We start from the raw sequence: 63,798 nt of genomic DNA on the forward strand, positions 1-63,798 counted from the left end.
AATAGTTTTTAACAACAAATCATTTGTCAGAAGATTTGCATGAACTAAACATGTGCATTGTTGAGAACACCTGTGCTATTTTGTCTGCAGTGAACTGTTGTAATAAAAGCCAGAAACTGAGAAATTCACTAATATAGTGTAGGTAAAACCAAGATGATTACAATGTTGATATAAAATGAGATGTCTGTGTGTACAAAACTTTCCAAGTTTCTTTCTAGATTTTTTTTTGATATTTTCCACCTGATACAGCTAACCAAGGACCTGATAACAAACTTATAAAATGAACCAAGATTAAAAGAGCATTAAGAGAGCTACAGTTTAGGTCTTGTTTAAGTATTATTATTAGTATTTGGTCCTGCTTATCATGAATAGGTTGAAATTTCTGGTTTGTTCCTTTTTTGCCATACATATTGTATAATTAAAATAATTCTCCACATTGCATTTGTATTTATGTAGACCAACAAGCAACACAATGACTTTCTTTTATTATATATTTTATTAAATTAAATTAAATTAAATTCAATAAATTTTTATTTGTATAAGATAAGATAAGATAAGATAAGATATACCTTTATTCGTCCCACAGTGGGGAAATTTCTTTCTTACAGCAGCAAAGGAAAGAAATAAAAATAAATGCAAATATATAAAAAGAATATACACATACTATAATATACAGTATATACATAGTACAATATATAAATACAATAAGGGAAGAAAAAAGTACACATTGCAGGTAGTATTTCACACAGGTGGTATTGCACGTATTGCAGGTAATTATTGCACATATTGCAGGTAATATTGCACATGTTGCATGTAATATTGCACACAGGTAATGTTATTGCACAGCTAAAAAGTAATAACAGTGTTGTATTTTGGTCTAATAGCAGCAGGGAGAAAGGACCTTCTATAACGCTCCTTCAGACACTTAGGATGTATCAGTCAGTCACTGAAGGAGCTGCTCAACGATGTAACGGTTACATACAAGGGGTGAGAGGCGTTCTCCAGCAATGATGATAGTTTTGGTACCATCCTCCTTTCTCCCACCTCCTGTACAGTGTCCAGAGGAATCCCTAGGACTGAGCTGGCCTTCCTGATCAGCTTGTCTAGTCTCTTCCTGTCTGCAGTAGAGATGCTGCTGCACCAGCAGACCACTCCATAGAATATGGCTGAGGCCACCACAGAGTCAAAAAAGGTCTTCAGTAGCTCTCCTTGCACTTCAAAAGACCTTAGTCTCCTCAGCAGAAAGAGTCTGCTCTGCCCTTTCTTGTAAATTGCCTTAGTGTTGTCTGTCCAGTCCAGTTTTTTGTTTAGGTGAACACCCAGGTATTTGTAAGAGTCCACTCACAATGTCCTTTCCCTGAATGTTCACTGGTGATAAAGTTTGTTTGTGCCTACGGAAATCCACTACCAGTTCTTTGGTTTTCCCCGCATTTATCTGGAGGCGGCTCCGTTGGCACCAGTCCACAAAGTTCTGTATAAGTCCTCTGTACTCCCTGTCATCATCATCTGTGATCAGACCGACAATGGCAGAGTCATCAGAGAACTTCTGTAGGTGACAGGTATAGCACGTTTAACAATGAGCATTGTCTCAAAGCAGCTTTACACAAATAATGTGGTGATTAAAAGTGAATATGTTCTTTATAAGTAAGTTCCTAGTTCTGTTTTAGTGGACACAAAAGGAACCTAGAGGCAAATATGACAAAGTTAACAATACAAGTCGTCTATAAAAGGGGACTCAGTTCTCTTTCTGTATTTTTATTTTTATTTTTTGCATGGATGAGACCTTAGACATGTTCATACCCCAAATTATCTGAAGTGGTGCATAGTAAATAGTCTCAGCAATTACTGTAAGTCTCTGGGTTACTGATAGGCAGGTCAAGGGTTTGAGCCCCTGCACTGCCAAGCTGCCACAGTTGGACCCAAATTAAGGCCCTTAATCATCTGTTCTTCTGGGGTGCTGTACAATGGCTATGTTAGGCCATATTTATCTATTCTAGTGAAGCACATGTTTAAATGACACACCAATGGTTTAGCTAATAATTGAGCTAATATGGATCAATAGGTTTTGAACAAACTTTTGAAGTGTCAGCTTAAGAGTACTTTCATTAATGCAAAAGTGAACATACCAAATACTAAAGTTATATCCTAATTTACTCACTCATTCATTCATTCATTCATTCATTCAAAATACCTATATAGTTGCAGCGCATGTTGAGGGAATTAAAATGAGTGACTGAAAACTAACATAATGATCATATGTCAAAGGAGAATTTGTCATGGGCAGAGCTCTCAGACGAGCCCTGAGTCGTGTTTAGCCAGTCTGTGTCATTTAATGATTACTGACAGATATTGACTATTAACCTGGTTTCAAACCATCCCTGTCTCACCCCTATCACAAAGTCTGGATGCAGTACACCTCCAAAAGCATCCACTACACAAGATTATAAATACCTATTTCTCTGGAGTTTGCCAAAAGGCACCTAAAAGATTCTCAGACTATAAAAAACAAAGATTGAACTTTTGGCCTTAATGACATCCGTCATGTCTGGAGAAAACCAGCATCATGCTGTGGGGATGTTTTTCAGTGGCAGGAACTGGGAGACTAGTCAGGATCAAAGGAAAGATAAATGTAGCAATGTACAAAGACATCCTTGATCCTTTGCATTGTTTAGGATGTTTCGGAAAATGTCTAGGAAAATAATTAATTTAATCCATGGTTAAATAAGGATGCAAAATTACAAAATGTGGAAAAAGTAAAGCACTGTGAATACTTTTCGGATGCACTGTAGAGAATATCCACACTCATTTTCTTTTTTGCTACTCCTACAAATGGCAGATAAAAACACAATAGAATAATAATCATACTGACTCTTTATATTTGTCAATATTGCTTACCAGTAATAACAGGAAAAAACAATTCCAGTGGCTCATTCATTAAACCATTGTATAATCAGAATGAAAATTTCATTGTGACTGATGAATCAGGTGTGGAATCATATTAGCAATGTAAGAATAGTCTCAATTCACAGATATTTACACATGTCAATAACGCCATAAGTTGTAGAACTCTTCCAGAACCCTTAATAATACGAAGCACTTTTGAGAAATAATATTACTCTTCAGAAAATGCTACAGAGGCACAAAATTAATGCAAAATATAATGTTTGCTGGCCCATGACATACATATTGGTGATAGATATAGTTATAGATTTTCAAGCCACACTAACATTATGTCAATATCTTGGACAATTTATGTGCAATAATTTGAGTGCAATAATTGTTAAATATGCAGGAACTTGTATAACTGTATCATTGTAGTCTAACTTTTTTGCCATCTGTTTACTGCTGCTACACATTTCGTACAATATATTTCAACATGATTGGAAGTTCATTGATTTTACAGCATCTATAATTAATATTTCATTCAAGTATATTTTATTATAAATGACGTTATATTTTATTTTACTTTATTTTTACTGTGAGTAGCTGCAACCTTACAGTTTCCTCGTGGGTTCAATCAAGTATTCTGGTTCTGATTATAAAAGGAATATTTACTATATGAAACATTTAATACACATGACAATATTTACCCATTCAAAAAAAAGCGAGCTTATAAGATAGAATTTCATAAGATGCTTATTATATAGTTATATGTAAATATATTTATATGTGAATAGTCTGGTTTATACTTTTTATTTTAGCAATACAAATCAAGGACATTTCTGGGGATTTGTGTTGTGTTAGAAATGGAGGCTTTGAACTCTATTTCTCATCATCCCCAGCACGTTCCTGTTTAAATCACTATCACCTGTGTCTCCTAACATGTCTATAAGGTATATATTTGTATGGCACATCATACAGCTTTTGTTGTTGTGGTATTGGTGTGTGCTGAGTGTGTGCACTGCATTCTTTCTCTGTGTCTGCGTTTTTTAATTTCTGCTCAGGTTTGTGGTTATGGTTCTTGTTTTCACATTTCTAGTTGAGCTGGTGCACTTTGCATGATAAAAACAATCTGCACTTGCATCCACCTTTTCACATTTGTGACAATTGGGAGCTCCACTTTTCTCTCGCCCTTATTCTTGTGTTGACATCCTTAATTTTTGCATGTAATAACTGACTTTTAAACTTTACATCTTTAAAGATCATGAAGTTCTTCCAGAATATATCAAATGAATGAAAAAATTAATTATTGAACAGAAATTGACTGATGTGCACATTTCATCATGCACATATTTGATAAATGCATAATTATGTATCCACAGTATGGTCTTAATAAACAAGGCTTCCACTACTCCTTCCCTTAACTTCATGGTGTGACTGATCAGCTTTATTCCCCTGTAGTTACTGCAGGTCTGCACATCTCCCTTATTCTTAAAGATTGGTACCAGCACACTCTTTCTTCATTCCTTAGGCATCCTCTCACATTTTAAAATCTTGTTCAAAACTCCACTGCCATCTCTCCTAAACATCTCCATGCTTCCTAAACATCTCCATGCATGTCATTGGGTCCTACCAACTTTCCACTCTTCATCCTATTAATTGCTGCTATCACTTCCTCCTTACTAATCCTATACACTTCCTGCTTCACCATCTCCACATCATCCAACCTTCACTCTCTCATTTTCCTCATCCATCAGCTGCTCAAAATACTCCTCCATCTTCTTAACACACTCTCCCTTGCATCACATCCTTCCCAGCTCGGCCAATTTGCTTGGCCAATTGGTACAAATCCAATTTTCTCCTTCTTGTCCAACTTCACATACAGCTCCTCATATGCTTTTCCTTGGCTTTTGCCACATTCAATTCAATTCATTTCTGTTTGTATAGCGCTTTTAACAATAAACCTTGTCTCAAAGCAGCTTTACACAGATAATATGGTATTAAAAAAAGTTATTTATAAGTGTAAGTTTGTCCCTGATGAGCAAGCCATTGTGCCAAGAAAAAAATCCCCAATATGGCATAAGGAAGAAACCTTCAGAGGAACCAGACGCAAGAGGGAACTCATCCTCTTCTGGGTTGCACCAAATGTCCATTTATTGCAGATAAACGTTGCATGTTGTGGGGTACAGTGATGGTGATCAGAAGCAAACTGTAGTCCTAAGTCAGTGTAGCAGACTATTCACATTAACTACAGTCCAAATCTATACTCAAAGCTCCTGTTCTTACTCCGGATTTTCATGGAACCACCCAAGGCGTTGATAAGAAACCGTCCCCAGCTGCACAAAGTGGCCTCCTTTGAACATTGTTGGAATAAATGGAACAGCTCTCTCTTGGCTCAGGTCTTGTTTGACTGAGTGTTCTCCACATTCTCTGAGGTAAAGTTTGGTGTTCCGCAAGCATCTGTTTTAGGCCCACTGCTTATCTCTTTATATATGCTGCCTCTGGGTGAAATTATACATAAACATGGTATTCGCTTCCATTGCTATGCTGATGATACACGACTTTATATTTCAGCAAAGCCAGATGAGAGAGATCAGCTTAACAATGTTGAGGAGTGTGTAAAGTACATTAGACAGTGGATGCTTGATAACTTTCTTCTGCTCAACTCAGATGAGACGGAAGTACTTTTACTAGAAACACATGCAGCTAGAAGCAAACGATGGGTTACTTAACGTAATCCCGGGTTCTTTGATAACAGAGTGAGGTGTTTTACTACGGGAATCGCTTTGGGCATGACCAACTACGGAAGCTCTTATGACACCACGTCTCTCTTGACAGACAGGTCGACCTGAGATCAGGCTCCGCCCCACCTTTATCCCTCAGGTCAACCCCTCCTAACATCATTGCAGCGAGATTTCTTCCCGTCCAAGTGCAAGGAGGGAAGTGCTGGTGAAACACCTCACTCTGTTATCAAAGAACCCGGGATTACGTTAAGTAACCCATCGTTCTTTTTCTAACTTCGCTCGGTGTTTCACTATGGGAGATATAGACTGCTCCCGGATTGCACAAGCCAATCACATGGGCTCAGAGCGTCTGGCACTCAGCACCGCATGTGCCAAGGATGACTCAGACACATCTAGTCTATAAAACCTCACAAAGGTGTGTGGCGTAGCCCAGCCAGCCGCCGCACAAATTTCCTGAACAGAAACTACCTTAAGTAGGGCCCATGACGTCGCCATCCCTCTAGTAGAGTGGGCCCTCAGACCCGCAGGTGCCTGAGAACCACAGCATGCATACGCTATAGATATAGCCTCCACAATCCAGCGGAACAGCCGTTGAGTCGCCGTGCGGCGTAAGGAACCCAATCCCTCCTCCTCCTGAGGTGGGTGGAAAGCTGAAAGTTCCGTAGCGGGACATCTATAAAAAGAATCCAAACGCCGGGTTAGGGCGAAAGGAAACTTTCGTGAGCCCAGGGGCAAACTGTAAACAGGACGGACTGACAGACAGGGCTTGCAGCTCGCTCGCACGTTTAGCAGTCACTAGAGCCACAAGCAGCGCCGTTTTAAGAGAAAGAAATTTCAGCCCTACTCCAGCCTCCGGCTCGAAGGGGTGATGAGAAAGGGCTTCCAAAACCAAAGATAGGTCCCACTGAGGCACTAACTGCCGAGACACCGGCCTCTTACGGCATGCACCTTTCATAAACCGGCTAATCAACGGGTGCCGACCCGCAGGTTCGTTATTAAACCCGACATGACACGCAGAAATAGCCGCCAAATACACCTTCAAAGTAGAAAAAGCTTTCCCTTTATCCAGCAAATCCTGGAGAAAGCACAAAATGTCTCCCACAGAACACTGGAAAGAGACAATGTGACCACGGCCACACCACTTCTCGAAAACTTGCCATTTATTGTCATAAAGCGTGCGAGTAGACGAGGCCCTGGCACTCTGGATAGTGTGTATAACCGATTGGGGTAAACCTACCACACTCAAGTTCCACCTCTCACGGGCCAGGCCCAGAGAGCAATCCTGTCCGGGTAAGGATGATAAATCTCCCCGCCCGCCTGGGACAGAAGGTCCCTCCGTGGAGGGAGTGGCCACGGTTGATCTGACAGTAGCTGAACTATTTCTGCGATCCAGTGCCTGGACGCCCAACGTGGAATCAGTGACAAGCTGACTTCTCTGACCCTGGCCAGGGTGGGGGAAATCAAGCTCAGTGGAGGGAAAGCGTAGAGAAGAACGTTTGGCCACGGGTGGGCTAACGCATCCACACCCAACGGTGCATCTTCGTCTCTTAGAAAAAAGAACAGAGGACACTGAGCGTTTTCTAGCGAGGCGTAGAGATCTACGGCAGCCCGGCCGTATCTCTGCCATATCTGCTCCACCACCTGGGTGTGCAGTTTCCATTCCCCGTACAGGGGGTTTTCCCTGGACAACAGATCCGCACCCTTGTTCCATATGCCTGGAACATGACTTGCTCTGATGGACAAAAGCCTCGTGTCACACCACATTATCAGTTTCCTCGCTAACTGATGCAGCTGGAGGGAGCGCACACCTCCCTGCCAGTTGATGTACGCGACCACTGTGGAATTGTCTGTTTTTACCAACACATGTCGGCCCTTTATGAAAGGCAGAAAATGTTTCAGCGCTAGAAACACTGGCAACAACTCCAAGTAGTTTATATGTCTCGGGATTAGCTGTGGAGGCCAAACGACCGTTCACAGCTCTGCCCATAAGGGTCGCACCCCAGGCCGCCAAAGACGCGTCCGTCGTCATAGTAACCCGACTAGTAACGACACCGCCCCAAGGGAATCCCCGACCGAAGAGTCGTGGGGCATCCCCATTGGCGGAGCGCTAAGACGCAACCATGTGTAATTTTGACCGGCTGATTGAGATGACGTCGGGGACATAAGCGCAACCGCGCGACCCATCTCTGAAAATCTCTCATCATGAGAAGTCCCAGACGCACCACAGAAATCACTGAGGCCATTAAACCCAGCATTCGTAGGCACACTGAACGGGACCATAGACCCAGCCCAAAACGGAGCGACACTGAATGAGAGATGCGATTCTCCTCTGTCAGCGTGACTCGATAAGAGAGGGAATCTATACTGAGCCCTAGATATTCCGCGCACTGCGCAGGACACAAGCGGCTCTTTTCCCTGTTTATTCTGAAACCCAGGTTGCAGAGATGTGTGACTACGCCTCCGCATCTCTGATCGCCTGCTCTCTTGACGAGGAGCATATCAGATAATCGTGTATATAAGACAAAATCCGAATCCCGCTGTTTCTCAACGGCAAAAGTGTCGCCTCCACACACTTGCTAAAAGTCCTTGGAGCAAGAGACAGTCCGAACAGAATGGTTTGAAACTCGTAGGCAGTGCTTCTGTGCGCAAACCTCAAATATTTTCTGTGTGACGGTAAACGCCTATGTGAAAATACGCGTCTGATAGATCGATCGTCACAAACCAATCGCTTGGACGGATCGACCGACAGAGTGCTTTGTGTGTCAACATTCTGAATGAATATTTTCTCAGGTACTTGTTTAACACACGCAAATCCAAGATCGGACGAAGAGATGCGCTTCCTCTCGGGATCACAAAGTACTGGGAGTAAAAACCCTGACGGCTTTCTGCCTCCGGAACAACTCTGATTGCCCTTTTGCGCAAAAGAGAGTCGATCTCGGTCGCTAGGACGCGAGCCGACTCTTCGCCACCGAGACCAACACGTTCCTGTTTAAATCACTATCACCTGTGTCTCCTAACATGTCTATAAGGTATATATTTGTATGGCACATCATACAGCTTTTGTTGTTGTGGTATTGGTGTGTGCTGAGTGTGTGCACTGCATTCTTTCTCTGTGTCTGCGTTTTTAATTTCTGCTCAGGTTTGTGGTTATGGTTCTTGTTTTCACATTTCTAGTTGAGCTGGTGCACTTTGCATGATAAAACAATCTGCACTTGCATCCACCTTTTCACATTTGTGACAATTGGGAGCTCCACTTTTCTCTCGCCCTTATTCTTGTGCTGACATCCTTAATTTTTGCATGTAATAACTGACTTTTAAACTTTACATCTTTAAAGATCATGAAGTTCTTCCAGAATATATCAAATGAATGAAAAAATTAATTATTGAACAGAAATTGACTGATGTGCACATTTCATCATGCACATATTTGATAAATGCATAATTATGTATCCACAGTATGGTCTTAATAAACAAGCTTTTAAATAACTAAAGGCCAATAAATAAAACAAATCTAACAATTCAAACTGATCATGTGTTGAGGAATGTAAAGTATTTCTACACAGTACTATATGAATAATGAATCGTTTGTTATGTCTACAGTTCAGGATTTGCTCAGTGTGTGTCCTGAATAAATATTTTGCTTTATGTAGTCTTAGAGGTATCTTGCACTCTCATGTACCAGTTGTAAAAAAAGGTTTAAATAAATCTAATTCATACCCCCCTGTCCTCTACTTTTGCCTCTGTAACCTAATCACCTACATGTCCTCCCTCACCACATCCATAAACCTCCTCTTTGGCCTTCCTTTTTTCCTCCCTCCTGGTGGCTCTATCCTCAGCATTCTCCTACCAATATACCCCATGTCCTCACCTTGTCTCCAAAACGTCCTACATGCGCAGTCCCTCTAATAAACTAATTTCTAATACTGTATAACCTCGCCACTCCCAATGAAAACCTCAACTTCTTCAGCTCTGCTCCTCCAGCTCCACCTCCTGTCTTTTACTCAATGCCACTGTCTCTAAACCATACAACATAGCAGATCTCACCACAGTCCTAAAACCTTCCCTTTCACTCTTGCAGATACCCTTCTATCACAAATCACTCCGGCCAATTTTCTCCACCCACTCCACCCTGCCTGCACTCTTTTCTTCACTTCTCCAACACACTCTCCAATACTTTTTACTGTTGACCCCAGGTAAATAAAATCCTTCATCTTCACCACCTCTTCTCCCTGCAACCACACCACTCCACTGCCCTCCCTCTCATTCACACACATGTACTCTGTCTTTCTCCTACTGACTTTCATTCCCCTTCTCTCCAGTGTTTACCTTCACCTCTCCAGGCTCTTCTCAACTTGCTCTCTACTCTCACCATAAATCACAATATCATCCGCAAACATCATAGTCCATGGAAACTCCTGCCTGACATCGTCAGTCAACCTGTCCATCACCACTGCAAACAGAAAAGGGCTCAGAGCCGATCCTTGGTGTAGTCCAACCTCCACCTTGAACCAGTCTCTCGTTTCCACTGCACACTTCACTGCTGTCACTCTGTCCTCATGCATGTCCTGAACCACCCTCACATACTTCTCTGACACACCTGACTTCCTCATACAATACCACAACTCCTCTCTCGGCACCCTGTCGTATGCTTTTCCTAAATCCACAAACACATAATGCAACTCCTTCTGACCTTCTCTATACTTCTCCATCAACATTCTCGAAACCAAATAATGCGTGTGTCATGCTCTTCCTCTGCATGAAACCATACTGTTGCTAACAGACGGTCACCTCTTCCCTCAGCCTGGCTTCCACTACTCCTTCCCTTAACTTCATGGTGTGACTGATCAGCTTTATTCCCCTGTAGTTACTGCAGGTCTGCACATCTCCCTTATTCTTAAAGATTGGTACCAGCACACTCTTTCTTCATTCCTTAGGCATCCTCTCACATTTTAAAATCTTGTTCAAAACTCCACTGCCATCTCTCCTAAACATCTCCATGCTTCCTAAACATCTCCATGCATGTCATTGGGTCCTACCAACTTTCCACTCTTCATCCTATTAATTGCTGCTATCACTTCCTCCTTACTAATCCTATACACTTCCTGCTTCACCATCTCCACATCATCCAACCTTCACTCTCTCTCATTTTCCTCATCCATCAGCTGCTCAAAATACTCCCTCCATCTTCTTAACACACTCTCCCCTTGCATCACATCCTTCCCAGCTCGGCCAATTTGCTTGGCCAATTGGTACAAATCCAATTTTCTCCTTCTTGTCCAACTTCACATACAGCTCCTCATATGCTTTTCCTTGGCTTTTGCCACATTCAATTCAATTCATTTCTGTTTGTATAGCGCTTTTAACAATAAACCTTGTCTCAAAGCAGCTTTACACAGATAATATGGTATTAAAAAAAGTTATTTATAAGTGTAAGTTTGTCCCTGATGAGCAAGCCATTTTGGCAAGAAAAAAGTCCCCAATATGGCATAAGGAAGAAACCTTCAGAGGAACCAGACGCAAGACGCATCCTCGTCCTCCATATCCAAGTCGAGGAGGTCTGAGTTCGCATCTGCGTCCTCGTCGCACGGTCGTTCCTCATCCTCCGCGAGGAGGTTATCAAACAGAGGCGGCATGATCGGCGATTCGGCCTCCATCAGGTCCGCCCAGCTCGTTGTAGCTCGCGGCTGATGTTCGACGGCCGTAGACCTCGCGGCAGCGCCGGACAGACACGGGTTCTGTTGGTCAGCCACCGCTACTCTCAGCCGTCTCTCCAAATGTTTCACCGGCATCGACGCGCAGTGAGCGCATGCTTGCGGGTCCGCGAGCGACGCTTGAGCGTGCTTCGGGCCCATGCACGTGATGCACATAGGGTGAGGGTCCCTGCCCGAGATGGTTGCTCCACATGATGATGGACACGGGCGGGATGCAACCTCCCTGATCTTCGACTCATTCCCTTTGGTGGGGGGGATGATCGTCGACATGGCTGAGTACAGGGATATTAGACTCGTCACAACACGTTAGTCTGCCGATGTTCGCAGGGTAGTTAGCCCTCCGAAGGCTTTGCCTTGACGCGCTAAGCCTGTAATAGCCTGACGATACTACGTCACTACCGTGTAACTGAATACCCAGCAGGTTGGAATAGGAATAGCTCGCCTCGACCCGGACGCTATTCCGTGACGTCGCTCAGCACGATTCCGTACGACTGACCTTGCGTTCGGTGGCGGAATCCAATGACGGCCCGCACGATGAACAGTTAAGCGAAACCAGCTGATAAGTGGAAGTGCTGAGAGAGCTTAGTGTAGTCCCTTACGGGAAGAAAGCGCGAATGATGTTAGGAGGGGTCGACCTGAGGGATAAAGGTGGGGCGGAGCCTGATCTCAGGTCGACCTGTCTGTCAAGACAGACGTGGTGTCATAAGAGCTTCCGTAGTTGGTCACGCCCAAAGCGATTCCCATAGTGAAACACCGAGCGAAGTTAGAAAAAGAACTTTCCGATTACGTAGCATCTCTGGATGGTGTTTCTGTTTCAGCATGTACAGCAGTCAAATACCTTGGTGTTATTATTGACCCTAGTCTTTCCTTGACGTGAATAATATTACCAGGATCACCTTCTTTCACCTTAGAAATATTAGAAAATTAGAAATATGATGTCGTTACAGGATGCAGAAAAACTAGTTCATGTTTTTGTTACATCTAGATTAGACTACTGTAATGCTTTACTGTCTGGGTGTTCAAGTAATTGCATAAATAAGCTTCAGTTAGTTCAGAATGCAGCAGCAAAAGCCCTCACTAGATCTAGAAAATATGACCATATTATCCCTGTTTTAATCCGAATGCACCTTCCTCCACTCTTATACATCACCCTATGCTCCTCCTTCTTTTAAAATAAGTATTCACCACTGCCATTTTCATCCTTTTAGCAAAATCTCCCACCATCTGCCCTTCCACATTCCTCTTCTTAAGGCCATATCTACCCATCACCTCCTCATTACCTCTGTTCCCTTTACCTACATGCCCATTAAAGTCTGCCCCAATCACCAATCACCTTCTACCACTCCATCTAACTTACTCAAGAATCTTTCCTTCTCCTCCATCTCACAGCCCACTTGTGGAGTATAGGCACTGATGACATTTATCATCACCCCCACAACTTCTAGCTTAACGTTCATTTTTCAGAAACTCCCTTCACCTCTACTATACTCTTACTGTACTCCTTCTTCAGAATCACCCCTACACCATTTCTCTTTCTATCCACACCAGGAAAGAACAGTTTAAACCCACCTCTAATTTTCCTGGCCTTACTCCCTTTTCACTTGGTCTCCTGAACACACAACATATCTACCTTCATCTTCTTCATCATATCAGCTATCTCTCTCCCTTTACCAGTCATAGTATCAACCCTAACCTCTACTCTCCTCCACTTTTCTTTCCTGCTCTCTCTGTAGACGTCTTCCTTCTATCCTACTCCCCTTTTGGCCAACAGTAGCCCGATTTCTGATTCGTGATCTGCATATTTGATTTGAAACATGTTTTACACTAGATGCCCATCCTAACAACAACCCTCTCTATTTATCTGGGCATCAAATCATATTTTATTTGTCACATACACATACATACAGAGTTCGACATGCAGTGAAATGCTTTTTGTGACTGTCCGGCATTCAAGCATAAAAAGGAATGTAATATAAATGGAATGGAATGAGGATAAAAATAAAACCAAGAAAAAAAATGAAGGTAGATAAATAAAAAGTATAAACAATATAAAATATATGAAGATATATGTAAAAATATGTGTATATACCTAGATGTGTATGATAGATATTGACAGTAAAAATTAAAGTGATTAACGTGATTGTCCTTAAAGTGTCCATGTACAGTATGGTGTGGTATACAGTGGCACTGTGCTGTGCAAGTCCAGAGTTAAAGTTCCAGTCCAGAGTTAAAGTGTCATACACTGAAAACCCTAATAAGTTCAATTAACTCAACCTATTGAGTAAACTCGTTTACTCAATTGAATTGAGTAATGGATTTTCCAAAACTAAATTGTTAAGTTCATCTAACTTGGTGTTTCATAATTTGCACTTAAACTATTAAGTTCACTTACTTACATATTTAAGTCAACTTAAAAATTAAACTGAAATTTCAAATGATTATAAATTGAATTGACTAATATCATTGTTCTTTTAACTGTTAAAGCTTTATTCAGTCCAAAAAACACATTAAACATCATATTGAATGTATTTATTGTGCAAAATTGTTTAAACATTAAAACATTTAAATTTCAATTAATGAAACAGACCTGGTCACATCCACACTGTACGAACATGTACAGATAAATGATATAAATTACATTTCAGTTTAAATTTTAAAAACATACTGTATCAGAAAACACCCAGGTCACAGCCACAGTCTACAACACTGTACAGGTGGTAACAATATCCCACATTAACTGCTGCACAACAACACTGCTAGAACTCTGTGCACTTAAACAACTAAACATTTTTTATTAACAAAAAAGCTGTTTTGCCAAAGACTGTACTTTGGGCTTGAGGGCATTCTGTCCCATTGACATCAGTACACGCTGTATAAAATCAAATGTGTTTACGTGTGATTTGGGGTAATTCAGGTCTAATTTCCAAATGTTCTTGTTTCACCTGCAATATAAAAACAATTAAAAATATAAAAAATTGACAGTCATTGACAAAACATCATAAAGAAAATTATATTTTATTATAATTGATAATATTCAAAATTAATGTTATTAATAAAACCAGCCTAAACCAGCAAATACGGATAGGTAAACAGCTAGACAATTAATTATTGATGATGAAGATGGACTGCTGAAGAACACTTTTTTCTTTCCGAAAACACACGATTAACTAATCTATAAAGAATTTACATCTTACAAGTCAAATTCAGTTTCCCAATATGATTACTAAAATAATGTTCACAAAATTGATAGCGATGTTGACAAAGTCTGAACGGGAAACACAACGTGTCTGAAAGATTTGTAATGATGACTGGGTGGTTCTTTGTTATATAAATGTAAAATTAGGTTTTAAACAAACATATTTGACAAATTAAAATAATATTTTTAAGTTCATTTCTGCATAAAAACTTTACTTACCGAGTTTAAAATGGCGATTCCAGAACTTTCCGGCATCAGCAACAGGCATTAAGGACCGCCTATAGGATTATTCTACCAATCACTGCATTAGTTCTCTTTTTGCCAGGCAGAACTCCTTAAATAACCAATCACCATCAAGGGAGACCAGAGTGACTATTTTTATAAATCAGAATTTTGAGTTCATAACAGTCACAATTTTAAGTTGAAGTATTTTGCGGCTAAGTAAGTTAATCTAACTTATATTTTTGAGTTATGGTTAGAAAATATAAAATTTCAAGTAGTGTTAACTCAAGATTACTTGATAATTTAAGTAATGACAGCAGCGTATTTTATCAATAATCTTCAAGAAATTAGGATATTAGATAGATCTCTGTCTGACCCCGCAGAGCTCGACTGGGCCACTCTATACCTAGAATCAACATTACGTTATACTCTAGATGATGTAGCTCCCCTTAAGACCAAAATGATCAGGGAGAAAAAATTAGCACAGTGGTATAATGATCATACGCGCACCTTAAAACAGACCACTCGAAAATTAGAACGTAAATGGCATCAAACAAAATTAACAGTATTTCAAATAGCATGGAAGGAGAGCCTCCTAATTTATAGAAAATCTCTTAGTGCTGCTAGATCAGCATATTTCTCCACCCTCATAGAAAATAACAAGCATAATCCTAGATTTTTATTCAGCACGGTAGCAAAATTAACAGGGAATAAAAGCACTGCACTAACATGCACACCATCATTAGGTAGTAATGATTTCATGAACTTTTTTAATAATAAAATTGAAAACATCAGGCAAAAAATCCAGACGGTTTTAGAAAAGGTTGTAGCACAGCAGTTATGCTCACACCTTCTTATGAATAACATTTTTGAAATGTATCAGTCAGGATTTCGGCCTCATCATAGCACAGAGACAGTGCTAGTTAAGGTGGTAAATGACCTGTTATTGGCCTCTGATCAGGGTCTCCATTGATTACACTATACTACTTGCTAGACTTGAGCACGTTGTTGGAATAAAGGGAACAGCTTTCTCTTGGCTCAGGTCTTATTTGACTGATTGCAGTTTTTTGATGTAAATGGCGAGTTCTCCACAGTCTCTGAGGTAAAGTCTGGTGTTCCTCAAGGATCTGTCTTAGGCCCTCTGCTTTTCTCTTTATATATGCTGCCTCTTGGTGAAATTATTCATAAACATGGTATTCGCTTCCATTGCTATGCTGATGATGCACAGCTGTATATTTCAGCAAAGACAGATGAGAGAGATCAGCTTAACAATGTTGAGGAGTGTGTAAAGGACATGAGACGGTGGATGCTTGATAACTTTCCTCTGCTCAATTCAGATAAGACGGAAGTACTTTTACTAGGACCACATGCAGCTAGAAGCAAACTTTCTGATTACGTAGCATCTTTGGATGGTGTTTCTGTTTCAGCGTGTACGGCTGTCAAAGACCTTGGTGTTATTATTGACCCTAGTCTTTCTTTGAGGCTCACGTGAATAATATCACCAGGATTGCCTTTTTTCACCTTAGAAATATTGCTAAAATTAGAAATATGATGTCGTTACAGGATGCAGGAAAACTAGTTCATGCTTTTGTTACTTCTAGATTAGACTACTGTAATGCTTTACTGTCTGGGTGTGCAAATAAGTGCATAAATAAGCTTCAGTTAGTTCAGAATGCAGCAGCAAGAGTCCTTACTAGATCTAGGAAATATGACCACATTACCCCAGTTTTAATTAGTCTACACTGGCTCCCAATCAAATCTCGCATTGATTATAAAATACTGCTACTGACGTATAAAGCACTTAACGGTCTCGCACCGCAGTATCTGAGTGAACTTCTGTACCAGTATGATCCTCCACGCCTACTTAGATCAAAAGGTGCAGGCTATCTGTTGGTTCCTCAAATAATGAAGACTACAGCAGGGGGCAGATCTTTCTCTTATAAAGCCCCACAGTTATGGAACAGCCTTTCAATCAGTGTTCGGGACTCAGACACAGTCTCAGTGTTCAAGTCGAGGTTTAAAACATATTTATTCAGTCAAGCCTTTGATCAGTGGATTTTTTATTAGGTAAAGGCTCAGATCTGGAGGGAACATGGATATAGAGTGTTTGGTGAACTGGGATATTTGTATTCTGTCGTCCCCTCACATTCACATGTTCACTCAGGTTTGTTGACGGTGGTGTGGTGGGTCGTCTCTTATCGCAGAGATCCCTCATGTCTGTATTACCTTCTGGTTTTCCCTTTTAGTTATGCTGCCATAGCGAGTCTTGCCGGAGTCCTACATACAATAAGGACACTTAATAATCCATATCCTTCTCATTCTGTCACCCTCTTCTTTCTCTCTCTCTCTCTCTCTCTCTCTCTCTCTCTCTCTCGATCGATTTAAACTTGCTCCTGAGGCTCCAGTGACCACTGTTCCTGCCCCTCTCCCCTCCCTGGATCTTCCCACTTTGTCCAGGCCTGCCTCTGTATAGTGTTCTCTTCGAATGGAGGCCACTCTTTGCAGCTTGGGACAGTTTCTCATCAACGCCTTGGGTGGTTCCATGAAATTCCGGAGTAAGAAGGGGCACTTTGAGGATGGATTGGACTGTAGTTAATGTCAACAGTCTCCTACACTGATTTAGGAATACAGTTTGTTTCTGATTATCATCACTGTACCCCGCAACATTGTATATCTGAAATTCGGTGCAACCCAGATGAGGATGGGTTCCCTCTTGAGTCTGGTTGCCACCGGCTTGCTCATCAGGGACAAACTTACACATAAGGAACATATTCACTTTTAATCACCACATTATCTGTGTAAAGCTGCTTTGAGACAATGTTCATTGTTAAAAGAGCTATCCAGTGGAACCCCGTTGTACGAGCAACCTATAGTACGAGCATACGGAGATACGAGCAAACTCGCTCGCAAAATTTTACCGTTTCACGAGCAAATTTCGAAGGCACGAGCAAACCCACGCTGCTGGTTCCCCGTAACTGTGGCAGCGGGGGCGTGGCCGAGCGGCGGTTTGTGAATGAAGGGCGGGTCCGGGAGCAGATAGGCAGGGGATGCCTCACCTGAAGTTAATGTGACCTAATGATTGTTCTCTTTTTTAAAGTGATCGGAGGGTGCATTTAAGGAGGAGAGTGTGTGTGTGTGTGTGTGTGTGTGTGTGTGTGTGTGTGTGTGTGTGTGTGTGTGTGGCACTAAGTAGACCAACACAAAAAAATAAAAAAATAAATAAAAGTGGCTCCCGTATTCATACGCTCACCCACAGTAACTGTTTTTAGTTTTATACTTTTATTTCACTAGAAATCTTGAAAAATGTCTCCCAAGAAAATCAGTGATGGTGCTGTGAAAACGAAAGTAAATAGAATTACCATGGAAACCGAGAAGGTTACGAGCGTGGTGCACGTCTCACACTCGCAATCAAACACTACCACATGAGTAAGTGTTAAATTATGTTTATATTACGGTAATTTGCAGTGCATTTGTTTTTAAAAATAGGCTACAAATAGTTTTTAAGTGCAGAAATAAGCGATCGATAGAGATCTCGGAACGGATTAAATCACTTTTACATTCATTCCTATGGGGAAAATTAGTTCGAACTTACGAGCAAATGGACACGAGCAATTTTCAAGAACGAATTATGCTCGTACAATGGGGTTTTACTGTACAAATAAAAATGAATTGAATTGAATTGAATTGAATTAAATTAAATTGAATTGAATACAGTTTAGCAACAGAGAACATTTTAAGAGGAACAAATGATGGAAGAATCTCCTGACTCTAACTTGCCGCAACACCTGTGGCCTTGTTTGCATTATTTTTTCCTTGAGTCACTGAAAAGGCAATTCTGGGCTCATGACATTTTATTAGATATTAATCAGTATTTAAATCATTAATATAATTCTATTAAAACATTGCAAACATTTCAACATGCCTTAATATATAAAGGTCCCAGCAATTTCACAAATTATTATTATTTTGGGCCATTTTCATTTACAATGGATAATGAAATAGTGAAGGAAATTATATACACATTTAAAATGTAGTCATGTAGAATAACATCCACACCTTAAGTGCAAGAAATATACAATACTGCAATTAAAACAACATTTCATACACATTTTTTGGTGCAATGTAAGAAAAACACTTTGGTATTTCTGTTACATGTAAAATTATAAAAACATTGAATGATACTTAACAGGACTGCATTAGAGTATGGCCTATGATCTATAACCTGTCACTGACAGTTCTAGTTTTTAAAATCCTGTGAAAGGCTGAGCAGTAAAAATGATAAAATCCCCTGAATAGGTAGTGATGAAGCATTCGAGAAACAACAGATGGAGGATGGATTTTGGTAGCGGGGGGTTCAGTGTAAATGTCCTCTCTCATATGAGGACATGGCTGCATGCTCTTCAGCAACAGTAATCCAATTTATGCTGAAGTGGACGGGCAGAGGTTCAATTACGACCAGACAATGCATGCCAAAAAACATGCAAGGGGAGCATTCACATGAGGAATTTGCCATGGCTGAATACAGTTCCAACCATTAAGTCACTGTTGACAGGTACACAAGAGAGATTTGCATATAAGATGCTAGGACTTCAGAAAAAAACCTGCATTTTTTTTTTTTTTTATCAACAGACTATCATCCCATTTAACACTATAGCTTTAGCCTAACTAAAACGGATAATAAAATAAAAAAATATGTAGGAATTTGAAAATGTAACCATTGGTGTATTATTGTTAAGATAAGATAAGATAAGATAAACCTTTATTCGTCCCACAGTGGGGAAATTTCTTTGTCTTTTTTTCATTCTGCTGTAACAATAATTTAAGTGAAGAATTTAAGGTGTGCATTTTTTCATGATACAAAACCACTGGCTCTAAATAATGCAACCCAAATCTATAGGACTCATTCTGACTCCTAAATAATGGATATCCAAGATCTGCCAGCAATACTGATTACCTTATTGATACAGGAGGGCTTAGAACACATTATTTCCCATGTGGCAGAAATGTACAATGTCCACACAGCACCACCTGCCGGACACACATGCAAACATACACAGGTAATCGCAGTTGGCTGTTTAATAATGTATGCTGACTGAAGATAAATATCAACATCAATGACAATAGGGAACTCAGGGAACTTTTACAAACGTTGTCATTGAAAAAGATCATGAGACGAAAGCACATTAGTGATGCTGCTTCCAAGAATAACTGGCAACCTGTGTGATTTACTGTGTGCCTGGTGAAGATTCCAACAAGGAACTGGAAGAGAGATTTTTACCCATTACTTGACTAGCAAACTTCAGTGATCCAATTTCATTATGAAGAATTTATTATAGTTTTGCTTGTAGCCCACACAAGCTGTTCAGTGGAGGTTTATTGTATGTGTGTGTGTGTGTATATATACACACACACAGGATGTGTGGGAAACCACTGGGGTCTGCTGGCAACCTTCTGAGTCACTACACACCAAAGTCTTTAGTTTCAGTCACTTTTCTAATAGAATGTCTTATGTGAAGTTTATACAAATGGCAAAATGGCATCAGTATAGAAATGTGTACATGTTAAACACGTTTAAACACTAGCTAATTGGTTAAGTAACCAGTTTTGTGTGTGTGTGTGTGTGTGTGTGTGTGTGTGTGTGTGTGTGTGTGTGTGTGGCGAACATTGAAATCAATATACTATGACACTGATTTCCTAAAATATCAATATCCTAAAACAACTAATCTGACAAGATGCTGCTTAATTAAATTTCCCTGTGTGTGTACTTGCTATCAGGGTGGAGTTGAGTCTAAGTGGAACGTTCTAGCAGTGTTGTGGGTGAGTGCAGTTGGGGGACTGCCGCATCAGTTAAGTGAAGGAGGTTAAAGTGTTGCTCCACAGGAAGTTGCAGAGCAAAGCTGAGAGAACTTGCGCAGCCATGGACACTTCTCATCATCTGCTTCTAGTCTTTCTACTGGCTGGAGTTTGTTCAACTGGTGAGAAATACAAGAATATATTACAAGAGTTTTGAACATTTAACAGTCCTGCTTGTGTTCGACTGCTGTATTGTCTGCTTTAGAACATAAATTAAAAACATCAAGAACTGGTGTGCATTTGTGTGTGTTAAACACAGTTGTACAGTTCAAAATTGTCAGGCCACAGTGTTAATATTTTGACTGATTTAACCACTATGTTGGCTGCAGCTGAACCATCTCAGTCTATGCAGTCTAGTTTGTAGTTCAGGTTGAGATTTTCAACCTAATACAGTTTTTAATGTGTCAAATGTTTACTGCTTGGAAAAAAGAAAGTGTGTGAATTCTTGAGATGTCCTGGATTGTTATTCTTCTTATTATCATTGCTGGACCTAACAGCACATTGTTAATATGCAAGCAAAGGGCTTTTTTCTGTTGTGTCAAGAGACAGCTTACATCAGATGAAGCTTTGGGAGCAGCTTTAACTCTTAACAGCTTAACAGCTTTAAAAATTGTGTAGAAAATTATTACTTTTTTCACAAGTTTTAAGTTTCTCTGATATTTTGGCCGGAAATTAATCGTTACATTTTAGATTGTAAATGTGTTGTTTCTAATTACACCTTTTCAAAAACACTAAAGCCTGACCATATCAGGAAATTTGTTTTGGTTTTATTGTTTTTCTGTTTAGCCATGGTTTCCTGAACAAAGTTTGCTTATTGACAGTACATATGTGAGTAGCAGGACCATGTTAATGTGATGTAGAAAGAAATGGTGCTCTACTAAGGTAACCTAATTTCATAACTGTAACTTCCAGAGAAATCTCCAGTTCGTATTTTTGCAAATGGGCCAGCTCCGGGCAAACCACGAATTGTCAGCAAGAATGATACAGAAGTAAAAAAAGCTGTGCTAATTGCAACCTACTCCTTCAACAACAAGTCCAATGATGCTTTCTTTTTCAAGGCTTCAGCTATTGATGATGCACAAAGACAAGTAAGACCTCCAAACTGTCTCTTTTCTAAGTCATAATGTGAGAACAAAATGAAACAACATACTTTACATACTCGTTATTTATTTATTTATTAACATCACAGATTGTTAAAGGTATAAAGTACATTCTCAAAGTCGAGATATCTCGGACTGTGTGCAAGAAGAGAGATCCTGATGCTGATCTTGCTAACTGTGGTTTCCAACCAAAACATGAGTTGCAGCAGGTGAAATTGTATTGTGCTGTTTGTTTGATTTCTGTTTAATAATGTGTAAAAAGTAAAGGAAAAGAGTGTGAAGATCACTATATAATCTTTTTGATAAAGTTCACTGCCTTTCTAATCATTATTTAATTTAATTACTTATATGAAATGCTGTTATTTAGAAACATATTTAGCCAATGTAATGTGTTTATCTTTCAGACCTTTCTCTGTAACTTTGATGTGTGGTCTATACCATGGCAGATGAAGATGAAGACCACTTATTTTGTTTGCCGTCCTTCTAACAAGTCTTACTAAAACCTATGCATCTGAAACAGAATGTGCTTCAAATCTGAGTTTACTGGCTAAGAATAAAATATTTGATTGGTATACATACATTTAAATGTGCCTTCAGTGATCATGTATGATTCAAAAATAACAATCGGAGATACTAGTATAACCACAGACAGGTGAAGTGAAAATGATTGATTTTGTTACAATTTTGTGTCAATTATAGTAAGTGAACAGTCAGTACTCAAAGTTGATGTGTTTAAAGCAGGAAAAATGAGCAAGAGAAACGAATGTCAAGGGCCAAATTGTGATGGCAATTGACAACTAGGCAGGTCTTGTGGTGCAGGTTATTACCCAATAAATGTGGTCAACAGAAGAACAAACAGCAACAGGGCAACAGATTTTCAATGGTCATTGGTGGACATGAGAAAAGTGTAGGTCATCTGGTCTGAGCAAACAGAAGTACAACTATAGTCCATATTGCTGAAAAAGTAAACGCTAGCTATGGTAGAAAGGTGCCATAACATGTCCACTGCCAAAAACACTGCCAAAAACACTGGGAACTTGAGGATCAGAAATGGACAATGGAACAATGGAACAATGAAATAATGAAGTTTGGTCTGATGAATCCTGGTTTCTTTTACATAATTTTTCATAAAAAGAAACCACACCAGGATGTACTATGTAAAGAAGGCATGTCAGAAGAGGACACAGAAAACACAGGATGTCTTGAGAGTCTATGGATTAGAGATTTTTCTGAGGCATGGGGGACCGACAAGATATTAAGCAGGAGTAATGGTTTTAAAGTTATTGATGATCAGCATACAGCATGCATGCACTTTTGTAAGAGAAAATCTTAGTTAAGAGCTACAGTATCTCACAAAAGTGAGTACACCCCTCACATTTCAGCAACCATTTTAGTAGATCTTCTCAAGGAACAATACTATAGAAATTAAATTTTATATATTTTACAGTAGTCGATGTGCAGTTTGTATAGCAGTACAGATTTACTGCCCTATGAAAATAACTCAACAAACAGCCATTATTGTCAAAATACCTGGCAACAAAAGTAAACATGTCAAAACTGTGTCCAAAGTGTCAATATTATGTGTGAGCACCATTGTTATCCAGCACTACCTTAATCCTCCTCAGCATGGATTTTACAAGAGCTACATTGGTTGTTGCTGGGATCCTCTTCCACTCCTACATTATGACATTACGGAACTTCAGGAGGTCGTACACATGGCGCTTCTCCACCTTCCATTTAAGAATACCCCACAGGTGCTTAATATGGATCAGTTCTGGAGACATACTTGGCCACTCAGTCACCTTCAGCTACCTCAGCAAGGCAGTTGTCATTTTGGCAGCGTGTTTGGGGTCATTATTATGTTGGAAAACTGGCCCAGTTACTGAAGGGAGGGCATAATGTTCTACTATAGAATGTTACAGTACATGTTGGAATTCATGTTACCCTCAGTGAAGCACAGCTACAAACAGCAGTCGTGCAGCCCCAGACCATGATGCTTCCACCACCACGCTTGACTGTATACAAGACACAATTTTCTTTGTACTCCTTACCAGAGTGTCACCACACATGCTGGACACCATCTGCAGCAAATAAATTGATCTTAGTCTCATCAGACCACAGAACATGGTTCCAGTAATTCTAATAAAGGCTGTTGAGTTATTTTCAGAGGACAGTAAATCTGTATTGCTAGGCAAGCTGCACATTGGCCAATGTAAAATATCAAAGTTTAACTTCTATATTATAGTCCCATGAGAACATATGATAAAAATGTTTGCAGAAAATGTGAGGGGTGTACTTACTTTTGTGAGATATTGTATAAATGGTTGCAAAAATTTTTTTAATGTTTAGTAAAGCAGCTGGTTTCATATTAAACCCATTCTTGTGTAGTCCCTGAGCATCACAGTACTGTTCAGTGAAATATATGGACATGTACAGCCAGGTGCATTTATTTATTTATTCATTCTTCCTTTCATTAATTTATTTATTGTACGCACTATACAGTAGCTGCTATGATGGCAACCACAGACAGATGCCACAATTCACAAACAGGCACAAGCATTCACTAGGAAATTATTGCTAATTGCCACTCTCTTCAGTGCTGAAATGATCTTTGCAAATGGAAGCTCAGAGACTCAACTAATGTAAATGTTTCAAGGTAAAGAGACAGAGTCGTAAAATACTGTTTCGTCATACCAGAGTAGGTGTTCAGTCCTGCAAATAGAAGGTATAAAGTTCTCGTCTGCACTGATATTTCTGTTGCAAATTTTCAAGTAAATCAGCAGCTTTATTTTAAGGATCAGTTGACAGTTCAGTGCAAATTAAACAAAATCAGAGTCCAAACATTATGCACCTCCATTTGTAGGAGCAAAACAAATATAGATACTTGTCATTTATCCTTTAAATAAAGCAAGCTGACATCTGCAGGCATGCCTATATAGAAACATCACTCTAAAGAGAAGGGGGGATTCAAATACAAAGTCATATGGCTCAACAGAACAAAAACCTAAACAGAAGTCGAAGCTGAATGACATTAATGCAGGAATGGATATGGAGGACTTGGGTTTCTTACTTATTATGGGAGATATTATGGGGTACAAAAAAATAGGTTTGTTGTTTCTTGAGGAAATGTTACATGACTGATAACGAAGCCACAGGAAATGCCTGTGAGCTATAGTCTTGTTTTCCTGTAGGACTGTTTTTACACTTTGCTCAAGTCCAGTTTACACAGGTAAGGGGAGCGGAAAGAGCCAAGGTAAAGGTGGCCGTTGTGCTCATGGGCCTCGCTGATGTAGGCCGCCACAGTGCCATGAGGGTCATGGAAACTCCGCACACATGTTCCTCCATCCTTCAGCTCCACCACCAGACTGTACCGTGGCACAAACTTCATTAGTGTTTCCTGGCTGAAGAGCTGAAAACACACAGACAACTGAAGATGAGCAATCTGGCACGGAGAACCTCGCTATTGTCTTAAATACAATCACTACATAATAAAAAACGGATTTTTAAGAATAGCACTTCCCAATTCAATTATCCAGAATTATTTGCAGCTGTGGAAGAAATTAGCAAAACAGAAAAACCTGGTAATATGAGAGGAATAGATTTTTGTTGAAGTCATATTAAAAAAAAGTGACAACTTTTGATACATCAAAAATAATTAAGCAGAAATGTTATACTTTTATGGTCACCAGTGCATCTTATTTCAATGGGGTATAAAATGAGATGACAAAGTGACTAGATATTTGTTATCCAACAAGGTCTGGCCTAGCTGAGTCATCCATGGGCCACATCATTCCAGCCAGTTAGGATGGGCATATATCTCACCCCATACATACTTTAACAAACATTTATGTACATATTTATCTCAAAAGTGTTTAATAGGGTTGAGGTCAGCGTTCTCAAGATCTTCCACTCTAACCCATGTAAACCAAATCTTCATAGTGTGGCTTTGTGCACGGGGACACTGTCATGCTGGAACCGGTTTGGGACTGGTTTTAGTTCAAGTGAAAGGAAACTTTTACAATTGTGTGCCTACAATGATAGCAGTTTGGGAAAGAAACACATATGGATGGAAAAGTCAGGTGTCCCAATGCATTTGCCCATGGTTTTTATCAAACAGGTTAACATCAAATGTAGCAGTTTCTAATTTTCTGCATAGAGATCAACATAATGGAATGCACTCATTTTCAATAAAGGTACTGTCAATAAGAAACTGCTATTTTTTTTAGAAGAAGCAATGCGAGTGCTTGCTGATAAGTAATATGCTTGGATTAAACAAGTTGGTTTAACCTAGTTTAATTAGTCATGCATTCAATTATTCATCGTATTCATATTATTAAATGCTTTAGACATTGATTTTACCAGTGCTTGTACAAACAGTTACAAAAATAAAAACAAACAAAAAAAATGTATGTGCTTATAAATTATTAATAAAAAGATTATTTTCTAAATCTGAGTCCATGGATGATTTAATGTAAATTCTCACTGCCTCTGCCAGGACACTTAAACTGGGTCATGGTTAGCTCTTCCAGTAGGACAACAATCCAAACAGAGCTCTAAATATACACTCGTATTGTGAATTATTGTGTTTTGAGAAACAAGCTTTAGTTCAGAGGATTGCTATATTGAACACCAGAACAAACCTTTGGAGAGCTAAATGAGGGCCAATAAGTGATTTAAACATTAAACCAAAAAGATTTGCCCATTTTTTAGTTTTTACTCTTTTAGCTGTTTATTGAAAGTGTTAATAATAGGTAATAAACTCCTACCTTAAATATGATATTCTTAATCCAGGGTCTTTGGGACAGGAAATCGAGCATGGAGAAGCCAGGGTTCTGTCGAATGGCAGACATGGCCACCCAGTAACCACCAGAAGAGCTGCGACGTATGTTGTCAGGAAAGCCAGGCAGGTTTTCAATAAAAGTGTCCATTCCACCCTTATTGAGACCAGACACATGAATCCTGGGATAATAAAACATACAGAAAATGTTAAAATCACCACATGATCTCTAGCAACCATATAGAGTATTTCACAAAACACATTTCAGTATATCTTCTAAAGGGACAATACTATAGAAATAAAACTTGGATATATTTTAGAGTATACAATGTGTATCTTGTATAGCAGAATAGATTTACTGTCCTCTAAAAATAACTCAACATACAGCCATTATTGTCAAAATAACTGGCAAAAAAAGTGTGTAAACACTAAATGATAACAGCGGTATGATAACAGCTTAACCATGCAAAGCCACATAACATATTCATAATGTTCATGTTATTGTCTGCTTGACAGGACCATACAAATTTGTGTATCTTGTATTAGTGCAGATACAATTTTGTGCTTTGAGTACAATTCTCTCATACTGACCACCGGATTCTGGAGCCCACTCGTATCAGTGTGTTTGGGATCGTTTTCATGTTGGAAAACTGCCGTTCGGCCCAGTTTCTAAAAGGAGGGCATCAGGTTCTGCTTCAGAATGTCACAGTACATGTTGGAATCCATGTTTCCCTCAATGAACCACAGCTCCCAAGTACCAGCAGCACTCATGCAGCCCCAGACCATGATGCTACCACCACCATGCTTGACTGTAGACAAGACAATCTTCTTACTTATAAAACACTAAATGGTTTAGCTCCCATGTATCTATCCAGTCTTTTAACATGCTACAATCCATCACGCTCCCTGAGATCTCAAAACTCTGGATTTCTAGTGGATCCTAGAATAGCAAAGTGCACTAAAGGCGGTAGATCATTCTCACATTTAGCTCCTAAACTGTGGAAAAGTATTCCTGACAGTGTTTGGGGCTCAGACACACTCTCTCAGTTTAAGTGCATCTTAAAAACTTATCTTTTTAGCAAAGCCTATACATAACATACGTCACATATCATAAACTTGTGCTTCAGGACATCTAATCAAATGCACATCAACTTGTGCTGTTAATATCATGAACAGCAGCTACACTAATTTCTCTCCACTCCTTCATTTTCTCTCCCCATCCCGAGGCATCCTGAGGTTTGGCCAGCTCCAGTCACATCCCACCTCATGAAGATTATGGACCTTTAAAGAAATAGATGCGGAACTCGCAAACTTCCAGTACCACCCAGAGACGTACCAGTGCCAGCTGGATCCCACTTCATGTGTGGAGATTTGACATTGAACCTCCTGGAGTGTTTAAAGGCTCTGGCATGGAGAAGCTGGTGTTGGATCTGTGATGATCGCAAATGTTGAGCTATTTTATGAGTTCCCTCCTAGTTTTATAACCATAATGACTGTATAAGACTGTAGAAAGAACATTACATATAATCTTACACTCCAGTGCTCATGTTAGTTCTCTCTCTCCAGTGTTCTGTATTGTTCAAAAGATTTATGATCACACTCTTGATGTCACCCAAATGAGGATGGGTTCCCCTTTTGAGTCTGGTTCCGGTCAAGGTTTCTTCCTCATAACATCTAAGGGAGTTTTTCCTTGCCACAGTCGCCATGGCTGCTCATCAGGAATAAATGCACACCATTCACCTTGACTGCTGATTTCTGTAAAGCTGCTTTGAGACAAAGTCTGTTCTGAAAAGCGCTATAGAAATAAACTTGACTTGACTTAACTTGACACAATGTTCTTGGTACTCCTTACCAGGGTTTCATCACAAATGCTGGACACCATCTGAGCCAAGCAAGTTTATCTTGGTCTCATCAGACCACAGGGCATGGTTCCTTCTGGGAAGATGGCCATGCAAACCGACTTTTTGCAGTGTGAGGCGTATGGTCCCAGTACTGACAGTTTGAAGCCAGCTTCTGCACTTGACAAACAGCATGAGGACTCAACTCCTTTGATCAACTCTAGTGAGGCCTGTTCCGAGTGGAAACCATCTTGAGAAACCTCTGTATGACCCTGGCCACTGTACTGTAATTTAGTTTTAGGGTGTTACTAATCATCATATAGCCTCGGCCATCTTTGTGGAGAGCAACAATTCTAATTCTCAAATCTCTTTGCCATGAGGTGCCATGATGAACATCCAGTTATCAGTATGAGAGGATTGTACTCTAAACCCTAAATTTTAAATGCTCTAATACAAGATACACAAACTTGCATGGTCCTGTCAAGCAGACAAAAACATGAACAGGACCTTTCACAAGGATCAGTCTGTTTTCTGAAACTACAATGTTTTAAATGCACAAAGAATGTAGAAAAATTCTTCCTATTAACAATGTGGGTAAAAATCAATAAAAGCCCCTGGTGATCCAGAAGTATGATCTTGGGTTAAACTGGTCTTTATTAACCGCAGTTTTGTTATTTTCCATGATTTTGTGTATGAATCAGTTCCTTCATCAATAATGGAATCAAACGCTGATTTTTTAAAAAGATACGGTTCTTCATTTAACAAAGCTAATGTTAACAATAAACAAAGAGCCTACACAGAAGCATTTCCTACACTTCCCCTTGCAGTGCCCACACTAGCTTCACTAATACAACCAATGTGCCATTTGTCTCTCAACGCTGGGAGCTTAATGAAGGATTCTGTTTCCTAGGCAACAGTAAGCTTGCATCATTCATCCAGGTAAAGCGGTGTGTGTGTGTGTGTGTGTGTGTGTGTGTGTGTGTGTGTGTGTGTGTGTGTGTGTGTGTGGGGCAAGGAGACTTGCACTGCCTCCAGCAGACGTAAGCAGTATGAGAAAAGTTAGAGGGGCCAAGCACATTTACATACAGACCCCGTCTGTTAGGAGTGATAAAGAAGGAAAGTCGACAGGGTAAAATTTTTGACCTGATATTCAATCGACTGCAGTCCAAGAAGAGAACCTCGGAACCAACGTGTGAACATGCAAGTACGAGGGAAAAATGAGACAAAGAAAGTGCAAGGCAAAGCAAATTTAGTCTGCTAAATTTAGTAAGAATGTGTGGGAAATAAGAACAAGTTTGAATTAAAGCATTTCAAGAACATGGACAGCTGTGTGCATAATGAGCAGGAAGCATTGTTGGAAAATGACTGAAAATTGATTTCACCTTTCAACTGATGATTGAGGTTTACTTTTGTGAAAAATAATGTCACTTTTTCATATGAGACACAATACTACATACTGTACTAAAATTAGAGGTCAACAGTGGATATTACCGATAGCTAGGTTTGATCGTACTGGCAGATAACCTATATATATATATATATATATATATATATATATATATATATATATATATATATATATATATATATATAAAATAATGGATACTGGATAAAAAAAAAATAAAAAAAAACATAACACTTGTAAAATAGTACTGAACTTGATTACAAATATTTTAAATAAACAAAACAGCACTGAATCATAAAAATGTGCTATACGAGATCAATAGGAATATATTAATATCTACTGAGGACAATAAAATACATGCAAAGTAAACATTTACAACCAAAATGAAGAATAATAAAAAAAAGCATTTTGAATTAATAGCATGTGGCATCAGAGGCCGTTCTCATACTGTATAACACAACCCAGAAAAACTATAGTTTCAGCAATCATCTATCCTATTAAACGGCAAAATTTATGAATCGGTCAACCTCTAATTAAAATAGTATGCCACTTGCTAATGGACTAGCTTCTGTTTAGTATTTGCTTTAAAGACTGTCCCTGTGTTGATTAATTATAACGTGTTATTTGAAAACGTGCTGTGTAATGTTTGCTTGCACTGTCCCTCCAATAACAGAGATAAAGTCTGTGAGCTGAAACAACCATGCAACAGACTTTTATCACCATTAAACAAAATACACGGTTTAGTACAGTCTTGGTCAAACAACTTGTAGCAAAATGTAAAAAAATTTAATAATGTAGCCCAGATACGCATCAACTATAAGACAGAAACCCACCTCCTTATTCTTGCCATCGTAGTTTCAGCAACAAGAACAGACTCTTCGTCGGGAAGGAGTAGAATACCGTTAGGGAAGCGCAAGTTGTCCATCATGACGCCAACCTCTTTAGTCTCAGTGTCGTACTCGAGAACTCTAAAACACCAAGTCAGTATCAGCAGCTATAACCTTACAAACTGCCTGAATACATATACATAACTATAGCAGCAACCTGCATTACAAACAATATTACCTGAAACTACTAAAAAACTAAAGCTGTAAAGTGACTGAAGTCTGCTGGGAATTTTTAGCAGCCTCTTACCGACCATCTGCTGTGGCCTCCATGATGAGTTTCATGAAATCCCGACGCTGCCACCTGCTGCTGGAGTCTGTGAAATACACCTTCTTCCCATCCTGTGTCACATCCAGGTCGTTGACAAATGAGAGACGGCGACCACCGATCGTCTTCTTGGTGCTCACTAGCTGTGTACTCTCACCTGAAGGACAAAATCAAAGAAGAAGGTCACTGATAAATGATTTAGCATGGCTAGAAGATGAGAATTTGAGAGGGGAAAAAAGTATTCTACTTGATTCAGATTCAAAGTATTACTTAATCAAAAGCACTACAGGAAGAGAAACTACAAAAGAAAGATGTTTATCCTGATCTAACCTGTGACAGGATTAACCTCAAAAAGGCCCAGGTAGGCATCAGCCACAAACAAGGTGCCATTTGGTCCTGCTTTGATTCCAAGGGGCCGTCCACAAACAGGCTCGTGCTCAGGAGACCCTTCACAAAGAGAAAAACAAAAGTGTTGGCTCCCTGTTTGCTGTACAAATACCAAAAATATGTCCTCACTTACTGCTCCTCACTTTATTCCTTAAGGTCATAACGTATGTATGTTTTATTTATGCTGTTCCTTCGAAGTTAAAAACACATTCTTGTATAAAATGTCTTTGTATGCTTTAACTACAGAGCCCGAACCTGTTCCAAGTAGTTTGCCAAGGGTGGAAAGGAAGGAGATGATTTTGAATGCTAACTGAACACTAGGATTTCTTAACTGACATTAGTGCCTTTCCTCACTAGGGCTTCTGTGGCTGAATGAGCATAGCTATGCTCCAAAGAAAACCTTCCCAGGAAAATTGTTAACAGCAAATAGGACTAAATCTAGGATATGAGGTTAAAAAACCATGTGTGTTGTGGTGAGGTGTTCACAAACTTTGCACATAACGTATGTGAGATACATACCACAGAGACCCTTCAAGCTTCCTGAAAAAGCATCTTAAAAAACACCCAACCCAGTCCAAAAATAAAAGAAATAAAGTGTTTTTTGTTTTTGGTTTTTTAACACTTTATTGATCCAACAGGGAATTGGTGTTTCTCAGTATATCTCAGTGATGTTAGGAAGCTACGATACAGTGCCCCTGAAGAACAGAGGGTTTAGGGTGCTAAGAGAGGCAGGTTGGTGATAACGAGGCTGAACCGTTCAGTACCTGATCAGTAAACCAGAGCCTTAACCACTGAGCTACCACCTCTCCTATTTGTATTAAATATTTGTTTATACTCCTTGTGTGTGTTGTTAATTAAATCATAAATCAAAATAGTCAAAATATAATTTAAAACTAGTGCTCAATCTCAAAGGACATAACAGACATGACTTCTCACTCCTTAATTCATAGAAGTATATGAGCAAAACCCACATGCATCCTCTGTGTACACAAATTTCAGAAAGATCCAAACAATCAACCTACAAACAACAATTCAGTGATTTATTTAAGAAGAGTGAGAAATCTAATTCTGACAGAGAATGGCGAATCATGTCTCAGTTGCACATGAGCCGTTAACATCCTCGGCTCTATTTACAAAGGACTGCATTATTGTGAAACAGTGCAGCATTGCAACACTGCCAGTGACTAAGGGACACCTTTTCACTTACCACATGGAGGCTTGCCCAGAGTTGCAACAACACTGATTTTCTTCCCGTCAATTTTTACAATTTTTCCATCTGCTGTTCCAGTGTACAGAATATCTACAACAGGGAGGAAAAAAAACCCAGAATAATTAGAATAAATAATTAACAGAATAATTATTAGACAAAAGAGTTTGTCACAAATTTGAGACATTACATTTTAACCAGGCAGAAATTCCAGACAGGTGACCTTTGCCCCAGTTAGCTGTTACTACTAATGTAGTAGAACTGCTCCTTACACAATGACGAAATGGGTGAAAGGCAATGAATGACAGATCACACCAGCAAGTACTGACCTCCAATATCAGTGATGGATTCAGGCCCAACGAGCTGATCCTCAAACAGTCTCTCTGCCTGTCTGAGCTTTAGGTTGGGTTCAAAGCAGCCAGTCAAGAGCGGTGGTTCACTGAGACTATATAAAGAAAATTGTAAATTGCATCAAAAATGAGAGAACATTACTCAAGCTTTGGGATGTTAGAGAAAACTAGGTATTTCTCAGCATAAGCGGTAACACTGGTAGAGGAATGCTGCAGTGTCCAAAAGGAGCAGGAAGGAAATCATTAATCATTGACACTGAGAGGTGAATATAAAGGAGACGTCTTTGCAGATCGGATTGACATTAGTGCCAAGGGTGCTTGAATCTGTAGCAGTGCTTCTGGAGGCAATACGAGGCAGTGAATTCAGGGAGCGCAACACTATCACAGGGGTGGGAAAACCCTCACATTACTACATTACAGTTATACATTAAAAGCTAAGAACCATACAGTGTACAGCGTACAGCTCTGCAATGCATGTTTATGTAGACATTTGCACCTAAATTGCTAAGAACCCGTCAGACAACTTTACCAACTGTGGATAAAGAAATAGAGGAAGTACTAAGAAGCCAAACAGTTTGACATTTCAAAACATTAGTAGCATGTCAGTGCAATAATATAAACTGTAATCAATCAGCACAGTCTTTCAAAAAGGTGCCATCCATCAACAAAAAACAATCAAAAATAAAGGAAAACTGATTGTACCCTATACGACATTCCTGAACAAGACTGATCATGTCAAGTCTTATATGTTGGAGCATTTACTGTAGCAAAACCAAATGACAGCATGATGAATAGGAAACTAATTTCACGGCACAATCTGACGCCGCCCCGACTTCATTTGTAAACTAATTTATATTCCATTTTTTTTATTTGACAATAATGATATTAAATAATATTCATAATAATTATAATAAAGGAATGTGACAGCTACAGTTCAAGTAGGATAGCAAGAACTACCTCCAAATCATGTGAAGCCAAACACATACAAATACAAAGGTAAAGTTAAAGAGGCCAAACCCAAAATGGTAAAATAAATAAGTTTTAAATGGTTTTACGATAAATAATGCACTCTGAGAGCTTGAGGAGTAGCATTTTCTCATTTACTTCTACTGCAGTGAACTGTTTACTGAGAATCCTGTTCTAGAAACTGGAAATTTACAGGAAATTATGTGTTCTTAAACACAAAGGTAAAATCAGAATAAAATCATGAAAATAATTTTCTAAAAATATGTTCTGAGGTGTTTTTCTTAAGAGATTAGTCATTACTTGGTTTTGAGCCATGCCTGATGCAGCCCATCTTGCGCCTGATGACAAGCTCAGTAATGGAAGCAGGGCTGATAAAGCAGGGAGGGGGCTACAGGAATTATTTCATTCTTTGTTTATTTCCTGACCAGTGATTTGCTGCAACGACCGTTAAAAGCTCAATATGTCATTTCATTTTTGCCTTGGATTGAACCATTTGCCCTGCTTCTGATTTCTGATATCCATTAATTCCACAGCATACCTGAATGCTTCAGGCTGAATCGGGGACTCCAAGAGAAAAGTGACCACCAGGACTGGGAGAATCAGGAAGACAGCCAGAGACAGCAGAGTGACCCGGAACACCTTCCCGCTGTACGTGCTGAAATTTATAGAACGATAATATATAATGTGACCTACATTGTGAAAGTAAAAAACAAAAACAACAACAACAACAACAATCAAATCTTTGAGCAAACCCATGGGAGCTGACATGAGCCCATGTCAGAGGAGCTTCAGATGTGCTTTTGGCAGCTTCTCAAGATTCCCTCAGTTTGTGTGTGTGTGTGTGTGTGTGTGTGTGTGTGTGTGTGTGTTTATGGGATGGTAAACATTTACGAAATCCCCCTGCGAAGCTTCTGAACAGTAAGTGCAGTCTAAATAATAATGGTAGTAAAAACACTCGGGATGTTTTCCACACACCAGTCAGAAGCTGATTGATGTTTTTAAGCTGTAGGATGTGAAACTATTGTATGTTGTGTGTAAATAAATGCAGGGTGGACCTGCAGTGCACCTGTGCAATAACAAATAGATCCAGGCAGAGGAACTTTTTTACCTTATTCCTTCTCTTTTTAAAATTGTAAACATGTAAACGTATAACACGTAAACATATAACGTGTATTATTTCGGACACCTTTTAAGAGATAATGGAATAAAGATGATCCTAATGGAAGAGTGTGTGAGAAGTGTGTAACGAGCAGAGCAGAGCAGAGCCTCACCTCGTGCTTTTATACTGAGGTTCATGTGATTCGTCTGTTAGGATCTGAGGTCTGTTGAGCTTCCTGAAGCGCAGTCCTTCTGCCTCATTCATCCTGAAGCGATCTCGGAGCTTCTCTTTACACTGATCTACCCTGAGCTTTTACACTAAATACACTGCGGCGATGAAGGAACACCACGTTCACCCTTCTCCTTCTCCTCACGCTTCTCGCCGTCCGTGTGTGTGTGTGTGTGTGTGTGTGTGTGTGTGTGCAGAGGAGTGTGAAGTCAGCAGCAACAGCAAGCAACAGTATTTCCAACAGAATCGCTGTAACCGCTGTAATATTTTCTGAGTGACAATTTATTTTCTTTTTGCTGTAAAATACTGTAATTTGGACACAATCAATAAAGGCAATGAAATCTATCATGCATCATATGCCCCATGACCTATCTATCTATCTATCTATCTATCTATCTATCTATCTATCTATCTATCTATCTATCTATCTATCTATCTATCTATCTATCTATCTATCTATCTGTCTGTCTGTCTGTCTTGTGGAGATTTGTGATCATTCAGCCCTAAGTAAAGTCAGGTACTGATGTAGGTGAGGTCTGGGGTGCAGTCAGTGTTCACATTCATCCATCAAAGGTGTTCAATAGTGTTGAGGTCAGTAAGATCTTTAGAGCAGGAAGGCCACCCAAGCTCTTCCACTCCAAACCATTTAAACCACATCTTCATGGAGCTGGCTTTGTGCACAGGACTATTGTCATGCTACTGTATCCCAAAACATCCAATATAATTGTGAGCCCCAAACTCTGTTTTTACAGTTTCTGGAAAAAACTAAACACTTTTGTCCATATAGTGTGTGTCTTCCATTTTATGGAATAATAATAATAATAATAATAATAATAATAATAATAATAATAATAAATGAATGAACCTGTTTGCCTAAATATGCACGTTTCTGTTTTTTCACATTTCTTGGTTTTAGCCCACTAGTAAAGCCATGATCTGTAAAAATAATAATAATAATTAAAAAATCTTATACAGCATGCACATAATCTCTTATTAAAAAGTGTAAATCAGGAGAGTAGTATAAAATAATTTTGTGAAACATCATATGCACCGTTCCTCTAACATTTATAAAAGGACAAGACAAAGCTTTCCAGAGAGTGTTATTATTAAAGGTGGAACAGAAAATGATCTCAACTAAATCATCTGTGTGGCAAAATGTGGTATGGTCTAATGCAGGGGTCTTCAGCATGTTCCTTATGCAGTAGAATCTGGGGGCAGGGACCACTGATACCTAAGGTGTCAAACATAGCCACTGATGTTATAAATAGAAACCAATCATATGACACTAGTTATATTATGTTAAGACAATTAGAACTATGTCATTGTATATGCATCATTGTCTGTATATTTTTTATATCTCAAAATGATTTATGAATCATAACAAATATATTTTCCAATTTAAAAAAGTTGTTCCCTCTTTTATTTTAATAGATTTGCAGTTTCATACATTTTCCTTTTACTATCAGGTGGACTATTATACATTTACATGAACTTCAACGTTAATTTTAATAGAACTTTATATGTAATTTTACTGTCAGGTAGACAATTATACAATCGCATTAACATCAGCTTCGTAAAGTGTTAACTTTTATGTAATAATTATATTTTTAAAACTTCATTTTTTGTCTTTGTTGTCTTTACTTATGTTTATTTTGCGGCCCGGGTTCGATCCCCGGTCAGGGAACCAACCCCAGCTATCAGGGTTTTACAAGCCTTGGTCCCAAGCCAGGATAAATGGGGAGGGTTGCGTTAGGAAGGGCATCCAGCGTAAAAACGTGCAAAATCAAATATGCGGATGGTCCGCTGTGGCGACCCCTAATGGGAGAAGCTGAAAAAAATGTTATTTTTGTACAAAAAATTATTTGTGATTCAACATTAATTAGCAGACCCCCGGTAGAAGATGCATGGTCTACTAAAAAGTATATTCAAGCAAAAAAACAAACAAACAAACAAACAAACAAAAATTGCAGCATGGTGGTTGCAGTATTGTTCTATGAGGCTGTTTTTCTTCAACCAAAACTGATGCTTTTATCAAGATGAAGGGAGCCATCAATAGCTACAAATACCAGCTGATTTTACTACAAAACCTTCTTGTCTTTACTAGTAATCTGAATATGAAAAGACATTCCATCTTTCAGCTCAAGTTACCCAAATTGTGCATCCAATCGTCAAAAGAATAGATTAACCGAAAGAAGTTCTATGTTTTTGAAGGATCTAATGACCTAGAGCTCAGTCCTGCATCCGAATAAGAAGCAATTTGATCTAGATCTAAAATGTTTTTGTAAGATAGAGTGGTGAAAATATTGTTAAATCAAGAGATGCCAGTGATATAATAATTCAAAGGGTGCTTCGACGAAGTATTGGTTTAGGGTTGTGCACAATTATGTAACTAGGTTAATTATACTATTTTTCCAATTTGTTTCCTTTAAAATTTGTAATATTTTTTTATCTATTTAATTTCTTATATAATTTCCTATATGGGTACATATTATAATTACAAATTAACACCTTTTTTCTTTTATCTTTTTTTTTTTTAACACATCACAAACACATGACATTGTAACATAAGGACAGTGTATGTTTTATTTTGTATCTATTTTTTTTTTTTATCCTTTTTTTATGCTTTTATTTTGGGAGAACATTGACATCGGCTCTCTAGTCGTGGTCATTGCTTGAAGCTGCTGATTTCACACTGCTGAGATCATTCAGCAGAGATGAGTGGTCCAGTGGCTCCTGCAGAAAGTGCACCTGTAGCAGTGTGGATTGCATTGAAGAGGCTTGACCTTAATGGTTTGTAATGTTTTTGGTGCTATTGACTTATTGATTATTATCATTATTATTTTCAACATCTCAGTTTTGAGATAGAAGGGAGGGCTAAGGGGCTTGAGCATCATGGTTACCATAGCAACACCAGGTCTGTGCACTGATATCATGAGGTCATTTCAGTATAACACTTTCAATGACATTGTCCCAAAGCAGGTTTTATAGATATAAAGATGTCTGTAAAAATTTTAATTGTATCTATAAAAGGTTAAATGTATATGTATGTTACTTAAACGTTTGTCCCTAATGAGTGAGCCAGTGGTGGCTGTGGTAAAGGAAATTACCTGAGATAGTATAAGGAAGAAACCTTGAGGAAAAGAAGACTCAAAAAAGAGCCTATCCTCATCTGGGTGGCACAGAATGTCCATTTATTAGAATTTGATCAATGTTGAGGTGAACTGTTCATTGATAGGTCCTTAAATGCAGACCTGGTCATGCAAACTGTGGTCCTGAAGCATTGTAGTAAACTGTTGATATTAATTACAGTCTAAATCCATCCTTACAGTTTTTGACTTGCTCAGTAAAGTCCTTAGCTGCATACACTGCTCTCTAATAGAAAACAAAACATGCAGAATTTCAACATCTTCCTCTAATGTCTCTTTTATTTGTTTCAATGGTGTAAGACTTATTTTAATAACAAACACACACACACACACACACACACACACACACACACACACACACACACACATATATACAGTGAGGAAAAAAAGTATTTGAACACCCTGCTATTTTGCAAGTTCTCCCACTTAGAAATCATGGAGGGGTCTGAAATTGTCATCGTAGGTGCATGTCCACTGTGAGAGACATAATCTAAAAAAAAAAATCCAGAAATCACAATGTATGATTTTTTAACTATTTATTTGTATGATACAGCTGCAAATAAGTATTTGAACACCTGAGAAAGTCAATGTTAATATTTGGTACAGTAGCCTTTGTTTGCAATTACAGAGGTCAAATGTTTCCTGTAGTTTTCACCAGGTTTGCACACACTGCAGGAGGATTTTGGCCCTCCTCCACACAGATCTTCTCTGGATCAGTCAGGTTTCTGGCCTGTTGCTGAGAAACACGGAGTTTGAGCTCCCTCCAAAGATTCTCTATAGCGTTTAGGTCTGGAGACTGGCTAGGCCACGCCAGAACCTTGATATGCTTCTTACAGAGCCACTCCTTGGTTATCCTGGCTGTGTGCTTGGTCATTGTCATGTTGGAAGACCCAGCCTCGACCCATCTTCAATGCTCTAACTGAGGGAAGGAGGTTGTTCCACAAAATCTCGCAATACATGGCCCCAGTCATCCTCTCCTTAATACAATGCAGTCCCATGTGCAGAAAAACACCCCCAAAGCATGATGCTACCACCCCCATGCTTCACAGTAGGGATTGTGTTCTTGGGATGGTACTCATCATTCTTCTTCCTCCAAACACGTTTAGTGGAATTATGACCCAAAAGTTCTATTTTGGTCTCTTCTGACCACCTGACTTTCTCCCATGACTCCTCTGGATCATCCAAATGGTCATTGGCAAACTTAAGACGTGCCTGGACATGTGCTGGTTTAAGCAGGGGAACCTTCCGTGCCATGCATGATTTCAAACCATGACGTCTTAGTGTATTACCAACAGTAACCTTGGAAACGGTGGTCCCAGCTCTTTTCAGGTCATTGACCAGCTCCTCCCGTGTAGTTCTGGGCTGATTTCTCACCTTCCTTAGGATCATTGAGACCCCACGAGGTGAGATCTTGCATGGAACCCCAGTCCGAGGGAGATTGACAGTCATGTTTAGTTTCTTCCATTTTCTAATGATTGCTCCAACAGTGGACCTTTTTTCACCAAGCTGCTTGGCAATTTCCCCGTAACCCTTTCCAGCCTTGTGGAGGTGTACAATTTTGTCTCTAGTGTCTTTGGACAGCTCTTTGGTCTTGGCCATGTTAGTAGTTGGATTCTTACTGATTGTATGGGGTGGACAGGTGTCTTTATGCAGCTATTGACCTCAAACAGGTGCATCTAATTTAGGATAATAAATGTAGTGGAGGTGGAAATTTCAAAGGCAGACTAACAGGTCTTTGAGGGTCAGAATTCTAGCTGATAGACAGGTTTTCAAATACTTATTTGCAGCTGTATCATACAAATAAATAGTTTAAAAATCATATATTGTGATTTCTGGATTTTTTTTTTCTTCAGATTTCTAAGTGGGAGAACTTGCAAAATAGCAGGGTGTTCAAATACTTATTTTATATATATATATATATATATATATATATATATATATATATATATATATATATATATATATAAACTTCCGACTCTAGCAGGGACTAAAAGAGGGCTTAATGGGCACTCAGCTATGAACAGGTGCAGCTGACAGAGGCAACAATGAATCAGTTTCATGTTTGGTGTTTTGTAGATGACCGAGTTATAGCTCTGAGAGAAGTACATATTCCCAGAGGGACCAAAATAACCACAGTGAGACAGGTCTGCTCCTTCTTCTTCTTTTGCTTTGTGTGTGAGACAGTTGAGGTAATCTGTTATTAATTTCTCCCTAGATTGTGGCTCATTCTTTTAGACTGGATGTTGATCAAGTCACCTTTAAGGTTTTAACTATTGTACACACATTTATTTACACTAGCGCTTTGTTATGAGAGGGCCAAGCACCCAGTGTGTGTAGGCACCCTACTGTTATTCTCCTCTAGGGTATCTGTGGCAGCCCATAGAACAAAGAAACACCAGACAACACCAAAGTTCACAGCAGTAGTCGTTGAAGTAATGCCATTCTGCTGCCCATTGGTTTATCTAGACCTTTTCTTCTACATTCAGGGAATTCCTCCATTGTTTGTGGTCAGAACATACACATCCTGAGTGAAACTACAAATCACTCTTAAATGTGTTTGCCCTAAATTATGTTTCTGTAATTGCTTTAGGCAAGATTTTACAAGTCAGTGAATGTGCTGCTTACCAAATCTTGGTGCTTGGGCCCCAAAATAGTGATTGCAAATTGAATTATTATCAGTGTTGTATTAACTTACATAAAGTGTATGACAACAATAATATCTTCTCACAGATACGAAACAATCAGGGCTTTTTGATCCCTTTGAACGGCTGCATACCTTTGAACGCCAAACAAATGCAAGTCCATGCATTTTTTCCCCCATTGTGTATTGATTTATAGTTTTAAAGAATATAAAATTTCTCTTATTCAGGTTCACACCCCTCTGTATTAACAGTACTTCACTATTGTGTACTCTGTGTGCCAGATAAAGAATAGGACACTTCCTGTTCCAGTACAATGTATTACATTACCAATAATGTAAAAAGTAATTTATTATTTATTATGATTTGGTTTCATAGGCCTCATGTCTTGGAGGTGTCCAAGTATTATCAACATGGTATGGTTTCTCATGAAGGATTTGCTGCATTTAAATGAACGCTTAAATGTTTTTGTAAAGACTGTTGTTTCTCTCTCTGCATAAATTAAGTTAATGCAAACCCCAGAAACATTGCAATGACTGTGATAAATAAAAGCCTGAAGTCCAGACTACAAAGTATTGTAAGAAGGGTAAGAGTGCTGTCACATGTATGTAATAAATAATGAAAAATTATATTTTTAATAACCAAATCATTCATTCTGTTTAAGTAACTATGGTGCAGTACAGATCGGTGCAGCCTGATCACATCAAGATTGCTTTAATTTTAGATTGAAAGACTGGAAGATCTCCTACCTCAAATCAAGCAGAAGCAGAATGAGCAGATGATCAAGGTAAAACATAAAAAAAAAAAATGGCAAGAAGCTCCGCACTGAACATGTCTGAATTCACTTGAGCTTCTTAACTTCAGAAACAAGAAATGACATTAAATACCAGTATTACATGTTTCTTTGCAGGACATTGAACTTTTGAACCAAAAGCTGAAATTCCTACATAAAAGAATGCAGGTAAAAAGAACTTCCCTTTACCAGCATACCACAATTATTCCACAGCAGTCTACAGTTGAGTCTTTGTCTTTGTCTCTTTCTCAACAGATGGCAGAGTCATACTGCTGGGAGGGAATGTTTAAACGAGCACCACTCTGGTGATCAATTTGTTTTCTGTACTCCAATCCAAGCTCCCTCTGGTTGGATGTTTTTCAAACAATTCAAGTCTGTGCTCAAAATGATTTACCTAGTAAAATATTACTATAAACGGTTAACAAGCATTAGGGTTTTTAGGCTTTTCAAAATTAGGCCCTTTTGTTACCTCAAATAAACCGATCAGGCAGAACATTATGACCAATTCAATTCATTTTTATTTGTTTAGCGCTTTTAACAATTAACATTTTCTCAAAGCAGCTTTACACAGATACTGTGGTGATTAAAAGTGAATATGTTCTTTATAAGTAAGTTTGTCCCTGATGAGCAAGCCTGTGGCAAGGAAAAACTCCCTGAGATGGTATAAGGAAGAAACCTTGAGAGGAACCAGACTCATCTGGGTTGCACCGAATGTCCACCTGCCTAATATTGTGTTGGTCCCCCCTTTGCTGCCAAAACAGTCCCATCAAGCATTAACTTTAGATACAGGAGCTCGTCTATTGGATGAGACCACATGTGCCAGTCTTCGCTCCCCACGTGCATCAATGAGCATTGGCCGGCCATGATCCCGTCACCAGTTCACCACTGTTCCTTCCTTGGACCACTTTTAATAGATACTGACCACTGCAGAGCAGGAACATCCCACAAGAACTGCAGTTTTGGAGAAGCTCTGACCCAGAGGTCTAGACATCACAATTTGTCAAACTCACTCAAATCCTTATGATTGCCTATTTTACCTCATCAAATTTGTTCAAAATGTTCACTTGCTGCCTAATAAATTCCACCCACTAACGGGTGCAATGATGACGAGATAATCACTGCTATTCACTCAATGCTCATGTCATGCCTGTCAGTGTAAATCAAATAGAAGAACAAAAGTACTGGAACACCTCATTTTCCAGTTATATGTGGATCTTCCCCAAACTGTTACCACAAAGTTGGAGAGACAATTGTACAGGTTTGTGGTTGTATTAAATTTGCCTTCACTTGAACTAGGAGACCCAAACCTGTACCAGCATGATGATGCCCTTGTGCACAAAGCCAGCTTCATGAACATATGGTCTACCTGGGTTGGTGTAGCTCTTGAGTGGCCTGCTATAGAGCTCTGACCTCATTCCTATTGAACACCTTTGGGATGACCCTACATTAGCACCTGGCTTTACAAACATATTATATAATGTCATTGCTGACACTCGAATACATACTGACATTTAACCCATTTTTTTTCTTTACCAGTTATTATTATTGGGAAGAGTTCTGATTACATTATTTACACTAAAGTATATATGAGGTGTATAATTAGTAGTCTCAGTAGTCCCAGCAGAGTGTAAGTGTGTATTGTATATATATATATATATATATATATATATATATATATATATATATATATATATATATATATATATATATATATATATATATAAATAAATAATCTTTTCGATCGAGTAAAGAAAAGCATTTGACTAGTTCGTCTACACTTGTTTATTGTTTCAGGAAGATTGTCAGCTGAAGCAGTGTTCACTGTTGTCTCATAACTCCCAAAGATGCTAAAAAGTACCAAAATATATTTTCCAAAATACCTTGTATATAAACCGTATTGAGCTGCATGAGGGTGACAGAAGACATATGTACAGATAACCAGTTCTCACTAAGGGCTCCCACCTTATACCTGCACTACTGAACCTCTACATATGTCGAGTCTCTCTCATTCAGTGTGTGTAGTTTGTATGTCCACTTCATAACGGAAAAACCGCTCCAGTCCATATGAAGACGGATAAAATAGTAATTGTTAGTTTATGCGTAAAAAAAAAAGAAGAAAAAAAGAGGAATGATCAACGTTTCAAATTTAGATTGCATTTCTTAGATTTAATGCCTTCTGGTCAGAAAAGCAAATCTGCTTAATTTTACTACCAAATTTAAAACAATTGCATCAATCACAATTTACAAAAAATGTGAATACAATTACATGTTTGTTCAGAGTGTCACAGATACTCAAAATGAAAAAAAAAAATAAAATGAAAAAAAAATTACAAGTTCCTGGAAAAATTATGTACAAGGTTACGAGCACATAAAAGTTAACAAAATTTTGTGACATGACTGCTGTCTTTTGAGTAACAGCTCCATTCATTTATGTAAATATGTAAATGAGGGCATCTAAACCAATTCTTTATGAAAGGAAAAACAAATGAGGACAAATGGCTGATTTCCAGTTCCAATTTTCGTGCACCTTCAAATTATTCCAAACTAAAACATTTTCTTGGGGAGTTATCCGTTTAAAAAAAAAAAAAAAAAAAAAAAGTCCAGTAGGTTTGTGTTACGAGGAAAAAAAAAACCCAAAAAAAAAAAAAAAAAACAGTGTCTGATCTGACATCATTAGAAGAGCTGATGGCAGCTCTATTCTGTTTTGGATTTTTTACTGTCGTTGCCATTCTCCTCAGATACCTGGTCCTCGTCTTTCTTACGTTTCTTGGTGTTTTCATCTACGTTGGTACCGGTGTGGTGGCTGAATGTGACGATCATACAAGTCATGTTGTCACAGCCTGTGCCATCTCCAGATGTGTCCGGTGCCAAGCAGTGGTCAAGCAGCTGGAACACAGACAAAAGTTCTCTCTGTAAATGTCTACTTGAACAAAAACATTCCTATGCCAGTGTGGACAAGTTTCAGTTGTATTGATTTATGAACCTGAAAAATTTTTTTTATATGAAACTGATCTCTGATACACCCGAGCTCTAGATTAAGTCACACAAGTGATAAATAGAATTAAGATGAAAATTAAACATTAAAAAAAATGGTCTAAAATAAAACTAACCAGCATTGTTTTATTTATTTATTTCATTTTGTTTCACAAATAGTAAAATGACAGAATAAGCCATACAACAAAGCAAAATAACACTTACCTCTTCAATAGCAGCAGACAGAGGCTTGGCTTTATTTCCTTCTGCTTTCAATCTTTCACTCACAAAGTCGACAACCTCCTGGCTACTCATTACATTCCTGTAATAAACAGGCATTTTAGTGATAAGTAATAGCGCTCTGATTACCATAAAGGATGCAACACACTAGCAATATAAACCATTAATGTAATGTCACTGCCAGGACATTTGGAATTCACTATGGATGGCACATATGAGTTTGAGTTTAACCCCATGCTTATTAATACTAAAAAAGGGTTGTGTGTTATATGGGAAGAATTTAATGAAACTAGTATAGTGTAGTATACTAGTATAGAGCAAGGGAAATAAAGGGTACTGAAGCAGTATTATCGGGTTGCAGGAATTCTATTTATTTTTAGAGTCTTCGAAAAGCTAACCTGGCTGCTGTCACTTATAAAAATAATAATCAGAATGGCATTACATACCAGTGGACATTACTATGACCAATCATAACCCAAGAACGGGAATCATAAAAGAACAAAAAACCTTAAAGAATGAACTTTTGTTACCCTCACCAGATTCCATCACAAGCAACCACCATGAATTCATGATCTTCATTCAGAGTTAGTACTTTGACATCAGGTAAAGCAGAAATCATCTGTTCCTCAGGTGGGAGGCTCTTATTCCTCTTGTAAAAATGGTCCCCTAAAACCAAGAAAACTATCAGTCAACGAGATCCAAAATGTGTTTAAAAAAAATAAAATAAAAAAGGACAAAAGACAGTTGTGTGTACAAACCAATTGCTCTTGAGAGGTTCAACCCTCCGTTGACTCGGCCGTCCATGGTCACTTTGCCGCCTGCGTTCTTTATTCTGGCCAGTTCGAGTTCGTCTTCAGGTTTGTGATCATAGGACATGTCCACTGCTTTGCCCCTCTCTGAGACAACACAGCGAGAGTCTCCAGCATTAGCGACTATTAGCTGCTTACCACGGATCAGAGCCACAACTGCTGTAGTCCCGCTGTCTGAGCCAGGCTGGAAAACAAGCAAGTTCAAATTTTATTAGAAAATCCTGCTTTAATAAAAATGCATGTGTCAATTCTAATGGATTTTTTTTTTACAAAAGTTCTTTCTGATCTGTTACCATCAAAATTCAGATCTGGCTTTGGCTAAAAAATTAAGTCTGTATTAGCTGAAAGCTGTGTAACAACTGTGATGATAGGTCTCTACTGGGCGGTGCAAGTTCTACGAATTCACCCCCAAGCATGGTACAGAAGGCGGATAGCAAGGAGGCATGGCGTCCTGACGAGACCTAGCTACAGTTCGATTAGTGTGGCAGCCTCTTACTGTCTTCAAGTACCTATCAAAGTTGCCTATAAAATGCTGCCAGGAGGACTGTGAGGTAGAGAAATTTCGGTTCTGGACTACTGTTAGCGCTCTCATTACAGGTAAAGACGGCAGAAAAGGCAGAGGAATACCTGCCAGACCCTCGCAATGCCTTGTAAAGGTGGGAGACTCCTCAGCCCTGCGTCAGGAAGTCCCTTACCCATACACATTAATAGAACAGCCCGCCTGTCGGGACCTGAGGCTTCGGAGCGCGGCGAGAACGCCCTTCATCCTCTCCCGTTCCAGCCACTCCTCATCCCCTTTCCTGGGCACTAGAACTCTTCCCCATTTTAATTCAATTTAATGCTCAATAAACACACTATTTGCTCTTGTCCGTGTTCAGCAGGCAAGCTACCTATTTTAACATCAGTGTAAATTTTATTAGTTTAGTAAACAGCTAAGCTAAAATGCTTCATTAGCACTGTTCTTTTAGTGACAACGGACTTCTCACAATGGGTTTTTAAGCGATAGCCATGATGTTCGACAAATTTGTTGAACAGATTTTCTGAAAGTTAAACCTACATGATTTAATTAGCAAATCAGTTAAAACAGATAAAAGCATAAATTAGTAAATAGTAAAAACTTACTTTTTATACAATTCTTTCAGACGGAATTCATAAAACAAACAAAAAAGTGTTACTCATACAACGTCCTCATGCTAAATTTTAAAGTATAATGTGTCCAATTTTAAATGTGCAGTTTGGGCGAAAAAACAAACAAACAAAAAACGATAACACCTTATTAGATCCAATCAAACACTAGCACACTTACCTCTTCTTTACCATCCATCCCTGGCAAACACATTTGTTCTTCTTCTTCATCATCATCTGTGTCCTCTTCCTCCTCTTCCTCTTCTGTGTCCTCTTCATTTTCACTGCTGCCTTCACCATCCTGCTCACTGCCGTCCTAGCAGAACATGAACAAAATTTTAATTGAATTAACGGGGGAAAAAGACCAAATAAACTCAACCATCAGCATTTTCATCACAACGACGTGATACGTGTGGGTTTCATTGATGCTTCCACTCACACATACCCTTCCTGCTCACCTCTTCATCACTGCCCTCCTCTTCCTCCTCTGCTTCATCGGACTCATCACTGTCCTCAAAAAACTTGGATTTGGCACTTCCTGGTGTGGGTGCTGCAGAAGAGGAACAGGAAGGACCTGCGTCTGCTGTGGCTACTGCTTTCTCACCCTCTGAGGGGTCTCTGGCTGCAGAGCTCCCGCCACAGGAGGCTGCTGCTCTCCTGCATGCCCTCATTTTGGAACCTGCAGCTGACTCCTCCAGCTTGGCTTTCCCATTGCTCTCTGTTTCAGATGCCCCGCATTCAGTCTCGCCGTTGATTGTGTTATCTGTGTGGGTGTTATCTTTCTCTTCCAGCTCTTTAGGGGTATCCTGTCCAAGCTTTTTGGCCGATTTACTCAGGTTTTGCCCGTAACGGACAAGCAGCTCCTCAATTGTCATTGTGGCCTCTTCATGAAGAAGAGCTGTTTCCTCATTATCCACTGACAGGGAAAAACATACAAAGCACTATAAATTATGGCTTAGTGGTTAATGTAAAGGCTTTTTTTTTAATAGCATTGTTCCTCACCATCATCTTCATCTGCTACTTTTTCTGGTGCTGCCTCTTCTTGTGGACGCCCAGCTATCTGAACAAGTTCCTTGATGACCTCCTCTGTGGTTATTTGGCTGTCTATAGCCAGGAAAGCATCTTCCAGGGCCTGCAAACCAAGCAATACATCAGTACAGAAGATCGAGAGAAAAAGTGTTTTTAAGACCATTTGATGATATCTAGGTAATGGTCATCCATCTTTCAAGTACTAGAGACTCTACAGCCAGTAGAAGAACTTCCAACAGCATGTCTAAATATATCTAAAACATATTTAAAGAGTTTTTGGGGTCCAGAGTATTCATCCTGGGTGGCACAGGTGATTAGCAGAGTTGTGCAGTCAGGAGAGGCAGTGCCTCACCTGTTATATCCCAATAAAAAACATCATTGAGAAACTTTGCTATGATTCTGCTTCTTTTTTTGTCAAAGTCAGCAATTAACAGAGTTTGGCTAGAATTCCTTGCAAGGCACAATGAAGTGCAGAAGCTGAGATCTGTGTCTCACCTCGGACTGTGCAATTCTGTTTAAACTAAACTGTATACCTTTAACTGCTTGAATATCACCAATTAACCGTTTGTAGATTCTAACTTGCAATTTTACCACCTTCAATAATCCATATAATTTATTTCACACATTTATGTAAAAGATATTTAGGCTTGTTGCTAGTTTGTTGTGTCTCCAGCTTGGACTTGAACACAATTTCACTGTTTTTGTTATTATATTGTTCACATTATGAATATAGAAAATCCTGACAATTACACATACTTAAGTGATCAAATGAAGCATTGAATTAAGACATTTGTCAAGTCTGCTGAAATAAGCAGAACAGTTAAGTAGATCATATCTGTAGAAAATGAAATAATACATTTAAAACACAAACACACATCTGTATTAACAAATGCAAACTATTTAATTTTTTCATTTATCCATCAGCTACTAAATTGGATCAATGTATCGATAATTGCCTGTGGATTGTTTGTCCTGTTGTAATGAGTAATAAAATGCATTAATGAGGTTGTAGAACCTCGCGTTTGTGAAGAACGACTCAAAAGATAGGCGGACTGAGTTTCAAGTCTCATTGTATTTTCCCAACTAGCGCTGTTCAGTGTGCTTTCAACACCGCAATGATAAATAAAACACCTTTTTCTTTTTCAAATTGTTTTAAAAATGTAAAGTGTTTAAATGTTGATGATGGTAAATGTTAATAATAAACAGTGCTACTAAAAAAATTACAAGCAACTTTGTTTTGCATTTCTTCCCCCTAACTGTACCAAAATTTAACCGAACCGTGACCTAAAAACCGAGATACGTACTGAACCATGAACTTTGTGTACAGTTACATCCTGAGCTCCCACACATTTTTACACAGCCATGGCCTTTATATTTATTTTCTGTATATGTAGCCACTAATAAATAAAAAGATTATATATATGTATATATATAAATAAAACGCGCAGTACATATATTTGCACATTTATACGCACTTGTCAATTTGCAGAATTGCTACTATTAGCTCTTCTTTCATTGCTGTGTAGCTCTATTATGCGGATTGTAGAACATAAAATAACTGCTTATTGAGAACATAATTATTTAATCACTTTAGGGTTTATATATGTATAGATCTGGCTCTGTCTGTCTTTCTAAATTCCCTGGACTTCATGTCACATAACTGCTGGTTAGCTGTAAAGGAGGATATGTGTGTGTGTGTGTGTGTGTGTGTGTGTGTGTGTGTGTGTGTGTGTGTGTGCGGGCGCGCGCGCGGAAAGTTGTGTAATTGTGAGTCAGTGTTTGTGTGAAGTTTCCATCTGCTTACCTTTTGCAGTTTGCCATTTTTATATGCTTTCTGCTCTTTGATGATGTCTGGTAAATACTTGGAGCAGAACAAAGCAACTTCTTCACCTGGCGGTAAAGAGAAACTCAAGCCTTAAACTCAACACTTTTCTGTTGACCTCCAGTCTGATTAGTACAGTAGTTTACCTCCATGTCCATCATAAACGGCGAACATTGCCGTCTCGTCGTCCAGCTCTGGGATACAATTGTGTGCGTCCTGGAACAAAAGAAAGTAGGAAATGTTCGAGTTTAAAAGCTGCAGAAATCCTTGAACCCTGAAGAAAAAGCAGCATGCTAACGAGCTAATGGCGCGAAAATAACCTACACACTACATCTGCGTCCTGATCAGGACCAACCCTACACAGAACAGACCCCCAAACCACACAAAGAGCCGCTGCTTTATTCCACACCAACAAACTTTTTTTCAGCCACCAAAAACCGTCTATAAGAATTAAGTAGCTAAGCGACTTTTTTTTACCTCCATTGAAACTCGCCATCCCTGCATAGCCGCCAGTCCATAGCTCAGTTTCTGATTCCCTCCGTTGGCAGTGGTTTTCTCCGTATTGGGTTTGGACAGATACGCCCCCATGTTGTCTTTATCGTCGCGTTAAAGTGTTTATTAAAAAGCGAGGGTAAACCCCGTTACAGAGAGATGAGAGACACACAGAGTGAAAGGATTGAATAAGTCTCAGTAACGGGCCGTGTATCTGTGCACAGCGGACCTTCCACACATTTCACTCGGATCTGTGCTGCCTGCTTTCGCAAAGTAAAAAAAAAAACTTTGAAAGCTGGCTGTACAAGCCGTGCTGCTCGTTACCTCCCGGGTGCTTTTTAGCCGGCTAGCTGTCCGCTTGCTAACACCACAAATAACGCGCGGACTTATTATATCTCCCAACACACACACACACACTTTAGCGCACTCTCTCCCGGAACATGAGCGCAGTTCTGCAGTCGTCTAAACTGAACTCCAAGCGCGCTCCGGTTCAAAACCCGATGCAAATGAGCTCCGTCGCAAAATACGCCAGCGATCTAACACGTGTGAAAGCTAACATAATCAACAGCCCTCCAGGTCCATTTTACACAGCGCTGCCTCAGATCCTGCCCGGAAGCGGAAGCGAGAGCTTTTGCGCATGACACATAGCGGAGAGTCGCGCTCATGCACACGCTGGCTGCGTCACATGTGCGCAGAAAGGCAAAATCTAAGATTTAAGACTTGATCGTAATATGTATAGGAAACGTTCATATGATTAACTGCCTACTCTGTGGGTCCTCCAAGCAGCCTTCATAATACATTTAATATATAAGGACAAAAGACACAAGACATGAATTACAAATGTGCAAACATATAATTACAAAAAAAAGCGAACGCATGAAAGGTGTGCCTGTAAAAAGTGTGCAATGTAACATCATAGAAAGGAAAAGTCCTGCAAGAGTTTAAGTGGATCACTGTTGATATTCAGATCAATTCGAGTCAATTCAGTTTTATTTGTAGGGCGCTTTTAAAAAGTGTCCAAAGCAGCTTTTCAGAAGAGGTTATGACCCTAAGTGAACTTTTCCTTGCCATAGTCACCCGAGGCTTGCTTATCGAGGATAAATACACATTTAAATTATTTACATTTTGTTCGATAATTCTTACATTATGTAAAGCTGCAATGAATAATAATAATAAGAAGAAGAAGAAGAGATGGACCTTTCATATTTTATTTTTATTTCATTGTATTTTTTAGTGTTGACCTTAAAAGTTAAAATTTAATTAATCGCGTTAGGGGTCGCCACAGCGGATCCTCCGCACATTTGATTTGGCACATGTTTTTACGCTGGATGCCCTTCCTAACGCAACCCTACCCATTTATCCGTGCTTGGAACTGGCACTAAGAGTGGCTGGGGTTGGATCCCTGACCGGGGATCGAACCCGGGTCGCAGCGGCGAGAGCGCCGCATCCTAACCACTAGACCACCAGGGACCCTAAAAGTTACAATTTAATTAATATGCACATTTAAGTAAACATATAAAAGTAATAATAACGGTTTGTATAAATAAAAAGGTTAGAGATTATACAGTGGGGCAAAAAAGTACTTAGTCAGCCACCAATTGTGCAAGTTCTCACACTTAAAACGATGAGAGAGGCCTGTAACTTTTATCATAGGTACACTTCAACTATGAGAGACAAAATGTGAAAGAAAAAAAATCCCGAAAATCACATTGTCTGATTTTTAAAGAATTTATTAGCAAATTATAGTGGAAAATAAGTATTTGGTCACCTACAAAAAAAAGCCTCTGTCCTCCACTTGTTACCTGTATTAATGTGGCAAGTGTAATGTGTCACACTAGATTATTGGAGTTACGATTGATCAGTGGTATTAAGATGTGGGTTTTCTTTCTTTATTTTGAAATTTGTATTGGAGATCGCATGAGCGATGCAGGGTCATGTGGTATAATATGAAGTGCTGTCATGCAAGCTTTGTCACGTATAAGCGCGAAGGTAGCGCTGACGTCATTTCTGTGCGTCGTCTCTCTTTTGCGGACTGTGATAACGGTGAGAGGTATGATTTATCAACAATTCGGGAACAAGTTATAGAATAATGTTAAATACTAATCGGTTAAAGGAATTTCTGTCTTAAACATGATTATTTGTTAATCTTTCTTTTGATTTACGGTTAGTAATTCAATTGATGAATGTTGTAATGTGTATAGTTATTTTTATAATTATTACGGGTAATGGCCGCCATTACAAGTGCGGCATTCTTACATTGAGTTAAAAGAATAATTTCATTGCTATAAATTTGATTGATTGAAGATGCATATTATTTTTAATGATCCATGAGAAGTTCCATGTATCTATGTATTTTCTGTTAAATGAATATACATTGAGAGAATATGTAATGATTGACAGGCACAGGCTAGACCAGAGACTCTCCATGTATTATCTGATGGTGTCTGTTGTTTCTATACAGTGATGAGAGAACACAAAAGCTGGAAGTAAATCGTATGGCAATTGTACCAACCTGTGGAGACCTGTTTGAACTCGTTATCAGTATAAAAGACACCTGTCCACAACCTCAAACAGTCAGACTCCAGACTCCACTATGGCCAAGACCAAAGAGCTGTCACAGGACACCAGAGACAAAATTGTAGACCTGCACCAGGCTGGGAAGTCCCTATCTGCAATAGGTAAGCAGCTTGGTGTAAAGAAATCAACTGTGGGAGCAATTATTAGAAAATGGAAGACATACAAAACCACTGATAATCTCCCTCGATCTGGGGCTCCACGCAAGATCTCACTCCGTGGGGTCAAAATGATCACAAGAACGGTGAGCAAAAATCCCAGAACCACACGGGGGGACCTAGTGAATGATCTGCAGAGAGCTGGGATCAAAGTAACAAAGGCTACCATCAGTAACACACTACACCGCCAGGGATTCAAATCCTGCCGTGCCAGACGTGCCCCCCTGCTTAAGCCAGTACATGTCCGGGCCCATCTGAAGATGATCCAGAAGAGGATTGGGAGAATGTCATATGGTCAGATGAAACCAAAATAGAACATTTTTGGTAAAAACTCAACTTGTCGGGTTTTGTAGAAGAAAGAATGCTGAGTTGCATCCAAAGAGGGGAGGGAGTTGAAAATCTGTGTTGCCCAGTGGCAGCCCTAAAACATTACTGCTCTAGAGGAGATCTGCATGGAGACTTACAGAAAATGTTTGATCTCTGTCGTTGCCAACAAAGGGTATATAACAAAGTCCTGAAAAGAACTTTTGTTATTGACCAAATACTCATTTTCCACTATAATTTGCAAATAAATTCTTTAAAAATCAGACAATTAGATTTTCTGGATTTCATTTTCTCACCTATGATGAAAATTACAGGCCTCTCATCTTTTTAAGTTGGAGAACTTGCACAATTGGTGGCTGACTAAATACTTTTTTTTTTTTTTTAAATTTCAAGTGCTTTTTATTTATTCTGAAAGGTGGAGGGAAGGAGGCCAGGGCGCCTCCAAATGTCTGGAACCGGCCCTGGTTGGAATAAATGTTTAGTGCCTATAAGTTTATCCCTAATAAGTGAGCCAGTGGTTACTGTGACAAGGACAACTCCCTGAGATGGCACGAGGAAGAAATCTTAAAAGGAAACAATGAAAAAGGAACCCCTCCTCATCTGGGTGGTACCAAATGTCCATTCATTACAGTCATTGCTGAGGTGTGCAGTTCAGTGATAGGAACTTAAATGCAGAATCTTTCATGCAAAATGCAAACTGTGCTGGGTGTGACTATTTTCTTTGATGATGTTGATTGCTCTCCTGACAACTCTAAATGGGAGAGGTTCTTCAGTTTTGCTAAGGATGTTCCAGCGATGGTTTGGGCACCTTTCACTACCCCCTGTAGAGACTTATTTTCGTTTGCTGTGCAACATCCAAACCAGACTGATGGAGCTTGGGAAAATACTCTTAATAGCACAACTGTAGGAGCGTCTAAAGATTCAGCTTGGCATGCCAAGTTTCCTGAGCCTTGAAACAATGAGAGCTACCAGGATAACAGATTGCAGAGTCTAATAAAAAAAGTGATGTAGAGATAACCGATGATCGAGACAAATGAAAACCAATATATTAATGTGCTTGAAATTTCTTTATGTACATGATGTGCGTTATTAAATGAGAATGTACATGCACGTTTTTCGAGTTTTTTTTTTTTACACAACAGCGTTGCTGCGATTTGTTTGATGAAGGCATGCTATAAAAATGTACATGTTTGTTAACAACAAAAGTGTGTATGTAAGACGCACCCTGGGTGAGGGGTATGTAAAACTTTCTATAAGACGCCTCATATATACGCAAAATTATGGTAGAGAGATGGTGGCGTGGCGACGTTAAGTGGCCCCCCCCTTGTGGTCGAGATATTAGGGTTCATCGACATAACCGATAAGAAAATGCTAAGACAAAGCGAGAATTTGGCGGTTCCACTTCAAAAAACGTCGACTTAATAGGGTTGGCGAGTTAACCGAGGTCGAGATAAGTGGGTTCGACTGTATTACAATCTGCAATAATATTACTACCATCTTTTTAGCCATTTCTACATTACAGCTCTTTCCTCTCACTTTCTTTAACCTCTTTTACACTTTAGAACACATCATACCATAGTGAGTTGTATGTTACAGCGTGAAAGACCTATTATCATCAAAACTGTTCTTGTGATTTAGTGTTGGCAAACAATATACTGTGATTGAAAAATTTGTATCGTTTCTAAACATCAGCCAGGTTTGTTTTATTTATTTATTTATTTTTTGCATAATTTTGCAAAATGGATAAGAGACAATAGATCATGGGTGACGGTAGCTTAGTTGTTAGGGTATTTAACTAAGGGGTTGGACTTTGGATTCAAAGGTCAAGAGTTCTAGTCCCAGCCACATCAATCTATCACTCCTGAGTGACTGTTGCCCAGGTGTGCAGTGCTCGATTTACTGTTTAAACAATTAACAGCTTCAATTTTCTACTCGGCTTCTCCTGTGAAGTCTGGCTTTGATATTAACACACACACACAAAAAAAAACAACCAGCATAAACAAGCATGAGAGATCAGAGAGCTGTCTATGGAAAAAAGCAATCCATTTAGAAGCTAATAAATTTGCACAAGCATTTTGCATAGTCAACACAATTTTGAATGTCCTAAATAACGAAGAAAACACTGGATTACCAACATTTGGACATCAAACAGGTTGACCACAAAAAACCAGCAGTTGTTCACAGAATCATTATGAGAACTGAGAATGAAAACAACAATCATGTAACATTTCAAAAAATCTCCATAAGCAAATGAGTAGAAATGTAAAGGCTGTTCCAAAAAAAAAAAAAAAAAACACTCATGAACAGTATCAGATTCAGAAGACTGTTTGGAATTAATAAAGAAATATAGCTAAAAAGTGTGGAGAAAGAAAGGATCTGTTCATGATCCAAAAGATGGAGATCGTAATGGAGGTTGTGTTGTGACTTACGGGTAATTTTATTGGTTCTAGTAATTTGTTCTATGTCCCGTTTGCTCTGCTGAACAACGTTGCATGAGTTTTGGTTTTGTCTCATTCTCTGAATGTTTAATTGCATGCCAAATATTTGTTAAAAGAATATTATTATAATAATATTTAATATTGCCTCACAATATCAAAACCTTTAATTACAGCAACAGTCACTATAGACATGCAAAGCGTGTCTATATTTGCTACAGCCTTCTTGAAAAAATATACTTGTTTAAATCACTTTTGAAATTTTTCCATCTCACTTTTAACTTTGTGCTTTTTGTCTGTTGCCATGATTACATAGCATTTAGTAAATACCTTTTGTAGGTGTAGTCAAGGAACAAAGTTCTTGCAATTTAGCTAAATTTGCTGCCACCCTCAGGGGAAAGGAAAAATTATCATAGATATACAGTGGGTACGGAAAGTTCTTTTGACCTCATGATTCTCATTTGCTCTGACATGCATGGTGATCTGTAAGGTCTTATATAGACAGGTGTGTGGCTTTCCAGATCAAGTCCAATCATTATAATCAAACACAGCTGAACTCAAATGAAGGCGTAGAACCATCTCAAGGATGATCAGAAGAAATTGATAGCAACAATTCTGTGTTTTTCTGTCAATATGGGGTGCTATGTGTACATATATATATATATATATATATATATATATATATATATATATATATATATATATATATATATATATTGTGTGTGTTCAATTTTCCACTATCATCTTCTTCATCTTCTTCTTTCGGCTTCTCCCATTAGGGGTCACCACAGCGGATCATCCCTCTCCATACCCCCCTGTCCTCTACACCAGCCTCTATTACCTCCAGCTCCAGCTCCACCTCCTGTCTTTTACTCAATGCCACTGTCTCTAAACCATCCAACATAGCATTTCTCACCACAGTCCTATTAACTTTCCCTTTCACTCTTGCAGATACTTTTCTATCACAAATCATTCTGCCACTCTTCTTCACTCACTCCACCCTGCCTGCACTCTTTTCTTCAGTTCTCTAACACACTCTCCATTACTTTCACCGTTGACCCCAGGTACCTGAACTTCTCCACCTTTTCTCCCTGCAACCGCACCACTCCACTGCTCTCCCTCTCATTCACATGCATGTACTCTGTCTTAAGTCAAGTCAAGTCAAGTCAAGAATTTCTGTATTTCTATAGCACTTTTCACAACAGACATTGTTTTAAAGCAGCTTTACAGAAATCAACAGTCAAGGTGAATGGTGTGCATTTATCCCTGATGAGCAAGCCGTGGCAACTGTGGCAAGGAAAAACTCCCTTAGATGTTATGAGGAAGAAACCTTGAGAGAAACCAGACTCAAAAGGGGAACCCATCCTCATTTGGGTGACATCAAGAGTGTGATCATAAGTCTTTCAACAATACAGAACACTGGAGAGTGAAAACTAACATGAGCACGGGAGTGTGTGATAAGTAATGTTCTTTCTACAGTCTTATACAGTCATTATGGTTATAAAACTAGGAGCTATTGAGCAACTCATAAAATAGCTCAACATTTGTGATCATCACAGATCCAACACCAGCTTCTCCATGCCAGAGCCTTTAAACACTCCAGGAGGTCCAATGTCAAATCTCCACACAAGAAGTGGGATCCAATTGGCACTGGTACGTCTCTAGATGGTACGGGATGTTTGCGAGTTCGGCATCTACTTCTTTAAAGGTCCATAATCTTCATGAGGTGGGACGTGACTGGAGCTGGCCAAACCTCAGGATAGGGAGAGAAAGAGAAGCAGTGGAGAGAAATTGGCATAGCTGCTGTTCATGATATTAACAGCACAAGTTGATAATGTGCATGTGATCAGATTTTCTGGAGCACAAGATTTATGATAACACAACATTTATGATATGTGATGTATGTTATGTGTAGGCTTTACTAAAAAGATACGTTTTTAATCTGCACTTAAACTGGAAGAGTGTGTCTGAGCCCCGAACACTGTCAGGAAGACTATTCCACAGTTTAGGAGCTAAATGTGAGAATGCTCTACCGCCTATAGTGGACTTTGCTATTCTAGGAACTACTAAAGTTTTTTAAAAGTTTTTTTAGAGTTCTGAGATCTTAGGAAACGTGACGGATTGTAGCGTGTTAAAAGACTGGATAGATACATGGGAGCTAAACCATTTAGTGTTTAATAAGTAAGAAGTAGTAGTTTGTAGTCGATTAGAAACTTAATAGGTAGCCAGTGTAGGGACGATAAGATTGGGGTTATATTATCATATTTCCTTGACCTTGTGAGAACTCTGGCTGCCGCATTCTGAACTAACTGAAGCTTGTTTATTAATGATGCAGGACATCCACCTAGTAATGCATTACAATAGTCTCTTCTGGAGGTCATGAACACATGGATGAGCTTCTCTGCATCAGATATAGATAATATTTTACTTAGCTTAGCAAAATTTCTAAGGTGAAAGAAGGATGTTTTTGTAACTTGGTTGATATGATTTTTAAAAGACAAGTTGCTGTCTAAAATAACTCTTAGACCTTTTACCGTTGAACTAGTAGTTACAGAACATCCGTCTAAATGCAGGTTGAAATGCTGGAGCTTCTCTGTACTGGTTTTTGGGCCGATGAGCAAAATCTCCTTCTTATCAGAATTTAATAGTAGAAAGTTATGGGTCATCCAGTCTTTTAATTCATTAATACACTCAGTTATCCGAGCTAATTGAGCTGTATCGCCTGGTTTTGATGAGATGTATAGCTGGGTATCATCAGCATAACAGTGGAAGCTAATTCCATGCCTATTAATATCTCTATTCTAGTCATATTTCCTAAGGTAAGCATGTATATTGTGAAAAGCAGGGGTCCTAGAACTGAACCTTGTGGCATGCCATAATTTACTAGCATTAACCTGGATAGCTTAATCTATATCTTAAACCAGCTTAATGCCTGTCCCTGAATGCCAATATAATTTTGTAAGCGATCTAGGAGGAGATCATGATCTATAGTGTCGAATGCAGCACTAAGATCTAGTAAAACTAAAAGCGAGATGAAGCCTTGGTCTGAAGCTAAAAACAGGTCATTAGTGATTTTAACTAGAGTAGTTTCTGTGTTATGATGGGGCCTAAAACCTGACTGAAACTCTTCAAAGATATTGTTCTCTTGTAAGTGGGAACATAACTGGGCAGCGACAATCTTTTCTAAAATCTTAGACATAAATGGGAGAATTAAAATTGGTCTGTAATTCGATAGCGTGTTTGGATCCAAATTAGGTTTTTTAATGAGGGGCTTAATAGCTGCTAACTTGAGGGATTTAGGGACATGGCCTAAAGATAGTGAGGAGCGGGGGAGACGTCCTCGACCAGGGCTTGGCTCGTGTCTTTCGCTGCTGCAGCAACCAGGGTCCGTGGTGCCCCGGTGCCAGAGTGAACGATACCTTGGCTGGCTGCGTTGTAGGTGCGCTGGGCCTGGGCAGGGAGACATGCAGAGTTGAGGTACTGGGAGCATTAGGTTCAACCCGGGAATTTACCTGGGACAAGTGAGCGTCCGCCCGGGATGTTTTCAGCGCCGCTTTCCGCTCTCGCAGCTGGGCATGCTTTGCATGCAGCTCACAAATCTGTTTCTCCAAAGCCACCATCTCCAACTCCACTGTTTGCAACTCGAACGAGTCCTCACCTGTGCTCAAAGGCAGACACACAACCCGCATAGTGCTTATAGCGCGAACAGACTTAAGATACAGAGATAAAAGTGAGAGGCAATGAATATAGTCAACACTAGTGATAGCCGAGTTAACTAACTACAGGCATAAGTAAGGAAGACAAAAACAATTACTCCAATTGACTTTCAATCCCCTTCTCTTCAGCGTGGTACCGCCAGCTCTCCAGACTCTTCTGCACCTGCTCCCTACTCGCACCACGAATCACAATATAATTCACAAACATCATAGTCCATGGAGACTCCTGTCTGACCTCATCCGTCAACCTGTCCATCAACACTGCAAACAGGAAAGGGTTTAGAGCTGATCCTTGATGCAATCCAACCTCCACCTTAAACCAGTCTGTTGTTCCTGCTGTCACACTGTCCTCATACATGTTCTGCACCACCCTCACATACTTCTCTGACACACCTAACTTCCTCATACAATACCACAACTCCTCTCTAGGCACCCTGTCGTACGCTTACTTTAAATCCACAAACACACAATGCAACTCCTTCTGACCTTTTCTCTACTTCTTGATCAACATTCTCAAAGCAAACAATGCGTTTATGGTGCTATTCCTCAGCATTAAACAATACTGTTGCTCAAAGATAGTCAATTTTCTCTCAACCAGGCTTCCACTTCTCTTTCCCATAACATCATGGTGTGACTGATCAGCTTTATTCCCCATTAGTTCCTGCAGGACTGCACATCTCCCTTATTCTTAAAGATCAGCAAACTCCTCTATTTCTCAGGCATCTTCTCACCTTGCAAAATCTTGTTGAACAATCTTGTTAAAAACTCCACTGCCATCTCTCCTAAACATCTCCATGTCTACCGGTATGTCATCGGGTCCAACCGACTTTCCACTCTTCATCCTCTTAATAGCTGCTCTTACTTCCTCGTTACTATTCCTATCCACTTCCTGCTTCACCATTTCCACATCATCCAAACTTCACTCTCTCTCATTTTAATCGTTTATCAGCTGCTCAAAATACTCCCTCCATCTTCTCAACACACTCTCCTCACTAGTCAACACATTTCCATCTTCATCCTTTATTGCTCTAACTTGCAGCACATCCTTCCCAGCTCAGTCCCTCTGCCTGGCCAATCAGTATAAATCTTTTTCTCCTTCCTTAGTGTCCAACTTCTCATACAGCTCCTCATATTTATTTTCCTTGGCTTTCATTACATTTACCTGCTGCTGCATCTTTTTGAACTCCTGCCTACTTTTCTCATTACTCTGTTGATCCCAATTCTGTTTTGCCAACCTCTTTCTCCTTATGCTCCCCTGCACTTGTTCATTCCACCACCACGTCTCTTTGTCTTACTTTCTATTTCCAGATGTCACACCAAGTACCTTTCTAGCTGTCTCTTATCACTTCTGCAGTGGTTGCCCAATCACCCAGCACCTCTTCACCACCACTGAACGCCTGTCTGACCTCTTCCCTGAATACAGTCTTCCTCCTTTAGTTTCCACTATCTTATTCTTCTTTCAGTCCTCACTCTCCTCCTCTTCTTCTTCATCTCCAAAACCATCCTACAGACCACCATCTGATGCTGTCTAGCTACACTGTCCCCAGCCAAAACCTTACAGTCTCCAATCTCCTTCAGGTTGCATCTCCTACATAGAATATAGTCCACCTGTGTGCACCTTCCTCCACTCTTATACATCACCCTATGATCCTCCTTCTTCTTAAAATAAGTATTCACCACTGCCATTTCCATCATTTTAGCAAAATTTACCACCATCTGTCCTTTCACATTCTTCTCCTTAAGGCCATACTTAACCATCACCGCCTCATCACATCTGTTCCTCTCACCTACATGCCCATTAAAATCTGCCCCAATCACCAGTCGTTCATTCCTAGGTACACTCTCCACCACTTCATCTAACTCACTCCAGAATTTTTCCTTCTCGCCCATCTCACAACCCACTTTTGGATCATAGGCACTGATGACATTTATCATTACCCCTTCTACTTACAGCTTCATGTTTATAACCCTATGAGACACTCTCTTCACCTCCAATACACTTTTAATGTACTCTTCCTTTAGAATCACCCCTACACCATTTCGATTTCCATTCACACCATGATAAAACAATTTAAACCCACCTCTAATTTTCCTGGCCTTACTCCCTTTCACTTGGTCTCCTGAACACACAACATATCTACCTTTCTCTTCTCCATCATATCAGCTATCTCTTCTCCTTTTCCTGCTGTCTCTATAGATGTCTTTGTCCTCTCCTTCTCCTCCTTCAGCTCCTTCAGCAAACAGTAGCCCAATTTCCACCAGTACCCTGTTGGCTAACAATACCTGTGGCGGTCTTTGGTAACCTGGGCCTCGACCGATCCGGTATGAATTTCTGATTCGTCATCCACATATTAGATTAAGCACGTGTTTTAAGCTGGATGCCCTTCCTAACGCAACCCTCTCCCCATTTATCCGACTTGGGACCGGCACTACGAATGCACTGGTTTGTGCAACCATAATGGCTGGGTTTTTTAATTTTCCACTATCAACCTCCTAAATGTGAAACAATTAAACAAGACATGGTTAGTGGGTAATGGGTTTTTTGTCCTTCAGGTGAGTCCAAACACATGGCATCGACGATTTAAGCACTAGGTCGCACACAATCCAGAGTCCCCCTAACGCCCAAGAACTGGACTGATGACAGTTGAAGTTCTGGCAAAGTTTTAGTATGTTTTAGCTCCATACAAGCAAAATAGAAGGACAAACAATATGGAATCTAATATGGTGGAGACTTATGCAATAGGATGTGTTCATCTTATCACTGTCGAGTGTAATATTGAGTGTAGGGTACAAATGTTTTCTGAGAAGGGCGTAAAGTTTTGTAGGCCCTCTTCAGTATTTTATTTAGTATTGGTTGCATGCTTCTGTCTGTCATACCACCATGCAGTTGGATATTTCTGCAGAGGACAGGTATGGATGGACATGTACTGAAGACTAAAGATGGTTTGACAGATTTTAATAAAGTGGTCAGACTGCCAGGCAATTTAAATCTGTAGAAATATTACAGTTAGGACTGTTAAATTTTACAAGCGTTTTGGTGTGACTACAAAGTTAACAATCTATGTTACAATCTACATACATTTTTAGATTATTTTGAGTTATACAATGAAAGAGTAGTTTTCTAACCATATAAAATAATATGCTATTCAGCCCAGTATATCTAGTAGCATAAAATATATTTGAAATTTCAAACTCAGTAAAATCTATGTGTTCCATTTGGCATAAGGTACAATTGTCCACAAATATTGGGGTACACATTTAACAGTAGAAAATACCTGTATATAAGGTTGTTTGCACTATACACTGTTGAGCACAAAGTAAGCAGCAAGCTAAGTTAATGTAATTACATTTACAAAGACTACAACTTGCCATTGTATATATTTTTAAATTTATTTGGATAGACTTTATACATATACTGTATGTTTATGAAAGCATATTAAAAGACAGAAACAGTTTGCAGAAAACTGGCAATTGAAATTTAGGCCTGGTTTACACAACTATGTTAACACTTTCATGGTTAATGGTTACGCATGGCACACAGAAACATGCTAAAGTACAGTCCTCATATGAGCTTTTAAAATTATGCGTTGTGTCTTGGGCAAAGACCAAAGTTTGGTGGAGAGGTGAAACACTGAATGTTTTATGTCTGCTGTACAGATAGTTGTATGATCAGATATATAATGGATATAATAATCGAAAAACTACAATCATGTTATAAATACACAATATGACTAAAAGGTTATGGATATCTGACCGGCATCCCCACGTGTACTTACATGCCATTACACATGTTATAACAACCTCTAATCTGTTAGAAGACTTCGATTTGCCCTATATTTTGGAGCATGGCTGTGGGGATTTGTGTTCATTTCGACTAAAGAGAGCGAGGGCAGGCACTGATGTGTGATGAGGAATCATGGGGTGTGGTCAGCATTCCATTTCATTCCAAAGGTGTTAAGTGGGGTTGAGGTCAGGGGTCTGTGCAAGGCCACACAGTTTGTTCACTCCAGACTTGGCAAACCATGTCTTTCTGAATAGAAATGCAGAAAACAGATGCATCAACTTGGCAACACACATGAAAGCTTGTCTACAGTATGTGCAAACACATTCACTAATTTGAGAAAACAGATTGCATGTGGAAACATGCTACAAGTGAAGAAAACACATTCAAGATCAGAAACACTGCAATAAGCCAAATATGTTGAAAATGTTTCCAAGGGATGTGTGACTAAATCACCTGTGTAGACAAAAAGGAAATAATAAAAGTTAACTTATCACATTATCTAAAGTATTAATTTAACCATATAATCCTCCTTTGTTACTTTTTCTCTAACACAATTTAGCCATCTGAAAACAAATTATATGAATGCGGTAAGAGTAATATACTGATTGTGTTAGAGAAGTAAAG

The 63,798-nt window shown here is 39.2% G+C and overlaps 4 protein-coding genes and 1 pseudogene across 8 annotated transcripts; 2 read left to right on the top strand and 3 right to left on the bottom strand.

Moving 5' to 3' along the window:
* Nucleotides 1-6,866: 6,866 nt before the first annotated feature.
* On the bottom strand, nt 6,867-8,644 carry LOC124400990 (annotated as a pseudogene).
* Nucleotides 8,645-20,561: 11,917 nt separating this feature from the next.
* Nucleotides 20,562-22,286, top strand: LOC124402644 (cystatin-F). Its single transcript, XM_046875798.1, has 4 exons — nt 20,562-20,728; nt 21,519-21,694; nt 21,796-21,915; nt 22,111-22,286. Exons 1-4 carry the CDS (start codon nt 20,671-20,673, stop codon nt 22,204-22,206), a joined length of 450 nt encoding a protein of 149 aa, XP_046731754.1. The 5' UTR covers nt 20,562-20,670; the 3' UTR covers nt 22,207-22,286.
* A 1,861-nt stretch (nt 22,287-24,147) lies between these two features.
* On the bottom strand, nt 24,148-35,307 carry LOC124377055 (adipocyte plasma membrane associated protein). The gene is made up of 9 exons (XM_046836340.1): nt 35,060-35,307; nt 34,327-34,443; nt 32,802-32,917; nt 32,473-32,565; nt 31,209-31,325; nt 30,861-31,035; nt 30,560-30,694; nt 26,473-26,665; nt 24,148-25,115 (listed from the first exon to the last, which is right to left on the bottom strand). The coding sequence occupies exons 1-9, from the start codon at nt 35,149-35,151 to the stop codon at nt 24,906-24,908; spliced, it is 1,248 nt and encodes a 415-aa protein (XP_046692296.1). The 5' UTR covers nt 35,152-35,307; the 3' UTR covers nt 24,148-24,905.
* A 2,340-nt stretch (nt 35,308-37,647) lies between these two features.
* Nucleotides 37,648-42,186, top strand: si:zfos-1056e6.1 (uncharacterized protein LOC107988029 homolog). Of its 5 annotated transcripts, none has more exons than XM_046876607.1 (9): nt 37,648-37,905; nt 40,338-40,405; nt 40,477-40,536; nt 40,992-41,056; nt 41,279-41,316; nt 41,407-41,486; nt 41,625-41,687; nt 41,811-41,861; nt 41,949-42,186. In XM_046876607.1, the coding sequence occupies exons 1-9, from the start codon at nt 37,830-37,832 to the stop codon at nt 42,000-42,002; spliced, it is 555 nt and encodes a 184-aa protein (XP_046732563.1). In that variant the 5' UTR covers nt 37,648-37,829; the 3' UTR covers nt 42,003-42,186. The 5 variants fall into 5 exon arrangements, with proteins under 5 accessions (XP_046732563.1, XP_046732581.1, XP_046732573.1 ...); XM_046876625.1 differs by having other exon boundaries at nt 40,477-40,524; XM_046876617.1 differs by having other exon boundaries at nt 40,338-40,396.
* Nucleotides 42,187-43,838: 1,652 nt separating this feature from the next.
* ppm1g (protein phosphatase, Mg2+/Mn2+ dependent, 1G) lies at nt 43,839-50,809 on the bottom strand. Its single transcript, XM_046836635.1, has 10 exons — nt 50,169-50,809; nt 49,838-49,907; nt 49,674-49,759; nt 47,843-47,972; nt 47,299-47,756; nt 47,022-47,156; nt 45,665-45,899; nt 45,443-45,572; nt 44,892-44,988; nt 43,839-44,579 (listed from the first exon to the last, which is right to left on the bottom strand). Exons 1-10 carry the CDS (start codon nt 50,277-50,279, stop codon nt 44,388-44,390), a joined length of 1,644 nt encoding a protein of 547 aa, XP_046692591.1. The 5' UTR covers nt 50,280-50,809; the 3' UTR covers nt 43,839-44,387.
* Between the last annotated feature and the right edge of the window lie 12,989 nt (nt 50,810-63,798).

Source organism: Silurus meridionalis, chromosome 2 (genome assembly GCF_014805685.1).
Source record: "Silurus meridionalis isolate SWU-2019-XX chromosome 2, ASM1480568v1, whole genome shotgun sequence".
In the NCBI taxonomy this organism is placed as follows: domain Eukaryota; kingdom Metazoa; phylum Chordata; class Actinopteri; order Siluriformes; family Siluridae; genus Silurus; species Silurus meridionalis.

Bases quoted from the DNA above. Each gene is read 5' to 3' on its own strand.
- LOC124402644 (XM_046875798.1), top strand. From the start codon at position 20,671: ATGGACACTTCTCATCATCTGCTTCTAGTCTTTCTACTGGCTGGAGTT. The intron at 21,695-21,795 runs GTAAGACCTCCA...TTAACATCACAG, and splicing joins TTGATGATGCACAAAGACAA to ATTGTTAAAGGTATAAAGTA. The intron at 21,916-22,110 runs GTGAAATTGTAT...TTTATCTTTCAG, and splicing joins CAAAACATGAGTTGCAGCAG to ACCTTTCTCTGTAACTTTGA.
- LOC124377055 (XM_046836340.1), bottom strand. From the start codon at position 35,151: ATGAATGAGGCAGAAGGACTGCGCTTCAGGAAGCTCAACAGACCTCAG. The intron at 31,036-31,208 runs GTTAGATCAGGA...TTTGTCCTTCAG, and splicing joins TGAGGTTAATCCTGTCACAG to GTGAGAGTACACAGCTAGTG. The intron at 25,116-26,472 runs GTAGGAGTTTAT...GTGTGTTTTCAG, and splicing joins TTAAGAATATCATATTTAAG to CTCTTCAGCCAGGAAACACT.
- si:zfos-1056e6.1 (XM_046876607.1), top strand. From the start codon at position 37,830: ATGAGTGGTCCAGTGGCTCCTGCAGAAAGTGCACCTGTAGCAGTGTGG. The intron at 40,537-40,991 runs GTACACACATTT...ATCTTCTCACAG, and splicing joins CCTTTAAGGTTTTAACTATT to ATACGAAACAATCAGGGCTT. The intron at 41,317-41,406 runs GTATGGTTTCTC...GCATAAATTAAG, and splicing joins GTCCAAGTATTATCAACATG to TTAATGCAAACCCCAGAAAC.
- ppm1g (XM_046836635.1), bottom strand. From the start codon at position 50,279: ATGGGGGCGTATCTGTCCAAACCCAATACGGAGAAAACCACTGCCAAC. The intron at 49,908-50,168 runs GTAAAAAAAAGT...CTTTTGTTCCAG, and splicing joins GATGGCGAGTTTCAATGGAG to GACGCACACAATTGTATCCC. The intron at 44,580-44,891 runs GTAAGTGTTATT...TCTGTGTTCCAG, and splicing joins TGTCTGCTGCTATTGAAGAG to CTGCTTGACCACTGCTTGGC.